Source organism: Paramormyrops kingsleyae, chromosome 8, assembly GCF_048594095.1.
Source record: "Paramormyrops kingsleyae isolate MSU_618 chromosome 8, PKINGS_0.4, whole genome shotgun sequence".
Classification (NCBI taxonomy): Eukaryota; Metazoa; Chordata; class Actinopteri; order Osteoglossiformes; family Mormyridae; genus Paramormyrops; species Paramormyrops kingsleyae.
Window position 1 is genome coordinate 38,706,645 of NC_132804.1, and position 72,089 is coordinate 38,778,733.

Sequence of the window (72,089 nt, forward strand, 5' to 3'; positions counted from 1 at the left end):
TGGAGTCCCTAAATGCTCCCCTCACAGTTTGTGGTGTGGACTGGTCTCCTCTGGCCTCCAGATGGGTGGCCCATCAGACTATCTACCCCCCTTGAGGATACAGTTAGGGGCAGTCAATGAAGAACAAAATCAACTCTATGTCCTTCCATCGGAACATGACACAATCATTTTAGGACATCCCTGGTTACACACACAATCCCCATATCAGCTGGAAAACAGGGAAGATCCAGTAATGCTCTAAGAACTGTATAGCTAAGCGTCTGGTGCTCAGTGGAAAGTCCACAGCTGGATGGGAGTTCCTGTATTCCCCACCCAGTACCAAGACTCCTGTAATGTCTTCAGTATGACAAAGGTATTCGGGCTACCTTTGTCAACCTCCCCTGTAACCTCTAGTTTCTTTTTTCATCCATCCATTCATCCATCCATCCATTACCTTCCGCTTATCCGAGGTCGGATCGCGGGGGCAGTAGTCTCAGCAGGGAAACCCAGACTTCCCTCTCCCCAGCCACTTCATCCAGCTCCTCCGGGGAAATCCCGAGGCGTTCCCAGGGCAGCCGAGAGACATAGTCCCTCCAGCGTGTCCTGGGTCTTCCCCGGGGCCACCTCCCAGTGGGACATGCCCAGAACACCTCACCAGGGAGGTGTCCAGGAGGCATCCTGACCAGATGCCCGAGCCACCTCATCTGGCTCCTCTCAATGCGGAGGAGCAGCGGCTCTACTCTGAGTCCCTCCCGAATGACCGAGCTCCTCACCCTATCTTTAAGGGAGAGCCAGCCACCCTGCGGAGGAAACTCATTTCAGCTGCTTGTACTCGCGATCTCGTTCTTTCAGTCACTACCCATAGCTCATGACCATGGGTGAGGGTAGGAACGTAGATCGACTAGTAAATCGAGAGCTTTGCCTTTTGGCTCAGCTCTTTCTTCACCATGACAGACCAATGCAGCACCCGCATCACTGTTGACGCCGCACCGATCCGCCTGTCAATCTCCCGCTCCATCCTTCCTTCACTCGTGAACAAGACCCCGAGATACTTAACCCTCTGGAGTCAACGGCATCGTCGGCAATGCCAAGTATCTTTCTCGTGTATTTCAGTTCATAACTCGCTGAAATCTTATAGAAACATGAAAAAAACGCTGACTAAATCCGTAATTGGTCTTCTTTTCAAAACGTCCATTGTCGGAAGTATTAAAGTTTTAAGGTTAGGCTAAATCGGCAAAAAAGTAAACCATGTCACCTTATTTTGTTTTACCTGCATCGGGGGCGTGTATTACCGCTGTCACCCGAAGATCGCTATTCACATTCAAATTGCCGCATTAGCGCGTATTCAAATCACATTCGCATGGTAAGTTGATGAACAGCGCAACGGTGAAACGCGATCCAGATACATCCCCATCAGTGCCTTTCAATGAAAGGAGCCAGAAATAGTGACATGAGTTAGTTTTTTGTTATTTATTTATCCAATTGAATGTTGCAACTGCAGTCATTGACAAAAGTCTTGTCACATAAGGACATAGTAACTTAAAAAGGCATATAACTTTATTTATAATCAATCAATTGTTACGATAAATGGATCAATTTAATGCCAAGGACTTTCACATTAATAACTGGGTGCAAATAAAACAGTCAAAAAGTGTCCTGATGTTCACAGCTTGTTAAAGTCCATAACACCTGTTTTTGCAAGGACAAAAGTCTTGTCATGTCTTTTAATGATTCAACCAATCACAGATTTGAGGTTCTCCTGTGACAAATACTGTAATTAACATAATCCCAGGTGTGTATAAAAAGATCCCCAGCAAACCAGACCTTCTTGAAGTGCAACCTGACTTCTGACAACATGCCAAAGATTCAACCACAGACCAAGTCTGCTGAGGTGTCAGACGTCATTAATGTATCCAAACATCAAGTGGAGAGGATTAAAAAAAGATATGAAGAAACTGGTGATGTTCATGACAAGCCCAGGTCAGGCAGACCACGTAAGACAACTCTTCGAGAGGACCGTTTGTTGCTTCGAAAGTCCAGGGCCAACCCTTTTTCAACTGCAGTAGAGCGACATCAGAACTGGTCACCAGAAACCGCTGTGTCTACCAGAACAGTTTCTCGAATTCTCGCACGCAGTGGTCTCCATGGCCGAATTAGTGCACAGAAACCAGGATTAATGAGAACACAAGAAAAAAACCATGTTGAATTTGCCAAGGCCCACAGCTTGCAGCAAGGATGGACAGTGGCAAAGTGGCAGAAGGTTGGTTTTTCTGACGACTCATCCATTGAACTGCATACCAAATGCTGAAAATACTGTAGGAGACCTGTTCGAACCTGCATGGACCCAAGACTCACCCAGAAAACAGTCAAGTTTGGTGGAGGAAAAATGGTTTGGGGTTACATCCAGTATGGGGGTGTTCGAGAGATCTGCAGAATGGATGGCAGCATCAACAGCCTGAAGTATCAAGACATTCTTGCTGCCCATTACATTCCAAACCATAAGAGGGGGCAAATTCTGCAGCAGGATGGCGCTCCTTGTCATACTTCAGCCGCAACATTGAAGTTCCTGAAACTGACGAGGATCAAGGTGCTCCAGGATTGGCCAGCCCAGTCACCAGACATGAACATTATTCAGCATGTCTGGGGTAGGGTGAAGGAGGAGGCTTGGAAGACAAAACCAAAGAATCTAGACCAACTCTGGGAGTCCTGCAAGACTGCTTTCTTTGCCATTCCAGATGACTTCATCAACAAGTTATTTCAGTCATTGCCAAGACGTATGGATGCTGTCCTCCAAGCTCACGGAAGTCATACATGTTATTAATTCTTTCTTCCAAGGCATCATGACTTTATGTTCTGATGTTATTGTAGCATGTTTGTGTATTCTAAATAAAGTATATGTATAATTTCTACATTATTTTTGTATATGACAAGACTTTTGTCCAGGCAAAAGTTGACCTTTTTGTCCTAATTACATGACAAAACTCAATGAATGATGAAAAACTTTATTTTGGTATAATAAGCATAATCTAGAGGGCTTTGCCTTTCTTATAAGCCATTTCTGATTCCAACTGATTAACTACAGGTCAAGTTATTATTTGTTGTTCCTACAACTTGGTTAAGTGACAAGACTTTTGTCAGGCACTGTACATCGCCAGTAAGCCTGATAAGTTCAGAATTAAGTTTTGGATTGCAGCTGATGTGGACAGTAAATATATGCTCAATGCCATGCCATATCTTGGGAAGAACTAGACTCGTCCATCAGGGGAATGGCTGTCAGAGACTGTGGTGGTAAAACTAATGGAGCCTTTCACGACAGATAATTTTTTCACGTCTTTATCAGTTGCTAATAGACTTATGGCCACTAGGACCAGTTTACTTGGCACAATAAACAAGGCACGACGGGAACTTCCACCTTCTGCAAGGGACACCGGGAAGAGAGAGAAATACTCCACAAAAGTTTACAGAAATGCCAGGACCACACTGACCATCTACGCGCCCAAGCACAAAACATCCCTTCATGAGCATCAGTGAAGAAAAGAAGAATAAACCAAACACGGTGACTGACTACAATCATGCCAAGGTACGTTATAATTTACATTTTAATGTTATACAATTAGCATGTATTGGTTCTTATTTATTGTAAATATTATTTGCTTATTTTAATTTTTAATTTTCTTGTATATTTTTGCAGTGTGGGGTGGATGTTCTGGACCAGATGGCACAACTGTACTCCATGAGAGCTGGAACCCGAAGATGGCCGGTTGCTGTTTTTTTATAACATTCTGGACCTGGTGGCAATCAACGCAGGGGCGCCGTGAGGGGGAGGAAAGCTAGGATGATTCCAAGGGCCCCTGAGTGACAGGGGCCCTAAACAATTAGGAAAATAACTGGATTGGTTTGGACTGGGGGGCCTAATATGATATGCTTTCATAGGGCCCAAAATCTCTAGCCATGCCCCTGAATCAATGCATTCATATTGTACAAGAAATGTGTCAATTCTACAGAGAGTAGGAGGGACTTTATCATGGACCTGGCATGGGAGCTTTGTGAGTAACACAAATTGAACAAGGAAGTTGATGCTACACAGACAGCATGAATTCAGCAATCGCTTTGTGTTGCTCTTCTGCCTGGAAAACTTACGCAGTGCCAGGTTGGCAGATGCACCCGAAATAAAGCCAAAGAGACTTGCGTGAAATGCAGTTGGTATGTCTGTGGGAGTTGTTCGCGAAAGCCACCAAAGATGTGTATAGATTGCGAGTAGTCTTGAGTTCTTTGTCTATTGTGTTGGATTTTATGGATTGGATTATTGGATTGAGTTGGATTATTTTCAAATAAAACTTTTCTTTTAATCAAGTGTTTCGCCTGGGTTGATCTGTATAAAAATAGCGATAGTTTATTGCAGTTGTTAAACAGCGGATACTTCAACAAATTTTAAATCACTAATAAACTGTCTAACATTTTATAAAATGCTGCCATTGCGCGTTTCAAGTTTACGATTTCATGACAAAGAAGCCACTCTTTCAGGAACATTACGGCTTTTTGGTTGCGGGTGTTAGATTCGCTGATGCTATTAACACTAATGGCACATTAGCGCAAACAAGGGGCTGCATACCCTGAAGAGCGTCTTGCTTGGCGGTTAGAGGAGTGTGACGCCCATTGGCGTGGAAAGCGGCGGTTCTAGTGTTAATTAGTCTCACATGTCCTGTGTTAGCCTCGTTACCCCTTAGTATATAAGTCCCTGCCTCTGTTCAGTTGAATGATGTCGAATGCTCTTTTTATTTTGTAGCCTGCCTGCCCGCCCACCCCTTGTTTTCCCTGCCCCATTTGTAGTTAGTCTTTATTTATCCCTTTTGCTTTTGACCCCTCGTGGTCCATTTGTTTTTGTAGTGTTCCTAGTGTTTTCAGTTTGTTAACCGTCTGGAGTCGAAGGCATTGTCGGCAATGCCGCGTATCTTTCTCGTGTATTTCAGTTCATAACTCGCTGAAATCTTATTATAGAAACATGAAAAAAACGCTAAACAGGGAATATTGCCCGATATGAGTACCAATGTTATACCAGTGCTCTTCACTAAAACTAGTCAATACATAAAAAAAATATCCCAAAAAACTTTAATTAGGCTACTAAAAACCCACAACATGAACTGTTCCACCTTGTTTGTACATCTTTAAGAATTTTTGAGGCATTTGCAGTTCAATTTGAATATCTTCCAAAAGAATATACACAAGTGGCCTCGAAATGTTCCTCCCACTGGCCACAGTGTCACTTGTACTTCATTGTGATAGCAGTCCCTCATGTATCACAAACTGTATCATGTAAGGAGCACGCATAGCAGCCCAAGCTAGCGACTCCCAAAACATCCAATGCTTTTTTCATATTACTCGCATTGTCTCATGCAATTGCGTGTGATTTTTTTAGCAGGATTTTCCACTAAAAGCTATTTCCACCAGTTCCACCTTCAAACTTTGGTTTTACAGAGATCGCAATTCGCTGTGCTACTAATTGTTGTTAAAAGCATAAAATACCTCCAGATCATCACCTTCCTATCTGATGTTCTTGTGCTCCTCCTACTGAAAAGGGTATGTGCATGACATCACAGCCGGCGGATGTCACTACGTTCATACCCAATGAGTGGCAGCTTTAGCATTCAGCTTGAGTGCCACAAAAAAAACATCTAAAATGGAAAAGAGCTCTCCTGTGATTGATTTAATTTAATAAGAAATAAGAGCTATCTTTTTACAGGCTGTCAAAAACTAAATAAGTAAGTACCGGACATGGATTGGTCACACTATATTGCCAAAAGTATTGGGACACTTGCCTTTACACACACATCAACTTTAATGACATCCCATTCTTAATACATAGGCTTTAATATGGAGTTGTCCCGCCCTTTGCAGCTATAACTATGATCTAAAATGTTAGGCTAAAGACCGGTTTTGGTGGTTCACTGAAAGCTTTCCAGCCTCAGCTCCGATCGGCTCCTCGCTTCTTTGCTTCGTGGCGCTCCGTGGATCCTGTTGACACCTGCCTGGTACCGGTTGTTGGCATGGATCAGGTGTTTCAATCACGCCACGTTTCTCTTCACCTTCGCCACCGTGGAGTGAATCTCCGGTTCCTGCATCCGCTAAACCGTGCACACTACAATGCTGTTGTTGCTGAACTGGACCCTATCAGGATGAGTCTGGTAAAGGCCAGATCGGTAATAAATAAGATGTTTATTTTAAAGGATCTTTTTACCACTCACGGTCTGGACTTCCTCTGCATGACTGAAACCTGGATGGTTCCTGGTGACGCTAGCGCCTTTTCGGAGCTGCTTCCAAATGACTGTTTATATTTTAACTCCCAGCGAACTTCGGGTGGCGGTTGAGGTTTAGCAATTGTTTTTAAATCGAAATTTATTTGTAAGCAGTTGTTTTCCCCAGTGTCCTGCTCTACCTTTGAACGACTTCTGTTTGAGGTGAGCCATTCTCCTGCTATGCTCTGTGTGGTGGTTTATCATCCACCAAGATATAATAAGGATTTTTTAAGTGACTTTTCTGACCTTTTGGCTGATATTATGCCTAAATATGACAAAGTTTTAATTATTGGTGATTTTAATATCCATGTATGTTGTCCAGAGAAGCCTCTGGTGAAGGATTTTTTAGATTTGCTGGACTCCTTTGAGTTAATTCAGTCAGTAAATGGTCCTACTCAGAAATGTGGTCATACACTAGATCTGGTTTTAACTAATGGGTTATCTGTTCTTAACTTGGAGATTAGCGATGCGGTGTTCTCTGACCATATGCCGATTTTATTTTGTTTAGCCCCTCCTGGTCAGTCTGCTAAAAGGTGTGTTCCTGTGCGATGCAGCCATTCTTTTAATCCCTCTACTGCTGTCAGGTTCTCCAACATCTTTAGTTATGAAGAGACCATGCAGCCGTCTGTGTCTTCCAACACTGAGGAGTTAGTCCTTCAGTTTAATTTGGCCTGTCAAACTGCCCTGGACTTGGTGGCCCCATTAAATATCAGACGACCAAAACCAAGTCTTGAACTATGGCTAAATGACAACACCCGGGCCTTGAGACGGGAATGCAGGAGAGCAGAACGAAGGTGGAAAAGGGATAGGTTGCAGGTTTCTTTTGATTTATTGATGGAGAGCTGGCATTGCTACCAGAAAGCTGTGAAAGCTTCCAGGTCTAAGTTCATTTCTGAAATGATTGCATCTAATTCCCATAACCCTCTTTTCTTTTTTCCACACTGAATTCTATTCTTAATGTTCATGAATCTGTACTTACATAGGCTTCCAATGAAGTTTGTGAAAATTTTCAAATTATTTTTCTAGGAAAGGTTGTTAATACCTGAGCCCATATCTCACCACGTTCTCAAGATCCTTCTGTCTTAATATATTATGTGGCAGTTTTTGACCAATTTGAGTCCATTTCCCTGTCCACATTAGAACAGCTGGTTGCAAGTATGAAGCCCACAGGTTCTCCCATTGACATTATTCCTCCGCGGTTTCTTAAGGAGGTTTTCCCTACACTGGGTCCTTGTATTCTCACTATTATCAATAGTAGTCTGACCTCGGGCATTGTGCCTAAAAATTTTAAGGATGCGGTTGTACATCCTCTGCTGAAAAAGCCTGGCCTTCAGCCTTCAAACTTTTTGAATTTTAGACCAGTATCAAAGTTGCCTTTTTTATCTAAAATTTTAGAAAAAATTCTCTAGCCGCAACTGAAGCCCTTTTTGGATGATCATTCAATTACGGAGGTTTTTCAGTTTGGATTTAAGAGCCATCATAGCACAGAGTCCGTATTAATAAGAGTTTTTAATGATATTTTTTTTGGCAACTGACTCTGGTGATTGTGTAGTACTTGTACTGTTAGATTTAACAGCAGCCTTTGACTCATGAGATCCTCATTGCTAGGCTGGAGCAGTGGGTGGGTATTACTGGTTCAGCACTTCAGTGGTTTAAGTCATACCTCTCAGAGAGAACTTTTTGTGTAAATATTAATGGTTTTACCTCTACCTCTGCTGTTCTTCCCTGGGGGGTTCCACAAGGTTCAATCCTGGGACCCCTCCTTTTTTCGCTGTATCTGTTACCACTCGGTTTCATCTTCCGGAAGCATAATATTGCTTTTCACTGCTTTGCTGATGATTGCCAGGTTTACTTTCCCTTGAAGCACAGGGGTTTATTCTCAGTCCAGCCCCTTCTTGACTGCCTTACAGACATTAGGGGATGGATGGCTTTGAATTTTCTTAGTTTTAACGAGAAGACGACAGAGGTCATGCTATTTAGACCTAGCGGCTCTAGCAGTACCTCTTCTTTTGACCATGCTTCCCTTTCCCAATATGAGAAACCAGTGATGAGGAATTTGGGTGTAAAAATGGATTCTGCAATGCAGCTTAACGCACATGTGAAAACAATGGTAAAATCTTGTTTTTTTTTTTCATTTACGAAGGCTGTCTAAAATTAAGTCTTTTCTGTCAAAACGCAACCTCGAAACTATGATTCATGTTTTTATCACCTCGCGCCTTGATTACTGCAATGCACTCCTTATTGGGATTGGTCAGGGTTCCATGAATCGTTTACAGATGGTGCAGAATGTCACTGCACGTTTTTTAACTGGTACTGGTTACATCTGGTTTTAGCTTCCCTTCACTGGCTCCCTGTTCACTTACAAATTCGTTTTAAAATTCTTTTGTTTGTTTTTAAGTCGCTACATGGCTGCGCCCCGCTTTATCTGGTAGAATTGTTACATCCATATGTTTCGACTCGTTCCTTAAGATCAGAAGACCAGATGCTTTTATCTGTCCCTAAGACACAACGAAGACGTAGAGGTGATAGGGCTTTCGCAGTGGTGGCTCCAAAACTGTGGAACTACCTGCCTCTGCATGTTACACTTGCACCTTCATTTGCGGTTTTTCAAAGTCGTCTAAAAACGCACTTTTATTCTTTGGCATTCGACCCAGTGTGTTGTGCTGACTATGTCATGTAATCTTATTGTTGTCAGTTGTTATTGTTGTATACTGTATGTTTTGCTGTTTTATTCTTTTTGGCACATGTGTGTGTCATTTCTAATGTGGTGTACAGCACTTTGGTCAGCCTTGTGGCTGTTTTTATAAGTGCTTTATAAATAAAGTGGTATGGTATAACAGCTTCAACTCTTCTGTGAAGGTTGTCCACAAGGTATAGGAGTGTGTTTAATGGGAACTTTTGACCATTCTTCCCAGAGAACATTTGTGAAGTCAGGCACTGATGTTGGACGAGAAGTCCTGGCTTGCAGTCTCCGCTCTAATTCATCCCAAAGGTGTTCTATCAGGTTGAGGTCAGGGCTCTGTGCAGGCCAGTCAAGTTCCTCCACATCAGACTCCCTCATCTATGTCCTTATGGACCTTGGTTTCTGCACTGCTGCGCAGTCATGTTGGTACAGGAAGGGGCCATCCGGAAACTCTTCCCACAAAGTTATGAACATGAAATTGTCCAAAATGGCTTTGAATGCTGCAGCTTTAAGAGTTCCTTTCACTGGAACTAAGGGGCCAAGTCCAACCCCAGAACAACCCCACACCATAATCCTCCCTCTACCAAACTTTATACTTAGCACAATGCAGTCAGGCAAGTACCGTTCTCCTGGCAACCACCAAACCAGACTTGTCCATTGGATTGCCAGACAAAGAAGTCTGATTTGTCACTCCAGAGAACACGTCTCCATCGCTCTAGAGTCCAGTGGCAGCGTGCTTTACATCACTGCATCCGAAGCTTTGCATTGTACTTGGTGATGTAAAACTTGGATGCAGCTGCTCAACCATGGAAACTCATTCCATGAAGTTCTCTAAGCATTGTTCTTGAGCTAATCTGAAGGCCATACGAAATTTGGAGGTCTGTAGCTATTGATTCTGCAGACAGTTTGCATGTGTTGTACCTGCTCTGTGATTTTACATGGCCTACCACTTGTGGCTGAATTGCTGTTATTCCCACTTTGCTTACACTTCGTTATAATACCACTAACAGTTGACCGTGGAATATTTAGTAGCAAGGAACTTTCATGAATGGACTTTTTGCACAGGTGGCATCCTATTACGGTACCACGTTTGAATTCACTGAGCTCCTGAGAGCAACCCATTCTTTCGCAAATGTTTGTACATGCAGTCTATATGCCTAGATGCTTGATTTTGTACACCTGTGGCTATCTAAGTGATTGTAACACCTGAATTCAATGATTTGGAGGGGTGTCCCAATACTTTTGCCAATATAGTGTATATGCCTGTTAACCAATGTGTCTAATAGGTATGGATCGATGCCGATACTGATCCCCCTCTAAATGTTCATGGCCTAGTAAACTTAAATTTAAGACTTTATAAGGCTTTTCAAGACCTGAATTGGTTCAACTTGGAATTAATACATTTTAAGACTTTTTAATATCCTGTAGACATGCTGAAAAACTTGAAAAAAATGTAGCTTCAACCAGGCTTATTCTAACAGAAAACTAAGAGCAAGGCTTGTTCCAGAAATATAAACCTAGCTTCAGTTTCAGCTTTTTACCAAATTCTGAATATAGGGCTTTAAGTACAAAAATAAATCCTGGACACTTAAAAAAACTACCTCAGTTTGTTGACCTTGAGTAGCAAAAGTCCTATGATCCAACTCTGGTCTCCTGATGCTGGAAAAGATTTATTGTTTCTACATTCTGAGCAAGCTTTGTATGACAGAACAAACTGAGGTCACAAGTCTTACTAAGGGTAGATGAAATGCAATTTACATTACTGTGCAAAAGTCTTAGGCAGTAAAATTAAATGTTCAAAACTATTTATCTGGGTAGTAAGTGTATATTTGCTTAGACAAAAGTCACAATTTAATTTTACAACATATTGACAATAGAAACTAACAGGAATTTCTACCATTCTCTAAAAAGTTACTGATATCTTGTTGGATGGCTAGAAGAACACCACTTAATTTTGCTAAACTCTCCTCAGGGGCACCACAGCCATTCAATGTATTGGTTAAATTTCACCACTTTCTTACTTACTTAATTAAATTATTTGAAAAAGTCAATTAGGTATTGATTAGCCATATGAGGTGTGCTAGTGGGTCAAAAATCACGATCATGATTCCTGCAAATACTGGCATGATTTTAGGAAAGGGTCTTTAATTGTTAAGCTAATACACTTTTACAACATAATATCTTGGTTTTACACAAACATGAAGATCATTTAAACATCATTTTCTTTAACTGCATTAGGCATTTGCACAGTACTGTATAACAATATCATCAGCATAAAAGTGGAAAGCTGAATTATGTATATGGTAAATAAAAGTGGACCCAACACTGAACACTAAGGGGATACACTTAGAAAGTGATATCACAGATATAAGACCATCTCATGATGGCCTGAACATTAGCTATCAGATAATTGACAAAATAAACTACTACATCATCAGAATAGACAATGTTACAAGGCTCTGTAACAATAATTCTGCACAACAATAATGTATATTTTTAAATATTTTAATATTTTTAAAATGACTGTGATTCTTCATTCTGTTTATAGGGTGCTAAATGTTTCCTTTGTTTGACACATAAAATAACTTTGTTTACCTTTAATACAGTCAAAATTTGAGTACATTCTGAGCTGCCAATACAAAGAGCAAGGTATGCCAAAAAATACACTCAATTTTCTAAAACATTCTTTCTAAAGCAAGTTATTTACACACTATAAGTCAGACGATACTATGCAAGATGCTTAAAGCCATGCAGTACCCCAAAGAACTGGCTGTGTTTACATGTACCTTTATAAACTGATTATGCTGGCCCTTAAATTCATTACTCAATTGTTATGAAAATGCCTTAACCCATCAATGAGAAATCTGTTTTTCCATACTGATCAAGCACGGAGTATGATCGCATATAGATACTGTGCATGCACCAAATCATGCTTCTATTTGTGCAGTTTACGAGTCACCTGGAAGTGACTAAATACAAAAGAATAACTTCCTCCAATAACCCATTTACAGAACTAACATATAAATACAGTAATTGGAGTAATGAAAGCACATGTAACTGGATTGTTGCCATACTCAGTTTATTGTCAATAAACCGATTATTGAGTGTATGTAAACACTGTCAATGATGATACTGCTTTGGCCAATTTTTCTGTGACACAGTATCAGGATATGTTTTATGATCTACTGTAGAACTCCCAGTATTGATGACATATTTTAACATTGACTTAATCTTCTTTTAATACTACTATAGCTACTGTATCCCTGCTTGTCTTTGTACTAATTTGAAAAAAGCTGAAGGGAACCTGTAGCTACTGTATGTTCAGATCATATTATCATCAGAGGTGGACATGGCAGGTTCAGAAAGTAAAAATTCAAACCAGGATTTTGTTTCAACCAACCAGTTGAATATAAAAAGTCAGTCACAGAGTACTCAACTGGCTGGTTGAAACAAAATCTTGGTTTGGATTTTTACTTTCTGGACCTGAAATGTCCGCCCCTGCTAATCATATCGGCTGAGTCTACTTTTGTATATCAGCAGGTAAAGAACTATTGTCTTTCATTATCATCCATCCATCCATTTTCCAACACGCTTATCCTACTGGGTCACAGGGGGTCCGGAGCCTATCCCTGCATGAAGCAGGGAACAACCCAGGACGGAGTACAGAGTACTCAACTGGCTGGTTGAAACAAAATCTTGGTTTGGATTTTTACTTTCTGGACCTGAAATGTCCGCCCCTGCTAATCATATCGGCTGAGTCTACTTTTGTATATCAGCAGGTAAAGAACTATTGTCTTTCATTATCATCCATCCATCCATTTTCCAACACGCTTATCCTACTGGGTCACAGGGGGTCCGGAGCCTATCCCTGCATGAAGCAGGGAACAACCCAGGACGGGGGGTCAGCCCATCGCAGGGCACACTCACACACCAGTCACTCACACAGTCTTTCATTACCAATGAATGTCAAAGTTAGAGAGCAGCTAAGAGAGCCAATACAGCCCTAAGGGTCATTGCCGCTTTGTTGTGTGTCAGCTCTGCTGTGTGCAGCTCTCAGTCCAGAGGGAGTTGAATAGTGCCATTTGCTCATCCACCAGAAATTCCAATCACCTTTGTATTTCTGAGATCCCAAAATAAATCTGCTTGATGTCACAAAAGATGCATTGTTTACAGCATGCTACAGCTACTGTAGGTATGAGCAATAACAGTACTTTCCAGGCCATGTAGCTAACAACTCACAGAAATTATATATTTGATGATGATTATGTGAACAAATATTAGACTAATAAAAGGCATTTTGGTATAAATTATACAGCTATTTTACTCTCTATCCGTAGATGTCCCTTTGTCCTACAGCATTCATCCTCAGAGCCAGGCTTTAACCCAACTGTCCACATCACCCCTGATCTCATTTCCCGGTACCCCCTGCCACTGGCAGACACAAAAAGGCACTGCTCCTTCCCGTCCTGCCAGAAAGGGAGGGGCAGTGCAGTCATGAGCAAGGGAACTGGACAGCCAGTTCCCAGAAATGCACATTTTAACAAGAAAAAAAACAAACAATATTTTGTTTGTTTTATACCTAATGGAGTTTTGTTGCAAATTTTATTAAGAAAAGTAATAAAGAAAAGTAATCTGTAAATACTGAAGAACTTAAAAAGCTGCATCGGTGACTTGGTACAGTGGCTCTGCTATGAGCCTGTTAAAGCACTGAAAATCAGAGAATTGATTTTGATTTAAAAGTGAAGTTGACACTGTAATGTACTGACTAGTGCAATCTACATTTCTTCAAAAATATTATCATACAAAGTCACAAAGGCTTTTGTCCCTTTAACTCAAATTACACAGCAATTATGCTTTCCAGCTTCTATAGTTGTGGGTAAGTATATGTGTATAGACCAAAAAAGGTTTTTATTTTTATTTTTTTTAAAAGCAAGTTGCAGGAATCCCCAATATTAACAACTTCCATATATTTATTTCAATTACCTCAATAGCTTAACCCCTACTGGTATCATAACAGCAAGGAATAACAAAATGAAAACAGCTCAAAAGCTCTTCATCCTATTGCCCTTTGATCTTAGTCTTTTTCCACAGGCCAAGTGTAACTACCAAAGATGCTGTAAGAATGACAACCATGTATTCCTCAGACAGCCTCATTATTCTCCTCCATCTAATTCCTAATACTCCCATACCCTCCAACCTCTACAATTTCTAAAATTACTGGATGGATCAACTGTAAATGTGAAAGCCAATAAATCCAGTCTAACTGGCAAAAGACTGCCGCAGAAACACAGTGGAGTATAAAATCACATAAAATTACATAAAATCTGTAGAATGTATCAGATCCCAACTACTAGGACTAAGGCTAAGTGACATGATTAAATTTTCCCATGAAAATGATGGCATGCTCTTATCAGTCAGCAGAGGAAGTATAGACACTGCTGTGCCTTCTTGGTCTGGGAGGTGATGTTGTTGGTCCAGGAGAGGTCATCTGATATACACTCACCTAAAGGATTATTAGGAACACCATACTAATACGGTGTTTGACCCCCTTTCGCCTTCAGAACTGCCTTAATTCTACGTGGCATTGATTCAACAAGGTGCTGAAAGCATTCTTTAGAAATGTTGGCCCATATTCATAGGATAGCATCTTGCAGTTGATGGAGATTTGTGGGATGCACATCCAGGGCACGAAGCTCCGGTTCCACCACATCCCAAAGATGCTCTATTGGGTTGAGATCTGGTGACTGTGGGGGCCATTTTAGTACAGTGAACTCAATGTCATGTTCAAGAAACCAATATGAAATGATTCGAGCTTTGTGACATGGTGCATTATCCTGCTGGAAGTAGCCATCAGAGGATGGGTACATGGTGGTCATAAAGGGATGGACATGGTCAGAAACAATGCTCAGGTAGGCCGTGGCTTATAAACGATGCCCAATTGGCACTAAGGGGCCTAAAGTGTGCCAAGAAAACATCCCCAACACCATTACACCACCACCACCAGCCTGCACAGTGGTAACAAGGCATGATGGATCCATGTTCTCATTCTGTTTACGCCAAATTCTGACTCTACCATTTGAATGTCTCAACAGAAATCGAGACTCATCAGACCAGGCAACATTTTTCCAATCTTCAACTGTCCAATTTTGGTGAGCTCGTGCAAATTGTAGCCTCTTTTTCCTATTTGTAGTGGAGATGAGTGGTACCCGGTGGGGTCTTCTGCTGTTGTAGCCCATCCGCCTCAAGGTTGTGCGTGTTGTGGCTTCACAAATGCTTTGCTGCATACCTCGGTTGTAACGAGTGGTTATTTCAGTCAAAGTTGCTCTTCTATCAGCTAATCAGTCGGCCCATTCTCCTCTGACCTCTAGCATCAACAAGGCATTTTCGCCCACAGGACTGCCACATACTGGATGTTTTTCCCTTTGCACACCATTCTTTGTAAACCATAGAACTGGTTGTGCGTGAATATCCCAGTAACTGAGCAGATTGTGAAATACTCAGACCGGCCCGTCTGGCACCAACAACCATGCCACGCTCAAAATTGCTTAAATCACCTTTCTTTCCCATTCTGACATTCAGTTTGGAGTTCAGGAGATTGTCTTGACCAGGACCACACCCCTAAATGCATTGAAGCAACTGCCATGTGATTGGTTGATTAGATAATTGCATTAATGAGAAATTGAACAGGTGTTCCTAATAATCTTTTAGGTGAGTGTATGTAGTTCAAGGAACTTGGTGCCTTTCATCACTCCCACATTGGAGCCATTGATGGTCAGTAGAGAATGTGTTGTGCTGGACTTCCAGTATCCAGAGGGAGTTGTTGAGGTCAACTGTGTCCAGTTTTCTGATGAGGACAATAGTGTTGAATGCTGACCTGAAATCTGCAAACAGCATTCTGACGTAGTTGTTCTTGTGTTCCATGTGGGTTAATGCTAGGTGAAAGACATTTGATAGGATGTCCTCTGTGGAGGGGATCTGGTGAGGTGGGGAGACAGCTTTTGACATTGACTATAACTAGTCTTTCAAAGCACTTAGAGATGATAGGTGTAAGTGCCACTGGATGGTAGTCATTTATTTCTGACACTTTTGTCTTTTTTGGTATAGCAATGATTGTGAGGGATAAAGGAATGACATCCTGACTCAGGGAGATTTTGAAGGCGTCCATAAGGACATCTGCCGATTAGTTTGCATACACCCTGAGCACACAACTGGGTACTGACCATGTAATACAGTCATTGACAAAAGTCTTGTCACATAAGGACATAGTAACTTAAAAAAGCATATAACTTTATTTAGAATCAATCAATTGTTACGATAAATTGATCAATTTAATGCCAAGGACTTTCACTTTAATAACTGGGTGCAAAATGAAACAGTCAAAAAGTGTCCTGATGTTCACAGCTTGTTAAAGTCCATAACACCTATTTTTGCAAGGACAAAAGTCTTGTCATGTCTTTTAATGATTCAACCAATCACAGATTTGAGGTTCTCCTGTGACAAATACTGTAATTAACATAATCCCAGATGTGTATAAAAAGATCCCCAGCAAACCAGACCTTCACTTGAAGTGCAACCTGACTTCTGACAACATGCCAAAGATTCAACCACAGACCAAGTCTGCTGAGGTGTCAGACGTCATTAATGTATCCAAACATCAAGTGGAGAGGATTAAAAAAAGATATGAAGAAACTGGTGATGTTCATGACAAGCCCAGGTCAGGCAGACCACGTAAGACAACTCTTCGAGAGGACCGTTTGTTGCTTCGAAAGTCCAGGGCCAACCCTTTTTCAACTGCAGTAGAGCGACATCAGAACTGGTCACCAGAAACCGCTGTGTCTACCAGAACAGTTTCTCGAATTCTCGCACGCAGTGGTCTCCATGGCCGAATTAGTGCACAGAAACCAGGATTAATGAGAACACAACAAAAAAACCATGTTGAATTTGCCAAGGCCCACAGCTTGCAGCAAGGATGGACAGTGGCAAAGTGGCAGAAGGTTGGTTTTTCTGACGACTCATCCATTGAACTGCATACCAAATGCTGAAAATACTGTAGGAGACCTGTTGGAACCTGCATGGACCCAAGATTCACCCAGAAAACAGTCAAGTTTGGTGGAGGAAAAATGGTTTGGGTTTACATCCAGTATGGGGGTGTTCGAGAGATCTGCAGAATGGATGGCCTGCACCGGTCGGCCGCTGCATTGAGACATATATTTCAACCCCTGTATTAGCTTAGTCATTTCATCTTGTCTTTATTAGCTTAGTCATTTCATCTTGTTTGTTTGACTCATCTGCCGGCCCCTGGAGGATGGGCTCCCCCTTTGGGTCAGCATGTCTGGGGTAGGATGAAGGAGGAGGCTTGGAAGACAAAACCAAAGAATCTAGACCAACTCTGGGAGTCCTGCAAGACTGCTTTCTTTGCCATTCCAGATGACTTCATCAACAAGTTATTTCAGTCATTGCCAAGACGTATGGATGCCGTCCTCCAAGCTCATGGAAGTCATACATGTTATTAATTCTTTCTTCCAAGGCATCATGACTTTATGTTCTGATGTTATTGTAGCATGTTTGTGTATTCTAAATAAAGTATATGTATAATTTCTACATTATTTTTGTATATGACAAGACTTTTGTCCAGGCAAAAGTTGACCTTTTTGTCCTAATTACATGACAAAACTCAATGAATGATGAAAAACTTTATTTTGGTATAATAAGCATAATCTAGAGGGCTTTGCCTTTCTTATAAGACATTTCTGTTTCCAACTGATTAACTACAGGTCAAATTATTATTTGTTGTTCCTACAACTTGGTTAAGTGACAAGACTTTTGTCAGGCACTGTACAATGCTATGGTATTTCACTTATTTTCTCCATTGCAATTAAAGTTAATGGTTGTCCATTGAATTTAAAGGCCTCTGTGTATATTATCCATCCATCCATCCATCCAGTCTTGTTCAGGGTCACTGAGAGAACTAGACTCTTCCCTAGACAGCATACGGTACATCCTGGACAGGATGGCAGTTCTTGCTGTAAATTTAACTAAATATACATGAATCTAATGTTTTATTGCATTAGTTTTTTGAGGATAATGTTCTACATAAAGACATTCCCAGCACTTTGCCATGACATCTGCTCAGGGCATAGGGAAGATGATTTGGTATTTGGAGAGAAAGGGGTAGAAGTATTTGACCTTGCATAAAAATATGATGCCGTAGTTCGAGGAATAGTATGGGGCTTCTGTCTTTTGCAGGCTTCTCTTGCCAGAACTAGACAGAGACTTATTTACTGAAGCGCACTTCACATTAATAATAGGACTGCCCACCTCGTTACTCTAATACAGTCACCCATTATTTGTCCCTGCATCTGGAATGACATTCTCTAACATTGTGCTCTTAATATTATTTCCATTCATTTTGACTTCTGAGTCCAATTGTACTGACCTCATAGGGGCTGCTTTTTATCGTGGTTCAAATCCATCCTTATTATTATTTTTTTAATTTACATCAACCCATAACACATGTGAAGTGGTAGACCTGCAGTTCAGCTTATATTGCACTCCATGGCAAACTCCATGCACTTCTAAGGGAGATCCACTGTAATTCAACAGGTTATATAAATATGTGTGTGTGTGTGATAACAGTTCTGGAGACAGTAACATCCTCAATGCATTTCGCTGATGTAGCTAGTCACTGAGGCTGTTTGTAGGTCTACTGAACTTCCATTGGTGGCAGCTTCCCTATATTTTGTGGTCAAAACAGTGTTGTAGAGCAGATACAGTGGCCTGAGGCCAGGTTCTCACCTCCCACATGGCTGGTCTGATCTGTTTCTGCATGGATCTATAGGCTGGATTCAAGAAGTTGGAGATGTGGTATGACTGTGCAAGGTAGGGGAGGGGTGTAGCCTTGTGTGCACGGTGGATGTTTGTAAGGCATGAATATTTTTCCTCTTGCTGATAATCCCATAGTGTTCACCCAGGGACCTGCCATCATTAAGGTAGCTATATACTTCAAACAATGTCTGAGCAAAATTTTATAAAAAACGTTGGCCAAACTATTTTTTGCATACTTAAAATGATGGCCCTACCTTTCATTATATATCAGGCCACAATCCTAGAGGGCGAGGAATGTTTACAATGCAGCAGACCCACACACACACCACAAATAAAAGTATTGTGGCGAGTGCTTCAGTTATTTTAATAAAAGAGATATCAGCTCTTTTAAAATGTAAGTGTTTATCTTTTAACAGTTGCTATTGGTCTTATACTAGCAGCATCACAGAAAAGGAAGCCAACAATCTGTATGATATTCACAGTTGCTGTTGCTGCATCCACAACAAACATTACATCCATAGCAAACACAACATAAATACACAAGTACACAAATTAATTTACACTATTTACAGATATGTGCAGTGCAGTGCAAAGCATGCTGGTAACTGCATGATTAGTAGGGGTGGCACGGTTCACAAAACCCACGGTTCGGTTTGTACAGTATCACGGTTTTAGGGTCACGGTTTTCGGTTCTGTACGGTTCTTGTTATTTTTTCTTTTAATCTTTAACACTCCAGAAATGTACTTCAGCATATGATATATAGCTTAATTATCCACAATTTAGGATACAGTATTAAAAAAGTTATATCATGTAATCATGCATAAACTGAATTTGACTTGACTTAAAGCACATTATTAAAATTATTAAACATTATTAATCCCAGAACAGTAATAAAATAAAAGTCTTGCCTTAACATAAATGCTAAAAGAATAGATCGCTTTAATCGCTATTACAGTTGGGTATGGGCACGCGGTCTTATTTAGAAAACATACAAAAAGAGATGCATATAATGTTTAATCATTCGTTTTGTATTTGTCCGGTCCACGGGGTTAATTTAATTGGGGATCGTTAAAATGATAGATTAACGAGGGGGCGTGGCACACTGAAAGAGCGGACGATCGAGGCATGACACTCACTGGAGTGCTTTGTCACAGATAACTTAATTTTCTTTAACAAAGTGCCTAACCGCACATTAAATAAAGTCACACAACAAAGGCGCACAACAGTGTTCAGATGTTGTGCTATCGGTTGGCTGAAATTTAAACGTTTTCTTCAGAGACAGGGTGGTAACGCCGAAAACACGAGCTAAACGCAGCAAACGAAAGGCTACCGGAAATTACTTAGCTGGCTGAACTTTTACCGGAACTACGTCACACCGCTCTGTGCATATAGCCTATTCTTTCGCGCGAAAGGGAAACACACTGACGTCACATACGGGGCACGAGGCTACATTGCGCATGTCATGAACCGTCGAACCGTGCGACGCATGCATGCTCCGAACCGAGACAAGCGAACCGAACGGTTCGGTTTTTTTTCATGAACCATGCCATCCCTAATGATTAGTCCTGCTAACTAACCCCGTGATGCCATATTATGTCAACATATTGTAGACAGTGGATGGGATCAGAACAAATGAAAAAAATTGCCTCGGGACACTACACAGGTGGTGGGCCAAAACAGTGGTCACCACTCATATGAATTTACATTGCTAGAACAACATTGATTCTGTCAATTTAATTTTAAGTATATGGCCACCTTTAGCACTAATGCTGGGGGGAATGTAAACAGCAATGATTATTAATATTAACTCTCTGGGGATATAGAAATGGTCCACATCTGACTGCCAAAACCTGCCAAGCAGTATGGAGAGATTATCATCACATTCATACTCCAGGTGTTATTTATGTAAACACAGTGGCCACCACCTCACATGTTACCCAAAAGGGAAGCGTTCCTGTCACTGTGGAAGGTAGTTAGCCATCCAGTTGGACTGTGGAGCTAGTGATGTCCCTATGCAGCTATGACTCAATGAACATAAGAGCATAGCAGTGTCCTACTTTCTTCCGGGATGTCAAGAGCTACCTCATGCAGTCCAGTTTATTGGTGATAGAATGCACGTTGGAGTGGAGAATGGATGGAAGTTTTGGCCAGACAGGGTTACCCTTGAGCCCAGCATGGATGCCAGCTCACTTGCTGCACTTCTCCTTCCTAACATATCACTTTTAACATGCTTCTGGCCAGTTGCCCTTCCTTGGCAATATCAAGGTCTTGCAGTGTGGGGTCCAAAGAATGCCGAAGTGGCACAGTTTCCTCAGCATGTCCCTATATGGGTGTGTTTCGCATAGAGGTGCACCGATCCAATATATTTGGGATCACTATCAGACGATGGATCACGAATCAGCCATATGAGACCAATCCATGTCCATTACTTACTTATTTAGGGTGCTTAACTACTGCACGAAGTACCATACTTTTGGTATGGTACATTTGGTACTATCCCTTTTCCATTCACTTCCGGTCAAGTACCAGTACCAGTGCTTTTTTTGTCAATTGATTATGCAAATAGCCTGCCTCTGAAACACAACACAACCACAATCTTAAAAAAAGTTACAAACTCAGAAAGCAATGATAAATGAAGACATGACATAAAAACGATCAGGATGAAGAAATTAAAAGTGTAATATACTAGGATGCATATAGTGTATGAGGCATATAATGTGCAGACCTGGCATTTTGTTGCAATAAATATTGGGGTATTTATAAAGCAAGTTCATAAATTTCTCACAAAACCCATCCAGGAGTAATTTAAACAGCAAGGATGAAAATGATTATGATTGTCTCGGAGAACACATGCAATGCTCATGCAAAAGCAGCAGAGGTAAACTTTAAAATGATTTTTAAACATATAGATAACCTATAAACAAAAACATATAGATAACCTATAGACAAAGATAACCTATAAAAGGAATAATGATTAAAATTGCAAAACTAAAGTTTTTTTTTCTATGAGTAAAAATCCTTGTGCTATAATGTCCTCACAGAATTGAAAGTAAGAAAAATCATAATCTTAATCTAGCTGACTAGCGATGTAAGAATTACATTTGCATAACATATGATGTTGGTATTGATATTGCACATCGTCCAGCCCTATAATATACTGTAGCAATTTTTTATATTCAGCACAAAATACCCTGCTTCACATTGTGATGTAATTCAGAGCTGGTACCAGTTTTTACACCAGTGGAAAACCAATACCCTGAAGTACCATACTTTTAGTACTTTCTCGATGTATCAAAAGTACAGTATCTGGTGCGGTGGAAAAGCACCCATTGTTTGTGTAAAAGGATAGGTCCTATTTCTTGTTAAATTGACCTGTATAATCAAACGCACGGCAGCTCTTTCCCATTTTAAATGTGTTTTATGTGACATTCAAGCTGACCAGTAATGCTGCCACTCAGTGTTTTTGCCACTCAACAGGTGTGAGCGTAGTGACTTCTGCCTGCTGTGAAATCACATGCATCCCCTTCGCAGCAGGAGTATAAGCACATCAGATAAGAGGGTGATGATCTGGAAGTATTTTATGCTTTTAACAACAACCAGTAGCAGAGTGATTTTCAATCTCTGCAAAAAGATTTTTGACAGGTGGAAGTAGCATTTAGTGGAAAATAATGATGCGAGACAATGCAAATAAAATGAAAAAAAGCAATGAACAGTTTGGGAGTCGCTAGTTTGGACTGTTTTGTACACTCACTGCAGCTTGAGATACAAAGTGTAAGTGACACCGTTGCCAGTGGGGGATAAATTGTGGGGCTCTTGTGTATACTGCACTTGTGTATACTCTCCTGGAAGATATTCAAACTGAATTGCAAATGCCTCAAAAATGCTTAAAAAAAGTACAAATGAGGTGAAACAGTATATTATGCCTGTTTCTAATAGCCTAATTAAAGATGTTTTGGTATACATTTTTTAATTTGTATTTATTATTTAAAATATTAATATATATTAAATAAGTATTTATGTATTATAATAAAATAAAATAAAGTAAAAAGAGCTCTTGTATCGTAATCAGTATCGGTAGTTGTTGAGTCGAAGTGGCAATTTAGTTCTGAGTTGGGCAGCTGTGGTTTTATGTTTTTTGGATACAATCTGGGTTAGTACCCAGACAACCTTTTCAGACAGCTTCCTTTTGTGCCCAGTTACTATTGCTGCATATGGTCTGTCCTTCATGGTGGTATGCCAACATTACCCTGGATACCATGGTCCCCAATACATCACATAGACTTGCTGCCTTGGTCAGAGATGCGCCAGTGAGACATGCACTAATGATTTGTCCCAAGTCTGTTTTGGGTTTGGTTCATGCAGCAGGTTGTACCTGAGGTTGCTCTGAGGGTCCCTTCAGTGTGTTGATGCACTGCAGTGCTAGCTTAGCAGCCATCGGTCCATCTATGGGCTGCTGTTCCCTTACTCACATCCGAATTCTGTCAGGCAGGACACACAGCAGTTGTTCAAGGATGATGATTTCTCCAATCTCCTCCTTGCTGTGTTGCTCCAGATGCACCCCCTGCCTGTAGAGCCCCTTCAAGCGCTGACAGGACTCCGTGGGCATCTCCCCTGGTACTGGACCTGCCAGAAACGTTGATATGTCTCCAGGGAGATGTCAAACTCCTCCAGCAGGGCTTCTTTCAAGTCAGCATAGTTGTGGGACCTCTCCTCATGCATTGCTGTGTATGCCTCCAGAGCCCATCTGGCGAGCAAGAGCACCAAATAACAGGCCCAGTCCTCCTTTAGGAAATGCCATGCTTAAGCTATACACTAAATGTGCAGTAGATAGTTTTCAATGTCCTCGCCTGGTTTCCAGCTCATTTCATTAATTCTCTGAAAAGCCGTGGGTCCCGTGGACCAGAGGGGAGTGTTGGCAAGGCTAACTGCGGGCTCTCCAGGCTCCTTGTGCTTGGTGTTCGTGGTAACTGCACTCCCTTAAACCTTTGAACTCCTGGAGTAGCATTTGCTCCCGGGACAGCTGTGAGATAAGGAAGGACCGCTACAGCGCCACCACCACAGCCTCTAGTAGCGGGTTGCCTGCGGGTCCCCCATATTTCGACTCCTGTTCCTCCATGATGTCCCACAAGGGGTCTGCCTAAGCCTCAGGCTCCGTCTTCTTCCTTGGTCACAGACTAAGATGATACCTGGACACTGTCATCTTCTTACAGCTGGCCATCCCACCGCTGACTCCAAATATACAATGGAGGCATATGCTTAGGGGCTTCCTCCATAGTAGGAATGAGAAGACTCTCACGATGGCTCAGCCACAAACAGAAGAAATTTACGCTCGGTGCCCTCCAACAGATATTTACAGACAAAGAGTGGAAGGAGCAATTGCCAGCTACTGCTCAGGTGATGCTCGCTCAGAGAGTAGAGGAACTAGTAGACCTAACACCGTAGCAGAGCAAAGAACAAGAGGAGCCCTGCCATCTACGACAAGGGCAAGCAGGAGAGCTGAAGCATCTGTTTCCAGTCATGTTGCAGCTACTCCTGGCAGAACGCAGGTACAGTAGGTCAGCACTCCCTTAAAGATTCTGCACCCATGAAGCAGAGGCCCTATCAGGTGCTGGAGCATTTGAGGGAAGCATTAGAGGTAGAGATATGCACCATGTAAATACACACACACACACCCTTAAACAATTCAGGGCATTGAACTGAACGTCAGACTTTTTGTGTTCACATTGTTCATTTGAAAGAGGACTCAGTTCTCTTTCTAGTTAACTTCAGCTCTGATGGGGCCATAGTCTTCTTTCTGTTCACACTAAAGCTCCTCTGGAGATCTTAGCCCTTTACTGCTTTGGATTATAGACAGGTTTCTGTGCAACATTCTCACAGAGTTGTGCATGCAACTAGAAGGTAGAAAGCAGTACTCTTTATGGTATAAAGCAGAAATTACAAGGAGATTTTGAGCAGTAAACTGCACAAATCGCAGGAAAGATGGTTGGAAAATGTTTAATATTCAGATTGGATCACATTATGTGGGAAATTATATGCATCTGCATCTAAGGATTTGAATGCATGCAAATTTACCTTTGTGTAAACACTAGGCTTCTATAATTGCCATATGATTGCTGGCCACTTGGACAGGTCAGGAATAGCGTAGGGACTTGGTAATTTCTCACCTTTACTGAGATCTAATTTATTGACATAATCGGTGCAGTCCGAGCTACGTACACTGTAGACTTCCAATGTAATCTGTGCCAGCCATTTCCTCACTGTCACAGACCTAGCTAGCTGTCACATCTTGTACAGTATGTTTACAGTAGCTGTCAGTTTCAAGTGTGGTAAGTTGTAATGTCATAAACATTTTTACTTTGACTTAGCTTAGTGGCCGTAATGTTGCCACCATGTTCCTGATATTGTCAAATAAGGAGAGGAGGGACAGGCCCAACAACCAACAAAACCAAGTTGAATGAAATTCATAGAACATGTCAGTCAACCATAAATGTTTTTTCCTAAACATTTATGTGAATAGCAAACAATTTCATAGAGACCTAATGACCATTACTATTAGGTAATGTTTTACAAAATGTTACACACTGCTCAAAAAAATTTGAAAACACATCAGATCTCAATGATAAAAAAAAATCATGCTGGATATCTATACTGATATGGACTGAGTAATGTGTTAGGAATGAAAGGATGCCACATCGTTGATGGAAATGAAAATTATCAACCTACAGAGGGCTGAATTTAAAGATACCCCGAAAATCAAAGTGAAAAAAACTTCAAAATTTCATTGCAGCAACTCAAAATCATACTCAGTAGTTTGTATGGCCTCCACGTGCTTGTATGCATGCCTGACAGTGTTGGAGCATGCTCCTAATGAGATGATGGATGGTGTCCTGGGGGATCTCCTCCCAGATCTGGACCAGGGCATCACTGAGCTCCTGGACAGTCTGAGGGGCAACCTGGCGGTGTTGGATGGACCGAAACATAATGTCCCAGAGGTGTTCTATTGGATTTAGGTCAGGCGAAACTGAAACTGAAACAACTTAAACTGATTAACGACCCCCTCTGCCACTTAACTGACCAGATCAATATCCCAGAAGTTTAATTGATTTGATGTTATACCCTGATTAAAAAGTGTTCCTTTAATTTTTTGGGCAAATGAAACACAAGCAAAGAGATCCAACTCTGAAATGATCTGCTCTCACCAGAAGATCGCTATTCACATTCTAAATAGTCGTATTAGTGCGTATTCAAATCGCATTCGCATGGTAATTTCATGAACAACGCAGCAGTGAAACGTGATCCAGATACATCCCCATCAGCGCCATAAAAGGGGGGGGAGGATGTCGCCAGGTGTGAATGAGTATGCCAAAAAGAGCTCCTAAATATTCAAAGGAAGGAGACCAGAAAAAGTGACATGAGTTTTTCTTATTTATTTATCCCACTGAATGTTGCAACTACACCATTTAGTCATCTTCATGTAGCCAAGACTTTGGTGATCAGATATCTGGGATCAAAACAAACTGCCAGAATTGCTTACTATGTACTTTAATAATGTTTCAGCAAGTGTTCCACACTGCATTTTGCAATGTCTATATTTTGATGTCAAATTACAAACTTAACAAAAATCTGACATATTACAAAGTACACTAAGATAAAGATGAGTTTAAAGAAAAACAAATATATAAGAAATAATTTATTTGCCATGAATTAAGTTTATGATATTGAATTAAATGTGTGATCATGCCCCAGTCAGTGAAAGTGTGTTTCCTACCCCTAGACCCCAGAGGGTTAACCACCTCAGCGACCTCCGCCCCAGAGATAGGTGATTTCACCCCCAAGTCCCCAGACTCTGCTTCCTCATTGGAAGGCGTGTCGGTGGGATTGAGGAGGTCTTCGAACTATTCCTTCCACCGACCAACAACGTACCGAGCTAAGGTCAGCAGTGCAGCATCCCCACCATAAACAGTGTTGATGCTGCACTGCTTTCCCGCCCTGAGCTGCCGGATGGTGGACCAGAATCTCCTCGAAGCCGTCCAGAAGTCGGTTTTTATGGCCTCGCCAAACTCCTCCCATAACCGAGTTTTTGCCTCAGTGACCGCTGAAGCTGCATTCTGCTTGGCCCGCCGGTACTCATCAGATGCCTCCGGAGTCCCACAGGCCTTCAGTTTGACGGCATCCCTCAACACCGCTATCCACCTGCGGGTACGGGGATTGCAGCCACGACAGGCACCGACCACCTTATGGCCACAGCTCCGGTCGGCCGCCTCCACAATGGAGGCGCGAACATGGCCCATTCGGACTCAATGTCCCCCGCCCCACCGGGACATGGGCGAAGTTCTGCCGGAGGTAGGAGTTGAAGCTCCTTCTGACAGGGGATTCCGCCAGACGTTCCCAGCAGACCCGCACTATACGCTTGGGTCTGCCAGGTCTTCCCGGTTTCCTCCCCCACCAGCGGAGCCAACCCACCACCAGGTGGTGATCGGTTGACAGCTCCACCCCTCTCCTCACCCGAGTGTCCAATACATGCGGCCGCAAGTCCGATGACACAACCACAAAGTCGATCATTGAACTGCGGCCTAGGGTGTCCTGGTGCCAAGTGCACATATGGACACCCTTCTGCTTGAACATGGTGTTCATTGTGGACAATCTGTGATGAGCACATTAGTCCAATGACAAAACACCACTCGGGTTCAGATTGGGGGGGCCGTTCCTCCCAATCATGCCCCTCCAGGTCTCATTGTCATTGCCTACGTGAGCATTGAAGTCCCCAAGTAGAACTAGAGTGTCCCCGGGAGAAGAACTCTCCAACACCCCTTCCAAGGACTCCAAAAAGGGTGGGTATTCTGAACTGCTGTTTGGTGCATAAGTGCAAACAACAGTCAGGACCCGTCCCCCCACCCGAAGGCGAAGGGAGTTTACCCTCTCGTCCACCACGGTAAACCACAATGTACAGGCACCCAGCCAGTGTGCAATAAGTATGCCCACCCTTGCTCGGTGCCTCTCCCCGTGAGCAACTCCAGAGTGGAAGAGGGTCCAACCCCCTTCAAGGAGACTGATTCCAGAGCCCAAGCGGTGTGTCGAGGTGAGCCCGACTACATCTAGTCAGAACCTCACAACCTCGCGCACCAGCTCAGGCTCCTTCCCCACCAGAGAGGTGACATTCCATGTCCCTAAAGCTAGCTTCTGCAGCCGAGGATCGGACCGCCAAGGTGCCCGCCTTCGGCCACTGCACCTGACCCCTTTGGCCCCTCCTACAGGTGGTGAGCCCATTGGAGGGGGGACCCACGTGTCTTCATCGGGCTGTGCCTGATCAGGCCAGATGGGTGCAGGCCTGGCCACCAGGCACTCACCATCGAACACCACCCCCAGACCTGGCTCCAGGGGGGGGGGGCCCAGTGATTCGCGACCGGTCGAGGGAAAACGTAAATCCATGTTTTTACTCATCATAAGGGGTCTTTTGAGCCGCACTTAGTCTGGTTCCTCACCCAGGACCTGTTTGCCTTGGATTACCCTACCAGGAGCATAAAGCCCCAGGCAACTTAGCTCCTGGGATCATTGGAACATGCAAACCCCTCCACCACGATAAGGTCTCGGCTCCAGGAGAGGTAGTGTAAATGTTGTTGATGAAATCTATGAGAAAAATAATTCATCAACAAAGATTTTTAATTGATGAATATGAAAATATAATTAACTTACAATGCCAAAAAACCACAATGAAGTGTACTGACAGTAAAAGATCATTAATGCATACAACAAAATAATCATGACATATGTCATAATGGTTAGTCATAGTATTTTAGCACCGGCGGAGGTCAGCATATCCCGGCATGCAAGCAGGAAATTGTAAATAGTCCCTATCTGTAATTGTAAATAGCGCTGTTCTTGTTAATGGTTGCATTTCCCTTTTGTCGCATGTGTGTTTGCCTTTGTCTTGTGTGTACCCTGTGTGATCCTTGTGTGTTCTTAGCTTGTATAAATCTCCCATCATGTGTGCTCTGCTGAGTGTATTTCGGTTCAGTTTTCCTTAGGTGCCTGTTACAGTCCTGATAAGGATTATAATAAAGAGCGTCTTCTTCCCGGCAAGCAAGTCTCCTCGTCATTCTCTGCTCTTGCAATGCCTCAGTCTGTCCGAGGCTACAGTATTCATCAGAGTTAGCTAATAGCAGTAATGATGAATAAAATTGGCTAATCATTACAGTGGGACCCCCGTGCCTGCTGTTTAAGTTACCTGTATTTAAGAATTCTGGAAATGGTTCATAAGTTTAGAACCACGCAATAAGCAAGGATAGACAAATTGGTGGGTACCCACAATATTTTTAAAGAAATAATTTTTTTCTCATTACAGGTTATATACAGGTACAATATGTTTCATTGTAAAATGTGCAAAAGTTTATTCAATGTACTTTACCCCCTTTGAAGGGTATAAAAACATGATTGTCATTGCTGTGTCATCCCTTGATGCATGATATTTTTTCAATGTGCCATAGTCTCTTTGAGTTACAATAAATGTCAGAATCTGTTTTCTTTGGGAGAGTACAGTACTGTACAGTACTGCATAATAATGTAAAATGTACTTTATTTTTACTGTATTCAATGTTGTTAATGCCTTACTAAGTAATTTATCAATTAAACTTTACCATATAAATGTACACAAAAATCATGTTAATAATAATAATAATAATAATAATAATAATATTATCATTATTATTATTATTATTATTAAGTTTTATATATATAGCGCCTTTCTCATTACTCAAGGACGCTTTACAATGCAAACAATGATACAGGAAACAATGCACACGCAACAGCAACAATAACAACAGAAAAACAACAGGAGTGTTACGTAGTAGCAGTTACATTATAGCATTCAACTAAAGCTTGAAAATGGTAAGTGACTGTATCTCTCGCAGACTGTGAGGAAGTGCGTTCCATAATGCAGGTGCTGTCACACAGAACGCCCTGCCACCCACAGAGGATAATCTGAATTTAGGCACGGTAAGAAGGTTGGAGCCCGATGATCTTAGTGTGCGAGCAGGGGTGTATGGAAGAAGAAGGTCAGACAGATAGTGAGGGGCAAGTCCATGGAGCGCTTTGTAGGTGATTAGTAAAATTTTATATTTGATTCTATAAGTGACAAATAACCAATGTCAATCATGAAGAATCGGGGTGATGTGGGCGGATCTTCTCGTATGTGTTAGCAAACGGGCAGCAGAGTTCTGAACATATTGTAGTTTGTTCAGAAGTTTGGATGGGAGGCCAGAAAGCAGTGCATTACAATAGTCAAGGTGGGTAGTGATGAAGACCAGGCTAAGATTATACAATTCCTTGGTGAGACCTCACCTAGAATATTGTGTACAGGTTTGGTCACCATATCTTAAAAAGGACATAGCGGCCTTAGAAAAGGTGCAGCGTAGGGCCACAAGAATGATTCCTGGTCTTAGAGGAATGTCATACGAGGAAAGGTTATTTGAGCTAAATCTGTTCAGCCTCAAGCAAAGGTGACTGAGGGGGGACATGATCCAGGTCTATAAGATTCTAACAGGTTTGGATGCTGTTCAACCGAATAGTTACTTCAGCATTAGTTCAAATACAAGAACTCGTGGCCATAGGTGGAAATTAGCGGGAGAACATTTCAAACTGGATTTAAGGAAGCACTTCTTTACGCAGCGTGTAGTCAGAGTATGGAATAGTCTTCCTGATAACGTAGTGCAAGCTGAATCCTTGGGTTCCTTTAAATCAGAGCTAGATAAGATTTTAACAACTCTGAGCTATTAGTTAAGTTCTCCCCAAGCGAGCTCGATGGGCCGAATGGCCTCCTCTCGTTTGTATAGTTCTTATGTTCTTAAGACATGGATTAGTGTTCTAGTATCCGCAACACTGAGGGATGGATGGAGGTGAGAGATATTGCGGAGTTGGAAAAATGCAGTCTGTACCAGAGAGCTAACATGTGACTGAAAGGTGAGAAACTGATCGAAAAGTATACCCAGATTACGAAAAAGTACTTGATGGTTCTACTAAGACTACATTAACATTATTTTTTATCTTAGACAGAGTGGATAGAAGTGCTTTAGTGCCCACCAGTAGAATTTCTGTTTTATCAACGTTAAGCTGTAAAAAATTTTGAGTCATCCAGTGTGTGATTTCACAGACACCTTAAGTAAAGTCATGTCTGTACTGTGTAGGGTTCTGAAACCGGACTGAAATGGGTCATACAAATTCCATCCATCCATCCATCATCTGCCGCTTGTCCGGGTTCGGGTCGCGGGGGTAGCAGCTTCAGTAGAGGCACCCAGACCTCCCTCTCCTCAGCTAACCCCACCAGCTCCTCGGGGGGGACACCGAGGCGTTCCCAGGCCAGCCGAGAGATATAATCCCTCCAGCGAGTCCTGGGCCTGCCCCGGGGCCTCCTCCCTGTAGGACATGCACGGAAAACCTTTCCGGGTAGCCGCCCAGGAGGCATCCGCACCAGATGTCCAAACCACCTCAACAGGCTCCTTTCGATGTGAAGAAGCAGCGGTTCTACTCTGAGGCCCTCCCGGATATCCGAACTTCTCACCCTATCCCTAAGGGAGAGCCCAGACACCCTGCGGAGAAACCTCATTTCGGCCGCTTGTATTCGCGATCTCGTTCTTTCGGTCATTACCCATAGTTCATGACCATAGGTGAGGGTAGGGACAAAGATGGACCAATAGATCGAGAGCTTGGCTTTTTGGCTCAGTTCTTTCTTAGCCACGACGGACCGGTTAAGCGCCTGCAGAACTGCAGACGCCACTCCGATCCGTCTATCCAGCTCCCGATCTCGCCTACCCTCACTCGTGAACAAGACCCCGAGATACTTAAACTCCTCCACTTGAGGCAGTACGTCTTCCCCAACCCGAAGAGGGCAAACCACCCGTTTCTGGCTGAGAACCATGGTCTCGGACTTGGAGGTGCTAATCCTCATCCCTGCCGCTTCGCACTCGGCTATGAACCGCCCCAGTGCCTGCTGGAGATCCCCAGCAGATGAAGCCAACAGGACGACATCGTCTGCAAAAAGCAGCGAGGCAATCCTGAGGTCACCAAACTGGACACCCTCGACGCCTTGGCTGCACCTAGAAATCCTGTCCATAAATATAATAAACAGGACCGATGACAAAGGGCAGCCCTGGCGGAGCCCAACACGCACCTGGAACACGTCCGACTTATTGCCGGCAATGCGGACCAAGCTTCTGCTCCGTTCGTACAGGGACCGGATCACCCACAACAGTGGACCCCGGACCCCATACTCTCGAAGCACCCCCCACAGAGCACCTTTAGCTAAGATGAGTCTAGACCAGGCTTTTTAAGAACAGGTGTAATAGTGGCAATTTTAATTCTGGTGGGACAGTACAAGTAGCAAGACTACGGTTTATTAAATGTGAAATGGGTACCGTATGGAGTGAGATCACTGCCAAATATACGAGAGCGCAGACGCGTAGATAAACCGAGCAAAACAGACACAGTCTCAGAAATCAGCTACCATGCCTTGAATCTCTGACGTAATTTCCTGTTTTAATTACAAAAACGAGCAGAAAATTGCGAAGCGCGCACGGATTTCAGAAGCGAGCAGAAAACTAAGAAGCGTGTGAGAAATGGTGAATTGAGCGCGAGGCTGCGAGAAGCGAGCGCGAAACGGTGAATCAAGCGCGAGGCTGCGAGAAGCGAGCGCTCTTATCTGCGTTCCAAAGGCGCAGTGCGCGCTCGTAGTGTCTGTTTTGCTCGGTTTATCTATGCGTCTGCGCTCTTGTATATTTGGCAGTGATCTCACTCCATAGTACCGACAGTGTCTGAGCAGTTCTTTATAAGTGTAGTAGGAGCAGGGTCCAACTGACATGTAGATGGACTCGATTTCCTGATTAACTGATTAATAGAAGCAGGAGAGGAGGGAATAGATTCTGATAACGAGTGGGCAGGGGGTTGTGGTATGATGGTGGTTGATGGAGGTGGGTGAGAGGTTGCAAAAAAGGAATTATACAAAGTTTCAATTTTAGACTGAAAATATTTTATAAATGAGTTACAGCGCTCATCAGAAGCAATGGTAGTTTTATTTGGAGACTGACATAACTTATTTACTGTAGAAAAGGGTATTCTATGTCGGCTTGAAGCACTGTTAATAAGAGTAGAGTAGTATGATGAGTGCGCAGCCATAAGAGCAGGTCTGTAAGCCGTCAGGTGTACAGCGTAGGCTAGTGTATGGACTGTCAGACCTGTTTTCTAACATAGCCTCTCAAGATGGCAGCCTGCCTGTTTCATGGTGCGGAGCTCTGGTGTGAATCAGGGGGAGGTGCAAGTAGTAGGGACTAGCATGGATTTAACAGGTGCATAAGTGTCCAGAACTTGGAAATTATAGAGTTATACATTGAAAGTATCTGCACGGGACAAGTCAGGTCTAGAGTATCATGAAGACGAGATGCATGGAGAGCGTCCAAAAAGGATGACTGATCAATAGACTTAAATTTGCGGTAGTTAATCAGTTTTTTTACTTGTTCTAGGCATAGAGTAATTTAAACAGAATTCAATGAGTTTATGATCTGAAAACACCCAAGAGAGAGCCAGAAGCATGGACATCTTGCAAACCAGAGGAACATATAAGGTCAAGTGTATGACCCTTTGTGTGAGTTGGAAAATCAACATGCTGTACAAAACAGAAACAGTCCAATATTGAGCACAGCTCACGAGCAGACGAACAATCAGTGTCCATATGAATATTAAGGTCACCAAGTAAGGTGATCCCCGGAGAGATACCAGAAACAAGAGTAAGCAGTTCATTGAGGTCCAAGAAAAAGTTTGGAAGGAACTTGGGTGGTCTATAGATTAATATCATGTACAGCAATGTATGGCCAGTGATTTTAAAAACCAAATATTCAAATGATGAGATGTTTAGTAATTCAAAAACACTTAAATTAATGCTGTCACGATAGACCACTGCCAAACCGCCACCGCTGCCCGTTAAACAGGGCTTAGACAAAAAGCTATAGCCAGGAGGGGTGAGCAGGTTCAGTTGTAGTCATTCAGAGTTTGCCAAGATTAAACGAGAAGTAGCATGTCCAGATTCTTCGCAATAGACAGTTCATTTAGCAAGGTTGCTTTCTCCGTCAAGGACCGACAGTCAAAGAGAGCACATTGAAGATTTAAATCGGCAACTTTGCCTTGGTTATTCTGCTCCGTAGCGATCGGCAGATAATTCAACACGCTCCTTGATCTAATCAGGCGTCTTGATGTGCCATTTGATGACTCGGGTCTCTCAGTCCAAATTGTCAGAATAGCATCAGAGGAGGTACAGTTAATATGAAAACGACGACGTGGGGAGCGGGGAATATATCGTGGGCGACGAGCGATGCCAAGCTCCTTACACCAGGTATATATTGTTTATCCGAGCCGGGAGTGACTGCGCCAGGTGCAAAGTTGCTGTGAGGAGAAGGTGTTCATACTCTGTGACAGTACCACTGACCAGCACCACTGACCACCACGTTAGCCAGAACCCATAAGTTGCACCCAACTGAGCAGTCAACATAGTAAATCAGAAAGTGGAGGCTGACTCACCGACTATGCTGGCACGGGGGAACCAAAGGGAGAGAGCTCGTGGAGTAGGTGAAGTAATCAACAGGATGCGAGAGAGAGTTCGAATAGAAAATACGGCCAAACAGTGGCAGTTCTGAAACTGAGAAAGTGGCAATCCAGAAGCTAAAATCCAAAATTTAGTCTGACAAACGAGGACAATAATAATAAACACCGGTGAGAAGTGGCAGCCAAAACGTGCATAGTGTTCTCTCAACCGGAACTGATGGATTACATTTGTTACATTTGCGGGTGGTTCGCTGTTATCCCCATTTTTGGCTATCTACAGTTGGTCTTGAAACGTATCACCTGTGGATATGGGGGACTACTCTAATAATAATACTGACGATTATTATTATTATTATTACTATTATTATTATTATTATTGGTGGGACCCTGCTGTTACCGTAGATGGTTTGCTCACACGCTTTCACTTTGCACATGAGCAGACCCATTTCCCCTGCAGTGCAGCATTCTTTTCCACTACCTGGCAAATCCACTGTATTAACCCTCTGCGGTCTAGGGGTAGGGAACACACTATCACTGACTGGGGCACGGTCACACATTTCATTCAATATCATTAACTTAATTCATGGCAAATAAATTATGTCTTATATATTTGTTTTGGCATTAAACTCATCTTAATCTTAGTGTATTTTGTAAATATGTCAGATTTATGTGAAGTTTCTAATTTGACATCAAATTATAGACATTGAAAAATACAGTTTGGAACTCTTGCAGAAACATTATAAAAGTACATAGTAAGCAATGGTGGAAGTTTGTTTTGATCCCAGATATCTGATCACCAAAGTCTTGGCTACATAAGAAATTTACAGATGAGAGGGGGCCATTCGGCAAGTAATGAAGATGACTAAATGGTGTATTGCAACATTCCGTTGGATAAATAAATAGGTACCCTGCCGTACCTACCACAGACTCACCCAACACCCTAAAGAAATTTTTTAAGGTTGGCTTTTGTATACCCTGTATATTTCTTTAGTCATGATTGCTAGTCTCAATATCCAGATAGGTTATGTTTGTGTGTGTCCTTAGACAATCATAGTGTTTTGTGTGCCACTCTTATAACCATGTTCTCGGAGTATCACCTATTTTACCCCTCACACTTGAACACATACAAGTTTGAATAAATAAATATGTATAGCTACCACTACATATATGTTCTCACGGTTAAACCAGAAGAATCTTGGAAATTAAACAGTGTAACCAGGTGTCCTAACTATCAGACGTTCTTTCTTTAACAACCCCCTCCCCTTTTCTTCCATATTCCTCTGTAGCCCTTTTCTGATCTTTGTGATCCGTTAGCATTTCTTTGTCCTACTATTCTGCTTTAAAAAAACTGAATTAAGGTGTACATTATCCATTCTGGGGAGCAGATCAATTGGTATAAGCCACACCAACCAAAGTATGTTGCTCCCAGATTTAAATTTGTACTTAAATTGGTATTACCACAAACTAACGGCCACACCTATCTAAGGGTAAGATGTGCTGTTTGAATGTGAATATGTAATGTAACGTCAGTACAATTTACCCAAAGTGTAACATCGAGGTTACTAACATCGAAGGTTGATGTGCAACCCAAAACACCTATACCATATACTTATGCGAGTCAGTAACATACATAATACAAGTAATTGTTAGTTAATTGATTAATACAGATGGTATGAGGTGTGAACCGCCAGGCTGGGATGGCATGTTTGGTGTCAAAGTGACAGAAAATCACTCCTGATTCCAAATCTGGTCAGTGGTTACCACAAAACTGTATATATCAAAAGTTACACCAGTTTAATGAAAATCAGTAAAGGGGAATCAGTCTGGTCATATATCCCAAAAGGACTGCCACAGACACCCCTCCGAAAGCCTGCCAACTGGATGGTCAGCTATTGGTTCAGGTGTCAAATTCCTGGTCATCCCATGAACTTTAGACCAAAACCTGGCACCTCTGAACAAAGCCAAGAAAGAGAAGCAAAGAGAAGGCAAGAGAGAATATCAGCCTGCAGAGAGACAGAGAAGAGCAGACCAAAAGAAGCCTTCCTGAAGCCTGTCGGTGAAGCTGCTACCCATGAGAGAACTGCAACCAAGACAAAGACTTTCACCTTAAAGCTTTACAAGGAGAGAGAATCCAAGGGGCTCCACTCTAACAACCGCTCCAAACGCTGTGCCTTCTTGACTGCTACCATTCCGTCAGCGCATCACCTCTGCAGTCTACTGCCAAGACCCCCTCCACTCTGCAACCAAGTAAACCAACTTCCTTTCATCCTAACAACCTAAGCTATTCTGTTAACCTGCTATATGACTTTAGGGTCATATTTCCACAAACTGTGCTTGCTTTGCAGAACAGTATTTCCCTTTTTAAGGTTATCCATTTAAATCTGGTCATTGTATTTCCATAATTACATTGTTTGTTTCTATTCCATTATTTCGTGTTTGTTGTTTAAGTGTAATGTCTGTCTTATGTTAGTTGTAGTGTTAGTTAGGAATAAATGTATGTCTTTTACACAACTTCAATCTCCGTTCTTTGAGTACTAACAATAGTCCCTGCCTATGTGTGGTCTGGCTGCTAAGCTTTAAAACCTCAAACTCACCTGAAATATTGTGAGACTATCTCTCAACGGCCGTGAGGGGAGCTTCACTACCAACCGTTTACACTACAGTACCTGGTGATGTAGCTCGGTGGACCTGCATTCTGACCCAGGTTGTTGAGTGATACTGGTAATTAGTGAATCCCATTTAAGTCTCACATTAACAGACTCACAGGGATTCCACAATTGAGTTTGGAGGAACCAACCATTCAGCATAACGATTAGTTAATAATCATCATTAAATACTGATTAATTAAAACTTAATTTCCTTATACATTGGTGGAGATATTAAAATTTATCTGAGCTAATAATTCCTACAAGGGTCAAAATGGACAGATATTTCACAGGTACGAAAAGAAACACAAGTGGTGCTTCTGAGAGACACGAAGCAAATGCCGAAACCGGCAAAAAAACAAGAAATATGATGAATCATATCTTGCTCTGGGTTTCTCTGTTAATGTGATAGGAGATGAGGAGAGACCTGTCTGTATTTTATGTTTGAAAACGTTGGCAGCTGATAGTATGAAACTCAACAAATTAAACTCTCACAATGCCTTGCTCACCTGTCTTCACAAGTTTCTGCATTTGTTCTTGTTTATACAGACTGAATTTTATTGTTGTATTTCCGGAAAAGTGCAAATTATGCTTAATTTGCCTTTTTTCGACTATTGAAGCAGTGTAGTGACAAATGTCACAGAAAGTTGTGTGAAGTGAAAGTTGTTTTTTTTGCTTAACAAAATTTACTGAAGAAATTAATGTTAATTAATTTGGTGTTATCTAAATAAAGTTAAACCTAGGCTTTTCTGTCATTGTTTTGTTGAGGTGGGGCGTGAAAATATTTCTTCCTGTTTAGTGGGGAATGATAGAAAATGTTTGAGAACCACTGATTTAAAACAAAAATCTTCATAGGAACACTTACACTGTATGTAGCCCAAAAAATCTTGGAAACTGCATTTACTGCTACAGTCATTAGTACAAGGAAAAGTATAAGTACTGAACCCCGACTGACACAAAGTGCCTCTTCACAAGATACAGTACCTCTTTTAGTTACATCCTTCAGTCACCCACAAGTGCTCTCAACACAAAAGGACATCTCTTCAAAATTGTGAGATGGTCAAACAGTCTATACTCTTCAGCAACCATGCTCAAAAACTGGTAAAAATACTATTCAGCACACACCTATACTGGAATGTATTTGTGTCTCAAGACACAAAACTAGTAGCTTAAGATAATTGTTGATATTATGCTACTTTAGCTTAATTGATTTTAATTAATTTTAGGTTGTACAATACATACTATTACCAGCTTGTGATTTATATTTGGGATCATTCCATCAATTAATCATATTTAAGGAAATTTCCCATTTAACCACATCAAATTTGCCTGAAAAAAAAATTCCAGAGGGAAGATATACTTCTTAATAAGTATCTACTGTTATTTGTTTACTCAACAACAATAATAATAATAATGGTAATAATAATATTAATAATAATTGTCAGGGTCAGCACCTGTCTGATCCTACCCTACGTGTCCCGCCTTTCCACTCCTTGTCTAATCCTTGTGTGTTCCCCTGTTCCTTGGATTGCCACATGGCTCAGGGTTTGAGTGTGAAGTACTGAGGCTGTTACCCTACAGACATGGGTGCAAAGCCAGTCTTACCTGGGGGGTATTCCAGAAAGCAGGTTATGTGACATACCCGGGTAAGTTTAAGGGTAAGTTAGTGGATAACCTCAACTTTCGGTTCCAAAAACGGAGGTTAACTTTCTGGGTATGTATGTAACCATACAGTAGCAGCTTACTCTCTGAAGATAACCTGCTACTGAGCAGGTTATGTTCCAGGGTAAGTTTGTTGCAGAAGGTTACTGAGCATGGCGTGGCCTTTTGATGACGATCCTGTGAATGTCGAGGCATAAATTATACAAGGTTTTTTTCGCCGGGAGAGAGTTATAAGACCGCGTATTGATGTCTTGTCATTTCCTAATGATTATTTGAAAAAGCGTTATCAGTTTTCAAAAGAATCGTTCATTTACTTAACATCTCTTGAAACCGCATATTGCAAATGTCACAAACCCAAACCGCGGGTCTGCGCTTAGCACAGAAAACATTCTGTGCATAGCACTTCGGTTTTTTGCGTCAGGGCATTTTTTGTACAATATGGGCGACGCAGAGCATATAGGAAAGGCAACTGTGTGTAGAGCCGTTCGCACAGTATGTCTGGTACTTAACGCTTCTTACACACGTTTATACAGTTCCCTGTCCATAAAGCTCTGCGTGTTATTAAAGAGGAATTCCACAGAGTGGTAGGTTTGTCCTTTGTAGTAAAATCTATGATGCATATTTAATATATAGTCATACTATTTATATCTATAGTCTACATGTATTCATCCTGCACACACACACACTTGATACTTCCCTATATGACTTTCTATTTCAGGGTTTCCAAATGTAATTTGGAATACATGTAATACATGTATAGTGACAATAAAAGGCATTCATTCATTCATTCATAATTGGGTGCATTGATGGCACCTTCTGTTACGTCATGCTCCGTCCGCTCCTAGTGTGTGCCACGCCCCCTCATTCTCCACGTGTGGTTTCCTGATTGTGCCCTGCTGTTTCCTGTTTTGTCTGCCTGGTCTGGTGTATTTAGTCCGTGTCTCCGTCTCCGTACCCCAGACTCACCATTGATGTTGCTCATCGTACGTCCCCTGTCCTGTTCTACCAATAAACCCCCATTGGTACCCGACTTCCTGGCTCCGATCGCCTGTTTTCCTGCTCCGTTGCCCGCGATCGTAACACCTACATTCCTATTAAAGCTCCTTCAATAAATGAGGGAGACTATGTTAATAGATAGATAGATAGATAGATAGATAGATAGATAGATAGATAGATAGATGTCTTTATTGTCACTATACAAGTACAGCGAGATAGCGGAGGAAATCTATTCATAGTATCAATGTGCAGGTAACTTGATTTTGTATCCTTAATTTTTTGCCTTGTTAAAATCATCAAACTCATTACTTTTTTCCACTAACTATAGGTAATCATTACAGGACAGTACAATGCTGGTTACCACTGGTTGCCCTCAGATGGGGTGAGGGGAGGTGGTGGTGGGCTCCCGCCAGTTAGACGGGCTTCAGCCTTTTTTCTATTAGCTACATGACAGAAAGAATATACTAAATCGTGTTTAATAAATAGTTAAGTGATCGTGTAATCAATTACCTTTTTGCAGAATGTTTTTGTGTTTCATTTTGACTTTGACTCAAAGTTCTTCTGTCTCCAGAAGGATTACACCTTATTAAATAAGAAACCATATATTGCTAGTCGATACACATTGTTATTTTAACCTAAAGAAATGAATGGCAGGAAAAGTAAATGCTTTCATAGTGATTTAACAGTAAAAAGGATGCGGAAGGGTTATGTGTTTAATTATTTTGCATTATAATAAAAGGGGAGGCGATGTCAAATTTGCAATTTAATACACACGCATTTACTCTGTCCTTTATTTTTTGCCAAGCCAACTCTTTCTTTAGCCGATGCAGCCGTATTGCTTTTTTTCATTATTATTGGCTTGAATTCCTCATATGCGTGCATTAAAACTTCCAACTCCGCCTCTGTGAAGTATGCCGCTCTCTTTTTTTCACTTTGATTTTCCATTCTGACTCGTGAAATCGGCGATCAATTGAAAACGTCTTTATGTATGCACGGTGCACGCGCATTAACTCTGGGTAAGCAATAGGAGGTTGACTGAACTTACTCTTCTCAGGTGTTTTGGAACCGACATACTCATGGTATGCGGGTTTGGGGTATATCAACCCAGAGGTTAAGATTTACCAAATGGTAAGTTAACCAAGCTTTCTGGAATACCCCCCTGTTCTGTTTAATTATTGATGTTTTGTTCCTAATGTTTGTAGTTATTTTGGTTCTCTGTTTGGTTTGCCCTGTTTTTGTCCTGTGTGATTTTAGTTTTTGTCTAGGTTTATTCAGCCCTGTGTGACATGCCTCTTTGTTTGTAGTTTTGGTTTAAGGTTCCTTAGTTTAATGCTTGCTTAAGTGTAATCTACCCCACCTGTTCCTTGTTGTCCTGAGTCCTTTTTGTTTTGGTTAATTGATTATTAGTCGCGCCTGTTCACTGTTCCTGTGTATTTAAGTGCTTGCTTTTGTTTTTCTCTTTAGTCAGTCATTGTGAGAAGTTACTCTGTGTGCTTATGTTCTCTGCTTGGTTTTCTAGTCTTGCTCCCCATCTAGCCCAGTTCCTTTGTTGTGTTACTTAGTACAGACGCTCCTCTACTTACGAACTTTCAACTTACGAACTTTCAGACATAGAAACGAAGAGGACTCCAAATTATGTTCATCGGGCTCCCATTTCCTGTCAGCAACATCAATTTTTTTTTATGCGCTCCAATTCTGCCTAGTACGATTTCTGGCTGCTACACCCACCACGCAGCAGCATAACGTGCGTACTCCCAGCATCCTAGTTGTTTGTACTTGCATATACCCTTAAAATGATGTTGAATAACGACCTACGAACATTTCAAATTACGAACGGCTGTTTGGAATGTATCTCATTCGTAAATAGAGGAGTGTCTGTAGTTTCTTTACTGTATTCTGATTTCTCCCAGGTTGTTTTTGATCCCTTGTGATCCTTTATTTTGGGTCTTCTCCAGTGTTCAGTTCCCTAATAAACCCCTTTTCTCTTGTGAGCCACCAATAGATTGTCATCTCTTTTTCGGACCTGTGCCATAAGTAATAATAATAAATAAATACATTTATTAATTAATTAAAAGATGACGGTGGGAATGTTTTTAGACCTTTCTAGTGTCGTGTACTGAGGGCCCATTTTTCAAATGCAACATCTAGACTTAAGCTAGGTCCTTAAAATTTTATAGGGTATCTGGTATAGAAACTTATGAATATACACTCACCTAAAGGATTATTAGGAACACCATACTAATATGGTGTTTGACCCCCTTTCGCCTTCAGAACTGCCTTAATTATACGTGGCATTGATTCAACAAGGTGCTGAAAGCATTCTTTAGAAATGTTGGCCCATATTGATAGGATAGCATCTTGCAGTTGATGGAGATTTGTGGGATGCACATCCAGGGCACGAAGCTCCCATTCCACCACATCCCAAAGATGCTCTATTGGGTTGAGATCTGGTGGCTGTGGGGGCCATTTTAGTACAGTGAACTCATTGTCATGTTCAAGAAACCAATTTGAAATGATTCGAGCTTTGTGACATGGTGCATTATCCTGCTGGAAGTAGCCATCAGAGGATGGGTACATGGTGGTCTTAAAGGCATGGACATGGTCAGAAACAATGCTCAGGTAGGCCGTGGCATTTAAACGATGCCCAATTGGCACTAAGGGGCCTAAAGTGTGCCAAGAAAACATCCCCCACACCATTACACCACCACTACCAGCCTGCACAGTGGTAACAAGGCATGATGGATCCATGTTCTCATTCTGTTTACGCCAAATTCTGACTCTACCATTTGAATGTCTCAACAGAAATCGAGACTCATCAGACCAGGCAACATTTTTCCAGTCTTCAACTGTCCAATTTAGGTGAGCTCGTGCAAATTGTAGCCTCTTTTTCCTATTTGTAGTGGAGATGAGTGGTACCCGGTGGGGTCTTCTGCTGTTGTAGCCCATCGCCTCAAGGTTGTGCGTGTTGTGGCTTCACAAATGCTTTGCTGCATACCTCGGTTGTAACGAGTGGTTATTTCAGTCAAAGTTGCTCTTCTATCAGCTTGAATCAGTCGGCCCATTCTCCTCTGACCTCTAGCATCAACAAGGCATTTTCGCCCACAGGTCTGCCGCATACTGGATGTTTTTCCCTTTGCACACCATTCTTTGTAAACCCTAGAAATGGTTGTGCGTGAAAATCCCAGTAACTGAGCAGATTGTGAAATACTCAGACCGGCCCGTCTGGCACCAACAACCATGCCACGCTCAAAATTGCTTAAATCACCTTTCTTTCCCATTCTGACATTCAGTTTGGAGTTCAGGAGATTGTCTTGACCAGGACCACACCCCTAAATGCATTGAAGCAACTGCCATGTGATTGGTTGATTAGATAATTGCATTAATGAGAAATTGAACAGGTGTTCCTAATAATCCTTTAGGTGAGTGTATATGGACTCTCAGAAATGCAGTTCAAGTTTAACATAGAATACTGAGTGCCCGAATTTCCCAAAAAACTGACCACACTGTAGAAACCACAATTTTAAAGGTAGGGTACTGATATTTTATATCAGGGGTGGGTAGGGTAACCACCTAATCCATGTCAGGAGGGATACTATGAGCTACTTCAGCTTTTACAAAGTACTTTAAAGCTGAATGGGTTCTGTGCTCTGCTAAAATGTTTGGTTAGTTCCTAGATTGAAAGACTCATCCAGCTGTTTCGCATTAACATTACTGACACATATGCATGATTATAGGAGACTGACCAATCAGCATAAGTGAAATCCTGGTCCTTTTAATTGAAATGTATGAAATGGTAGTTTACAAATCCTGTTGTAGCTCATAGTGTTCCTCCTGACATGGATTAGGTGGTCATCCTAGGGGTGGGCAATCTTATCCGCAAAGGGCCAGTGTGTATGTGGGTTTTCGCTGCAACTCCCTAATTAGGTCACTAATTAGAGGACTGATTGGCTGAAGAGTCCTCACACCTGGGTTTGAACAGCTGACCTAAAGGTTATCCCAAAAACCTGCATACACACCGGCCCTTTGTGGATAAGATTGCCCACCCCTGTTTTATATACAGCTTCACGTGTACAAGATACAATATATTGTCTGAAATAGTCAATAATCAAAGTAATGCTTTTATAAATATTAAACAAAAAAAAGAAAATTCATTATCCTTAGTGTGATATTCCCCAAGTATGACATCATGTACCACATCCAAATTTCTTTTGTGGGAAGAACAAGTTTCTGTTAATATTATATCCAGAATTTGCGATGGTGTTCTCTCTCATTTTCCTCAACATGATTTTTTGAATTACTTCTGTGTTCCTGCTCAATGGTCTCTGAGTGAATATTCAAACACTTTTGAAAAATCAATATTTTCAGGATAGAGGGCTTAAATTTTACACAGTGATTCCTCTATCATGGTAAAATACATTGTGAAAGATAGGCCCAATCACAGGATTACTTACAGATATATCGAAGCTCCAAAATGGACAAAAATGCACAATTTCATTAGTCCATTTCCAAGATATTAAACCATGAATCACCTTAGCAAACATCTGATGTTTGAAAATACATGTATATTGATATTCAGTGAATGATTCACTGTGATGCTAACAGACATTGAGCTAATATGAAATTTTTAGAGAAACTATCACCAACAGCACTTATTTCATTAAAAATGGTTCTTCAATACACAATGGTAGAAAAAGGCCTAAAAACACCTCCACCCCGTCCCTTATTTTTTTATTTTTGAGAAAACTAATGACAATAGGGACCTGACATTTTGTACATTTCCTATTGGGAAGTATATCCCCCTGAGTTGGTCAGGTCAGAGGCATCTGATGAAATGACATGGAATGATCCTTTAAGAGACTACAAAATGTCATAATAAGGGATGTGTAATTCTAATTTAAACCTTGTGTCAAACATGTTGACTGGATAATACTCAATTTATCTATATAAAATAGAGGCCAAATAGGCAAGTAGGCCTATAGTTGACTAGGTTTAAATTTGCCATACAAATTCAATTCTACCTAATAACTTTGCAGTCACAGAATAGGGGATTCATAAAAATGTTTTGTTTCCACAAATTTAAATAACCTGATGCCTTTGTATAACAGCAGGTACAATGGCACACATTACAACGAAAGCATGTTCTGTCTTACTTTACAGTAATTTCAAAGTAAAAGTCAAAGTGAAGCAACATCAAAACAATTCAGTTCTCTTTAGAAGGGAAACAAAATGAAACATTTGGCAAAACAAAGAAAAAAGGTAAGTGCAAGAAAAGTAAACATTAACATTAAAATATTAAGATTACAAAATATCACAGCAAAGCAAGAAGAAACACTTTCAACGCTAAAGGTAAATTTGATCTAAAGCAAGCTTTGTTCTTTGCAGTGATTACTGCATTTCATATTAGTATCTACAGGGATCTTCTGAAATAGTTCAACAGTCTCCACTACAAAGATAAGTCACCAAAGCACTTCATAGCCTTATGGTATCCGCTACAGTGAGAAGTGCCATAAAATTATATAAAATATAATCACCACACTAAAAGCACAATAAATCAAATACCAACAGCTTTGCTTTCAATAAAATAAGTATCTTGTCATGAGAGTATCTTGATATATATGAAATCTTTTTTCAGCTATACAGTATCAAAATGTATAAACCCACTGCGTCAGGAAAAGACATCCGATATTTGTCATAGTGTCAGCCATCATCCCTCACTTGCAAAGCAAGATAAGAAGAGATGAGAGAGGGGGAGGGCAGCTAGCTCCACTATTTGACCAGAACCATGGTGCTCCTAAAGTGCCAATCAGTTCAGTGTTGTAAGGAGAAACAGCAGCCAAAAATGAGACTGCACAAGGTCTAAAAGGAACTCATAATATCCTTTTATTTGAATCTCTTGATATTTCAATGCAAGCTAAGGACGGATAAGAAACCTGAGCATGATAGCTCTCCATGGGGTGTGCTCCAGAACTGCGGAACATTATAGTGAATATGAGGTGCGTGTCACCTTTAAATAGGCAGTAGGAGCAGGTGGTTTCAAATAGATCTGGGTAAAAACTAATCAAGGGTAACAGAATTTTACCAATGTTTATCATGTGCATTAAATGCATAAATCTTACCATTAAAAGAAAATTAAATCATGAGCGATAATGCAGTGCCACCTTAAGCAGCCAACCCCCCCCCCCCCACCCACACACACAGACACATATGTCTCCCAGCCTGCATTACCAAATTCAACCATAGCTATAATCTTTATATCACAAACGATGGTCATTCGGAAAGATAAATCTTAAGCAAAATGATTTTACAGTATATCCACTGACCTTATACAGCAGATGAAAGCAGAACAATGGCCACAGTGCAGCTTTTGAATCCTGGGCGAGGAAGAATACACAAGGCGTGTTGAGTGACAATCATGCGCAGGGGGCAGGGTGATGATGCTGTTCTCATGGAGATCCTGGAATAAAGGGGACCACATGGAGTGTTTTTTATAGACTAAACAGGCTTCTGTGATTTCTTCTATTGATCAGTGTTTTTCTTTCCCTCTCCTTACTCTCTTGTTGACTTGCTCCCTCTGTATGAGATGGTAAAGCTGTAGCTGTGTCGCATTAGGATGTGTCCTCCCAATACAGCAGTCAACACTGCCTCTCTCTCCCTCTCTCCCCCTCTCTCCCCCCTTCATACTCCAAAGCAGCTGCCCCCTCCTCTTCTCTTTCTGCTGTCGCCCCTCCTTCATCCACACGCATAAGCCCTCCCATCACCTTCTATTCTGTTTCATGCTTTCTCTCTCATTGCTCCCTCTCCTGTTCATTCAAATGAAATGGATAACACAGCCATGCAGTCTCAGTGTCCTTTGTTTCTGTCTGCCTCAGCATGCAGTCAGCTTACACCCTAGTGTATATCTTTGTTTTCTTCCTGAAGCTGATTTTTGGCCCCTCCCCCACAGCCTCCTCCATTCCTTTTGTAATGAATATATCATGAAAGGCACATATGCTTGCATAAAGAGGCACCTTATTCTTTTCTTCCAAGAAGTGCCCCCAGCATTTATGCCATTTCATCCTTATATATAAATATAGCCAAATTACTAAGAATCAAGGACAGCAGCCATATTTTAAGCAGCATAACAGTTGTCCCTCCAGGTTCATGAATATGACATTCGCCAGTTTGGTTATATGTGAGTTGACTTGAACAATTAAACAGGAATGTTTTTGGAGATCACAAAAGCTCACATATGATACCAAAGCCAAAAATATATAAACAATACTGAAAATCATTTGTTTTTCAGTATATTTGGACAGCGACACAATTTTCATAGTTCTGTACACCACCATGAAGTAGGGTTGGGTATCGTTTGGGGTTTTTTCGATACCGGTGCCAAATCGATACTTTTAAAATGGTACCAGTGCCAAAACGGTGCCTGAACCGATACTTTACAAAAGCCACAAAATGATGGTGGATGACTCAAGAATACATTTTTATTGAACAAAAAATTGAATGCTTAAAATTGAACAATATATTAAAAGTTTAAAGTATATATGAATATATATGTAAATACAAAAAACAACAACAAAACATAAGCCACCTATGTAATGTTAATTTAACATTACATTAGCCTACTACTAACCTGCGGAAAGGTTGCTGTCATCATCATAATCGGTGGACTCCTTTCTGCTATGGTTGGTATGACTGGGGCTGGGGTTATCCACACCGATCGTGCCAGCTGTTGTCCGCAAGCTGTCAAGCACGGTGCATCCCTCTGCTTTTAAGTTTATTCCGTGTACCCTCAAATGTTTCATTAGATTTGACGTGTTTCCCCCTTTACACGCAACTGCTGTAAAACATTTGCTGCACGCCGCGGTGTTGGAATCCTTTCTTGTGGAATATAGACACACTTTCGACCGTTTAGTTTTAGGCATTTTAACAAAAGTTGTTTAATTTAGCAAGCTAAGATAGCGGTAGACCACCTGCTGCCGTCAGAGCAAGTCTAACGTTAGTTGCTGCATTCACGCGCATCTCGGATGGTCTCATTTCCTGATGATATCACGTGTGTGTTGATGAATCTTATGCTTATTACAACTGTGTCATCATAGCCCCAGAGAACAAATATTTCAATCGACAGTTCAGGCATCTAAGTGGCACCGAAATTCGCGTTTTGTTTCGGTCCGGTACATACCGGTTATGTACACTCACCTAAAGGATTATTAGGAACACCTGTTCAATTTCTCATTAATGCAATTATCTAATCAACCAATCACATGGCAGTTGCTTCAATGCATTTAGGGGTGTGGTCCTGGTCAAGACAATCTCCTGAACTCCAAACTGAATGTCAGAATGGGAAAGAAAGGTGATTTAAGCAATTTTGAGCGTGGCATGGTTGTTGGTGCCAGACAGGCCAGTCTGAGTATTTCACAATCTGCTCAGTTACTGGGATTTTCACGCACAACCATTTCTAGGGTTTACAAAGAATGGTGTGCAAAGGGAAAAACATCCAGTATGCGGCAGTCCTGTGGGCGAAAATGCCTTGTTGATGCTAGAGGTCAGAGGAGAATGGGCCGACTGATTCAAGCTGATAGAAGAGCAACTTTGACTGAAATAACCACTCGTTACAACCGAGGTATGCAGCAAAGCATTTGTGAAGCCACAACACGCACAACCTTGAGGCGGATGGGCTACAACAGCAGAAGACGCCACCGGGTACCACTCATCTCCACTACAAATAGGAAAAAGAGGCTACAATTTGCACGAGCTCACCAAAATTGGACAGTTGAAGACTGGAAAAATGTTGCCTGGTCTGATGAGTCTCGATTTCTGTTGAGACATTCAAATGGTAGAGTCAGAATTTGGCGTAAACAGAATGAGAACATGGATCCATCATGCCTTGTTACCACTGTGCAGGCTGGTGGTGGTGGTGTAATGGTGTGGTGGATGTTTTCTTGGCACACTTTAGGCCCCTTAGTGCCAATTGGGCATCGTTTAAATGCCACGGCCTACCTGAGCATTGTTTCTGACCATGTCCATCCCTTTATGACCACCATGTACCCATCCTCTGATGGCTACTTCCAGCAGGATAATGCACCATGTCACAAAGCTCGAATCATTTAAAATTGGTTTCTTGAACATGACAATGAGTTCACTGTACTACAATGGCCCCCACAGTCACCAGATCTCAACCCAATAGAGCATCTTTGGGATGTGGTGGAACGGGAGCTTCGTGCCCTGGATGTGCATCCCACAAATCTCCATCAACTGCAAGATGCTATCCTATCAATATGGGCCAACATTTCTAAAGAATGCTTTCAGCACCTTGCTGAATCAATGCCACGTAGAATTAAGGCAGTTCTGAAGGCGAAAGGGGGTCAAACACCGTATTAGTATGGTGTTCCTAATAATCCTTTAGGTGAGTGTATATGATTAAGTTTCATTCAAAGTAAATACTAAAATTGTTGTTTTATATTTTTGTGTGTGCATTTCTATGAATATGTGAGTATATGCATTATTGTGTTACACTTTGCATGCTGGTAGTAAGTATTTCAATGGTACCAATATTTCTGCGGAAGATATACACTCACCTAAAGGATTATTAGGAACACCATACTAATACGGTGTTTGACCCCCTTTCGCCTTCAGAACTGCCTTAATCCTACGTGGCATTGATTCAACATGGTGCTGAAAGCATTCTTTAGAAATGTTGGCCCATATTCATAGGATAGCATCTTGCAGTTGATGGAGATTTGTGGGATGCACATCCAGGGCACGAAGCTCCCGTTCCACCACATCCCAAAGATGCTCTATTGGGTTGAGATCTGGTGACTGTGGGGGCCATTTTAGTACAGTGAACTCATTGTCATGTTCAAGAAACCAATTTGAAATGATTCGAGCTTTGTGACATGGTGCATTATCCTGCTGGAAGTAGCCATCAGAGGATGGGTACATGGTGGTCATAAAGGGATGGACATGGTCAGAAACAATGCTCAGGTAGGCCGTGGCTTATAAACGATGCCCAATTGGCACTAAGGGGCCTAAAGTGTGCCAAGAAAACATCCCCAACACCATTACACCACCACCACCAGCCTGCACAGTGGTAACAAGGCATGATGGATCCATGTTCTCATTCTGTTTACGCCAAATTCTGACTCTACCATTTGAATGTCTCAACAGAAATCGAGACTCATCAGACCAGGCAACATTTTTCCAATCTTCAACTGTCCAATTTTGGTGAGCTCGTGCAAATTGTAGCCTCTTTTTCCTATTTGTAGTGGAGATGAGTGGTACCCGGTGGGGTCTTCTGCTGTTGTAGCCCATCCGCCTCAAGGTTGTGCGTGTTGTGGCTTCACAAATGCTTTGCTGCATACCTCGGTTGTAACCAGTGGTTATTTCAGTCAAAGTTGCTCTTCTATCAGCTTGAATCAGTCGGCCCATTCTCCTCTGACCTCTAGCATCAACAACGCATTTTCGCCCACAGGACTGCCACATACTGGATGTTTTTCCCTTTGCACACCATTCTTTGTAAACCCTAGAAATGGTTGTGTGTGAAAATCCCAGGGTACTGAGCAGATTGTGAAATACTCCGACCGGCCCGTCTGGCACCAACAACCATGCCACGCTCAAAATTGCTTAAATCACCTTTCTTTCCCATTCTGACATTCAGTTTGGAGTTCAGGAGATTGTCTTGACCAGGACCACACCCCTAAATGCATTGAAGCAACTGCCATGTGATTGGTTGATTAGATAATTGCATTAATGAGAAATTGAACAGGTGTTCCTAATAATCCTTTAGGTGAGTGTACATTAACAACTTAAATGCACTTTTCCAGTTTTGAATTATTCCCATATCATTACCTTAATTTAAATTTGCACTATTGGTTCCCATACACATACATCAATATTCAGTAACCCTTAAACTTATTAATTCAAATAACCTAAAGCCGGCATTAATTTAATAAACCCCAAATGTTCACCGTCGCAGGCCTGTACGCCGCTCGTGTCCGCTGTAGCCTAGCCAAATGGCGGCTTCCAACAGATGGAAAATAACCAGGTACCTGAACCTTCGGGATATCACTGAATCACAAGCGTGGAAATTCTGTACGATGAAGATGAGGAGACTCCATCTGCACCCGTCCGTCGCGATGTTAGGTGAGTCCAGTGCAACAGTCCAGCGAATCCGGTGTCCTCCGGGTCACTGGTGCGGCGTTCGCACTGTTAGCTGTCCGCTAACACTTCAGCTCCGTCCACCATAGGCACCTTTAGCCACTGTGCGCTACCTCCCTTAACTTTTGCCAGGGTCCCCAGCCGTTAACTTCAGTCCGAAGTTACACTTAACCACCGACAAACTTTCCTACCCATCAAGTCACTTTTTTTGCATACTTATACAGGTGGTTTTAGCAAATACACTCTCCGTGTACTTCACCGTTAACTCTCATTTTTTTTCGCCCCTCCCTCGCTCTTTTCTTCCTACTTTCTTCCACCCTCGGATGCATACTCCCGTCTCATACATTTCAATTATATTCGTACAATAATACCAAAGAATATTATAAATAACATTAAGCACAGATCAATACAGTACATGAACACTTATTTTTTTAGTATTTACAGAATTGGTCAACTTTGCATTACTTTTTTTTTATATATTCCCTCCTCCACTCCCCCTCTGCAGAGGACTACTTTATTTGTATTTTTTATTTAATTATTATTTTTTTTTATTTTATATTTTTATTTACTTCCTCAAAAGAACAAGAGGGGGGTGAAACAAAGGAGAAGAAGGGGGTTAAGAGAGAGAGGGAGAGAGAGGAAAAAGAAGTAGAAAAGAAAAAACAAAACAGATAATCTGCTTCCATGTCTGCTGAAAAGAGAAAGACAACATACAACATCTGTACTAATCACAACGATCATCAAACGTTAAATGTTGCTGAACAGCACACACAACCAGCATTACAACACATGCCCAGAAGCAACAGCCGATGAAGACAGTGTGTGTCCGTGAGCACATGTCCGTGAGCGCGCTGGTGTTCATAAGGTTTCTCCATGTAAATGTCTAGTAGTGTGTGTGGGGAGCCACAGCCCCGCCCACCCAAGACATGAAGCCGACACGGAGGAGACCCGGGCCCCAGACATCCAGAGGCCCCCCAGGGCACGGGAACCCCAGGAGGACCACCGCAGGGACAATTGCAGCCCCCACCCAGAAAAGGGCAGAGGAGCGCTCCGGAGGGGGGCCATCCGGCAGCCACATCACAGGAGCCCCTGGGGGCCCTGGCGGCGAGCACGCAGGCTCCGTCAGCGGCCAGCCACACCAGGGCAGACTGGACCCCAGGCCCAGAGGTCCAAGGGCCCCCCCACCCCCCAGCCGGGGCCCGACAAAGCCGGAAGGACCAGGCCCCGCCAGGCAACCGCCGAGAGTGAGCCAGCACACACCAGAGCATCCAGCCCCAGACATCGAGAACCACCAACACATCAGCAGCCGGGGGCCTCATCCACCAGCAGGGAGTGTGGCGGGGGGCAATAGAGCCTGAGATGTTATTTCAGGTGGAGTCTAAGACCCAACCTGACACATGCGTATAGACAAACAGGCATACACATACACAAGCATACATTCCCACCCTCATGCACACATAAACAAATATTCACCCATTCACCCAACATGAAGACACACAGAAATGAACGCCGTACACACACTCACACTCCCCATATATACTCTATACTCCGAGATCCAGGCACCACCCCCCCCAGAGGGGCAATCCGCCACCAGACCCCGGAGATGGATCCCTTTTTTCCTCTGGCGTGGGCACAAGAAGACCACCCTGGACCCCGCAGCAGCCGAGAAGCCCACCAGCCCAGACCCCGACCGGATGGCCAGCTCTTCTCAGCCCCCGGCTCCAGATGGCAAACAGAGAACGGGGGTGTAAAAAGACCATGCTTCCCTCTGCCCGCTCAGATGTGGTGTTAGCGCGTGTTCTAAAGTGCTTTAAAACAGGGGAAGGGCATGGTGCTAACCACCCTCTGCCAATCAGCAGCTGGTGTCAGCTCGGCCCCTCCCCAGAACCCTCAGTGTCTATGTGCAACTTAAAATTCAGAAGCGGGCACTGGCACCAGAGGTAAGGCTGAATGAACAGACCGCCCTCTGGATGCCATTCCGTGTGCCCATCCCCAAGGCCCTAAATGTATGTGTCATGAGAGAGTAAGTAATGAGAGTGTCTAAGTTGTGATGTGTGATTGAGACACAGGTGGTCATGGGGGGACAGAGGAGGAATACCTCCCCTGCATCCCAGCGATGCACCTGCACCTCAAAGCCCTACATGTGTATTGGGGTGACGGAGCGGGAGGAGGGAAGCATTTATGGATGGGGAGCAAAAGATCGGGGGGGGGGGGCAAAGTACTCCCCCTCTGGAGCCAGCTCCCCTGCTGACCCCCATAAGCACCCCCGTTCCAGGCCCGACCCAGGACGGGGGGGCCCAGGCCCATCCAGTCCGGGGCCCAGAGCAGTGGCACCACCGGGCACCATAGAGCCCGGGGCAGCCAACCAGACCCCACCACAGAGGGAAAAACTACACCCACCCCACCATTCAGTCAACTCCCAGACTACATACTGTAAGACAATAGACACCCAGGTTGGGTCCATTCTCCTTTGCATTACTAGTGTAGGATCATACATGCACATATCACAGGGCCTAAATTCCAGGTGGCCTGAGACAAGGCCGAGCCTGGTACGAGAGGCACCAAAGGGGGGTTACACACCTAAACACACACACAGATAACAAGGGAGGCCAGCACTCCAACTTTTATTGCCCAAAGATTTAGGGACCTACAGACAAGCAGAGTGGACCTAATGGACAGGGGTCCCTCGACTTGGCACACAACCCCCTCCCCATACATTCTGCCTCACATATCACTCACCCAACAGACGAACACCCTAAAGGAAATTTCATTTAAGTTTGGCTTTTGTATACCCTGTATGTTGATTTACCCACGACTACTAGTCTCAATATACAGATAGGTTATGTTTGTATGTGTCCTTAGACAACCTTAGTGTTTTGTGTGCCACCCTTATAACCATGTTCACGGAGTATCACCTATTTTACCCCTTTGCACTTGAACACATATAAATTTAAATAAATAGATAGGTATAGCTACCATTGTATATATGTTCTCATGGTATACCAGAAGAATCTGGAAAATTAGTGTAACCAATGTGTCCTAAGTTTTAGAACGTCCTCAGATTCTTCACACAGTGAACATACCTCCTTATTGAGACTAGAGACTACCTCTTCCTCCTCACTTTGCTCAGGGACTGACGGTTCACGCTCCTCATCATGGACCCCCACAGCCTGCGGTTCCCCATAGGTCCTCCTAGGTAAGAGTTTATGCAGGTTCTCCCTGTAGGATCTAAGAGTCCTTCCGTAGTCCCTGTCTGAAGATGAATCAGTATCATCTAGTTCCCCATCCGGTACACTTTGTGCCTTTCTTCTGGGTCTGACTGTTGTTCTCATCTGTAACCTTGTTTTCGGTCTCACAGGTGACTGTTCCCGACCTTCAGTCTCTGGCATTCTCATAGACTGACTGATAGGTATGAGATGATTTCGGTGCATCGTCTTTATGACACCTCTCCCATCTTCAGGCTTCACTCTGTACACAGGCAAGTTAGGTAATTTCCCCACTACGATATATGGCAAAGACCTCCAGCGACTTTCAAGTTTGTGTTTACCTCACAGCCCCAGATTCCTGACGAGCACTCTGTCACCAGTGTCAGTAGTCTGGAAACACACTTTCTTGTCATAGTGTCTTTTGTTTCTTTGATGTGCTTTGTCTGCGGATTTGTGTGCAAGCTCATAGGCTTTCTGCAGATCTTCTCTCAACTTTTCTACATACTGGCAATGTTGTTTGTCTCCTGTTCCATCCGGTGAGGTACCAAAACAAAGGTCCACTGGCAGCCAAGCTTCTCTGCCGAACATCAACAGATACGGCGAGTATCCGGTGGCGTCACATCTTGTACCGTTGTAGGCATGGATGACATAGGGAACATGCTGACTCCATGACCGTCTCTTGTCAAGCCCCAATGTTGCTACCATAATGTGTGGTTAAATCTCTCAGGTTGAGGATCCCCTTGAGGATGATAGGGAGTGGTTCGGGATTTCCGTACCCCCAATATCATCAGGAGCTCTCTAATAACCCGACTTTCAAAGTGTCTCCCTTGGTCGGAATGTATTCGGCTTGGCAGACCATAATGCACAAAGTATTTTTCCACAAGGACTTTAGCCACGGTGAGTGCTTTTTGATTCCTCGTAGGAAACGCCTGGGCGTACCGTATAAAATGATCAGTCATGACCAATACATCACTGATTCCCTTTGAATCTGGTTCCATGGAGAGAAAATCCATGCAAATCAGGACCATTGGGCCACTACTTACAATCTGATGCAGAGGTGCAGCCCTCTTGCAAGGTGTTTTCCGCATGACACATTTTCCACAGTCTTTAACATGCTGTTCCACATCCATCGCCATCTTGGGCCAATAGAACCTACCACGTAACAAATCTATGGTTCGGTCAACTCCCAGATACCCCATATCATCATGCAAGGAGTGCAGGATGACTTCTCAGAACTCAGTCAGCAGCACCAGCTGTGTTACCCGTTCTCCAGAAGGTCTTTTGCTCATCCTTTGCAACAGTCCATCTTGCAACACAAGCTGGTCTTTTTCTCTCTTAAACCACATCAGTTCAGGAGCAGTTCCTTTGTCACCCGGCTACTTTCCTTCCTGCATGGCTCTCGTCACCCTCTGTAGGACATCATCCTTCTGTTGAGTTGCTACCAATTCAGCTTTGGACAACTGCCTCAGGGAACCCAGGGAAATGTGAGTAGGGAAAGCGAACACGTCAGGGATACACTCTGGAGAAGCTCCCAGTTGATCCACATATCGGGGCGGTGTCCCAGACAACTCCGTAACACAGACCCTCTGACAGATGGATTTTACCCCTATCTGAGGTACCTCCCACTCTCCTCTCCCGGCCTCCTCTGCCATGTTTCTGGAAAGCAGGTCAGCATCCACATTGGCTTTGCCAGGTCGGTACTGGACATTGAAATCATACATGGCTAAGGCAGCCAACCACCGATGTCCAGTTGCGTTTAGCTTGGCTGTTGTTAGCACATAGGTTAGGGGGGTTATTGTGCGTTCGGACAGTGAATTTAGCCCCATAGAGGTAATCGTGGAATTTATCCACCACCGCCCACTTTAGTGCTAAAAATTCCAACTGGTGCACAGGATAGCACTGTTCAGTAGCACTCACTCTCCGGCTGGCAAAGGCCACAGGCCTGAGTCCTTCTGGATGTTCTTGGTACTGTACAGTACAGCACCTAGCCCTTTCAAGCTAACATCTGTGTGCAATATGTAAGGCTTGTTGGGGTCGGAAAATGCAAGGACTGGCGCATTAGTGAGGCACTGAATGATGCGGTGGAAGGCATCAGTGCAATCCTGGTCCCACCGGTCTCCAAATGGCTCTGACTCTTTCAGGTAGACCTTATTCTTTTCCTGGTCTGGCCTCTTGCCTTTCTGTGTAGGTGCATACCCTTTAGTTAGCTCTGTAAGAGGTCGGAAAATAATTTGCCACAAACCTCCGACAATAACCACGGAACCCCAAAAATGATCTCAGAGATTATAGCTCAGTAGGCCGTGACCAGTGAGCGACAGCCTTTACTTTCTCTGGATCAATAGCAATGCCGTCTACCAATATTATGTGCCCCACATATTTAATCTTTGGTCGGCAAAATTGGCACTTGTCCAGAGAGAGTTTAAGTCCAACCTCGTCAAGTCGGTCAACTTTGAGAAGCCGTTCTTCATGTTCTTCCAGGGTCTTCCCAAAAACTCAGATCATCCAGGTAAACTAATATCTGTAGCAGGTTCATATCCCCCACAGTCCATTCCATCAGCCATTGGAAAGTTGCTGGGGCTCCCATAATACCCTGCGGCATTCTTTCAAATTGGTAAAACCCGAGTGGGCCAATAAAGGCAGTTTTTTTCTTGTCAGATTCTGCCATAGCAATCTGATAATATCCTGACCTCAGATCTAACACAGAAAACCACCGACTCCCTGTCAGGCAATCCAGCGCATCATCAATGCGAGGAGTGGTGTATTTGTCAGGCACTGTTCGAATATTTAGTGTTCTATAGTCTATGCACATTCTGACACTACCATTCTTCATTCTGGCTATGACTATTGGAGAGGCGTAGGGGCTACGAGACTCTTTGATAACGCCAGCTTTCAGAAGATCTCGAACCTGTCTACGTACATTCTCGATATCCGCGGGCGCTCTCTCGAAAGAGTTTTGTGTCAGATAGCCTGATGTGATGTTCTACTCCTTTCGCAAGTCCCACATCCCACTCATGAAGAGAAAAGACATGGGCTCTCTCAGCCAGCTTACCCTGTAGTCTGGATTTCCAGCGCTCTGGAATGGGCGAGTCACCAAAATCAATGACTAGTGTCAAACGCTGATGAGACCTCAGTCCCAGTCTTACACTGAGGCTGCACAACAGGCATCACAGGATTTGCAGAGCATAAATTGCCCATCACAGTTCCCACAGGAAGAACCATGTCTCGTACTGACTCATTATGTACCAACACAGGAAAATGGTTCACATCCACCTCTGAACTGGGCACAATCATTCGCTGCAGTAGTACTCCAGCTGGAAGTGGGTATACGGTTGAAGCATCCACTATCAGCACCTCCCTGCCTAGTGGCTTTTCCAACTTTACACAACACAATGCTCGACGATCACTGGTGAGTGGGCCAGGACCCATCCACTGTACACATCCTACACCCTCATCTCCTTCACCAGTCTTTGAAGTGATACTTTGCCCTGGTTCCTCCATTCTGATTCCCAGAGTCTCAGCTATATCCACTCCTGCTGTCCCTTGGCAAAGATGGGCTAGCCGCTTGAAGTGACTGGCGTTGGTGCCTAGGATAAACGGAATCTGATCAGGCATTCTGGGTCCAGGACATATCAATGCCAAGACGGAAAGGGCCTCTGGGGATCCAGTGACACTTTCAGGGAACTCTACATCTACGATGACATAACCCAGATAGGGGTATCTGGTCTCACTTAGCCCCCATATAGCCAGTCCTGAGACAGGATGTATCGGGACATCAGACAAGTGCTGTTTATTCCATGCCTCAAAGATGATGGTTACCTGTGAGCCACTGTCTAAGACAACATCACGTGGCTGACCATTTACTTGCAGGTGTACTACTGTGGTGGGACCTATCAGACCCTTGGGAATGCCTGGGCCTCCTATAGACGTCACTGCACTTTTATTACTCAAGCAGACTTTGTCAGAACTTGGGTCTTCTCGAGTGGATACAGATCCCTCCTTAGCTCTCTTGAGAGACTGAATGAGTTTCTGAATAACTTTGCTTCGATTTTCATCATTCTGGCACTTGTTAGCAAAGTGTCCACCTTCACCACACCGATAACAGATGCTGTCACCAGAACCCCTGGTAGGTTGGCATGCCTTTGGTCTAGTTTGAACGGGCCTGGATGGCTCTATTCTTAGTGCATTTGCCGGGGCATCCAAGAATTTGGCCCCTCTGTTGGACTTTTTATTTGTTTCTTCAGCGCTGCCACTTCTGCATTTTCACAGCTTGCTGTTGAGGGCGCTGAAACCACTGGAGCAGTCCGTCTATCATCATTCCCTTCTTGACTTGGTGTTGTGGTCATAGCAGCAAACAATGACTTCAGTTCCTTTACCTCAGCCTTTAAGTCAGTATTTCTGTCTGGCAACCGTTCAACTCTTTGTTGCCGAGGACTCTGTGGGTGTACATACTGATCTTGACTCTGGCTGCCGCATATTCCTCTTCCGCTCGAATCTCAGCTAGCAGCTCTAAGAACTTTGGAGGATTCTGTCTTCTCTCCCTTATCTTAAGCTGAACTAACATCAAATGTCCTCTAAGACACTCCATAATGTGGCTACACTTTTCCTTTCCAGAGCAGTTGCTCTCCTCTACCATTAACCCTTGGGAGTCGGCGGACCCGCCAGCGGGGACACTTGCATTTTTTTCTGGTAACCGTGAAAAGAACTTAAAATGCGTCGTCATGTTTGATCATACACGTAAGTGTAGTACATAATTTTAATCTGTAAATGGTCTACTTTTATTCATGTATACTCACAATACCCACAAAACATTGTGCTTTTGTAAAATAAAGAAAATAAACAGGGTGCACTTTCAGCCGTCTCAGTCTCCGCGAAAATCTTTTTGATTTAAATGAAAAATAAATATTTTCAGTTTATGTAATCCATGTGAAACCAAGGAGAGGCACAGAATTTCTGTTGCACTTCATTATCTGCTAATAACCCGAGGCAGGACATGCCCACACGCCATTCACACGGAAAACAGTCCGGGCATTATACATACAAGGCCACGCCCCCCAGACACCAGCTTAAAAACACACACAGCAAGCTGCTATGACAATGGGTAGGTTATTAAGTCTTATATAACTCTTATTCTGACAATATTAAGAATATCCAAGTGGATATCATAAATCAGAGCACAGAGAACAGAAAAATTAAAATTAACTTCTGAAGCTCAAAGCTGGAGAAGAAGTCTGCAGGTAGTAATTTGCAGTGATAGTCCGATTTAAAAACTGTGGCTAAACCACCACCACGGCCTGAGGTCCGAGGGGAGTTTAAAAATAAACAATCAGGGGGCAGAAGTTCAGTAAATGCAGTCAACTCACCCGGTTTCACCCACATCTCCGAAAGAAAAATGAAATCCAACTTACGTGATTTCATGAAATTCAGAATAAACGTTTTGTTCGCTATTGATCTAGTGTTTAAAAGAGCCAAACGAAGTGCCTGTTCCTCATAAGCCAGTGGAGAGGCCCGCCGTAGCAATCGGAGGTTGGCGTGATTCACGCCGCCGGGTCGGACCCGATTCCGCCATGAACGACTCAGTTCCTCAGGAAGCGAGCATGAGTCGCCGGTCGACAGAGTGGGAAACATCTGCTGGATCCAGCGACACCCCAATGATCGATAAATCACTGGGAATCCACTTGGAAAAAAGCGATCTGGATTCCCGCAGCCGGACGGTGTGAGGATCCTTAGCTTTACCAAAACACCTCCTCGCTTCCCCCACTTTCTGGAGCATCTCCTCCGTATAAAGGTACGTGGTGAGCAGCACAGGTAAGCCGGTACAGACGCCAGGTGTGGTGGAAGCCTGGACGACTGCTCATCAAAATAGTGATTTGTTTTCCAAGTTTCTTTAGCTGTTCTTAAGGCAAGAAGAGTTTGACGATCATATGTCAGCAGGGCTAAAACGTCTTGTGAACACACACAGAACAAGACGAAAATAAAGATAATACAGGACGGCTTGTAGACTGCTGCACTGAAAAAAATGTTTTTTTGGCCCTGTAATTATTATTTCAATTATCTATATAAATTCTACAAAAAAATACCAATTCAGTGCTATTACTTTAAAATAGCAGTTTTTCGTGTAGTGCATTACTTGGTGATTGTTTGTAATTATGTGTCCTCAGTTTTGTATGTAAATTGAATCATTCGATCCAAGTAATATTCACTAAACCAGTTCATTGGCTTAATTAGTTGATATTTCCAAGTAAAATGTAATGGAGTGACATCAGTGAATCTGGCAACCTTCTCTGCATTCGGAGCATGACCCCACATTTGAGCGGTCTTTCTCAGACATGTACCATGGTCCACATTTCGACGGTTGGCAGACTTGTTGACGGAAACGGGAAGAAGTGAATATGGAACCATGAAGGTAAGTTTTAAGCGAAACAAACTTTGTACGTTCCTGTTGGCTCACCTACTTAAGTCAGTTTCTCCGCACTGAAAGCAGCGGCGCTTGCTGCGCTAGCAAATAGTGTATTTTCCTGCTACTGTATCTAGCTAACTTGCTAACTAACTCTGCTGGCAGGAGGTATGTCCAGAATTTCCCACAGCACTTTACAGCTTAGACGGCCGCCTAAACAACACACGCCTGCTGCCTTAACTAACGTCTTAAAAAAATAACAAAAAAAATAAATAAAATAATAATATGTATATATATAATATGCAGGGCCTGAACTTCAGCACGGAATTTATGATTGTGTATGTGTATTTGTGAATAAAACGACCACGGTCCAGTTTGAAATAATTGCTGCACCACTGCCATGAGGTGTATTTTGAAAAAAAAGAAAAAAAAAAAACGATGTACGTACTCGATGCGGACAAATGTGTGGCCTCTGTGTACACGCACTCGATTTCACTCAAGTCTTCATATTGACCTGTTTTAAATGCGACACCGAGCTGACATGATATGTAGATTAAAAAAAATGAAATATCAGTGTGCATCCTTGAGTTAGTAGAAATTAGTTGAAAAGCATATACATAACCTTTTTTTTTTTTTTTTTTTACAGAACATAGGACCTTCTGACTGCTAATTTGAACTCCACGACTGACACAAGGTAAGATCAAATTAGTAACGATTAGGTTTAACTTGTCACATAATTTCTTTATGTGTGGCAGTTTGGTTTAATTTTGAGATGGTTAATTTGTCTGTTTAAGGTGCCACAACATGAGATGGATGTGTAAGATATGTAGCGTTGAGTCAGAGAAGAGGTTGGGATTGTTAAAACACTACAGACTAAAGCATGGAAATGGTGGTCGCAGCCAGTCAGTCCCTTGTCTTCACACTGATTGCCCTTGCTCGTTTAAAACATTTAATGCCCTTAAGACCCATTTGTCTCGACACCATGTGGAGATGGTCACACAAAGTGGACCTCTTTCATTTACTTGTCTACTTTGCTGCTCTGGTTTTTTTTATTCAGAGAAGCATCTTAACAACCACTTAAGGAAGTTTGAAGCAGTTGCATGTGTTGTGATCGCCGGCGGGCGAGCGGTGAAGCAGGAGAGTCAAGCCGGTGAGACGGGCAAACGGGGTTTATTGAAGCACACAGGACTGACGGCGACTAAACATTACAACAATACAATGACGGATCTGGGTAGGGCAAGGACTAAATACAAAAGACAAGCTACTGGTAACGAGCCACAGGTGAGAACAATCAGGGAATCACACGAGGTAACGAGGTGGGCGTGGCACACATCGGGATCGAACGGAGCGGATCGTGACATAACCCCCCCCCCAAAGGCGCGCACTCCGGGCGCGCCCCAAGGGGAGGCGACGAAGGAGACCAAACCGGGGAAACAGGACCTGGAAAACAAGAACAAAACCATTAACGACACCAGGGAAACAGGACCGAGACACAGAACTGGAACAAAGAGCAACCGAAAGACAGGACGCGACAAAGAACAGGAAACGCAGAAAGACAAACCAGGAAGGGAGACACGGGGGGCACAGAAGGAACAGACACAGAAGGGGCCAGGGGTGAACAGAGGCGGAACAGAGGGACAAGGGGCAGAGACAGGCGGGACGAAAGGAAAAGAAGGAGGGAGGAGTGAAGCCCGAGGGAGCTCAGACGGGCGGCGGGCGGAGGGGCTGCAGGCGAGGGGAAGAAGGGAGCCGGAGGGAACCATACAGGGGCCGAGGGGACGGGACGAGGGAGAGACGGAGGGGGCATGAAGGGAGCCGGAGGGAACAGCAGCGGAGGCGGGCAGGAGGGGGAAGCCGCAGCAGGCGACGGCGCCGTCCGACAGCCCGCCAAAGCAGGAGGGCCCAGATGCGACCGTCAAGGCGCCGGAGGCATAACCGAGGACCGACACCGAGGCACCGTGGGGGGACCCGGAGGCGACCGCCGACCACGAGCCGGAGGCGCAGCCGGCAGCAAGGCGAGCGAGGGTGAGCAAGGGGGCAGGGCGGGCGGGAACCGGGCCCGATGCCTGTGGCCCCATCCCTTACGGGACACTGACAGTCCACCAGGCCGTTGTTCCCGGCCAGACAGGGGAATGGGAGTCCAGAGGGAGGTCCCCGAGGGTGGAGGCTCGGGCAGAACAGGGGGCGTGGCTGCAGGCGGTGCAGCCGGAGCCGCGGGCTGGACGGGAGAGCTGGGCTGGACTGAAGAGACAGGCAGATCAGGCGCCGGCAGGACAGGCGAGACAGGCAGATCAGGCGCCGGCAGGACAGGCAGATCAGGCGCCGGCAGGACAGGCAAGACAGGCAGATCAGCAGGGGGCGCCTCGGCGGGCACCTTGGGCGTGTGGCCAGCAGGGGGCGCCTCGGCGGGCGCTGCCGTCACGCGGCCAGCAGGGGGCGCCGCAGTCACGCAGCCAGCAGGGGGCGCAGGCAGAGTGGTGTCGGCTGCAGGGACTGCAGGCAGGACAGGCGGGTCAGGCGGTGCCGCGGGCAGTGCGGCAGCAGCAGCAGCCGGTGCTGCTGGCAGGTCCGGAGCAGGCAGGTCCGGAATGGCGGGCAGCTCCGGAACTGGCGCCAGGATGGGCGCCGGGCGAGCAGGCGCTGCCCCTTTAAGGGCTATAGGGACCCGGGGAATGCCGTCTCTCACGGCGCGAATTCCGCCGTGCCCCAGACGCTCCGGCCGATAAAAATAAGCTTCCAACGGAGGCGGCTGCTCTCTATGGAAGCTGGCTAGGCGGGCAGCGGCAATGTCATCCCAGGCGGGGAGGAGAGAGCAGGCTCCCAGGAAGATTGACGGGACGGCGTTTTCTCTCTTTCCCCTGCGCCTCTTCTATCACCTGGCAGACGAGCTGCCGCAGGAGGGAGCGCACTTCCACCATAGCGTGCACTTCCGTGGACAGAGTCACTCCCTGTAGTAGGGTCCAGCTCTGATCCACGAGGGCGTAGCAGCCGGGATCCTCTTGGATCTCCGGCAGCTCTCGCCAGAACGCAGTTTCCTGCAACAGGGCGAGCCAAAGGTCCTCTCCCTGCGGGCGAGCGGTGAAGCAGGAGAGTCAAGCCGGTGAGACGGGCAAACGGGGTTTGGTAAATCCAGTTCTTGTTCGTGCAGCAACTAAGTGTATGTGAGATCTCATGAGTCATCTTTGACATGATTTTGTGTTTTTATCTCTCATTTCAGATCAAAGAGGAGTTTAAGCGAATAACCACAATTCATCTGGAGCGAATGTTTTTGTCCAGATTGGACGGGTACACCACCAAACTCCTGGAGATATTTCGGAGGAAGGGCGGGACTGCAGGGACCAAAATAAAACCAATGTTGGACTCACTGAATGAGGTAAAATTTCAAATTATTTGTCTTTGTGGACTTTGTCCACCACTCGGTAGGAGGCGGTAATGCTGTGAGATCTCGCGAGAGCTGTGCGTAATCCAACATGGCAGCGTCCTACTAAAAAAAAAAACAAACAAAACTTACTTCGATAGCCAACTTAACCAAGCCAAAATATTAATAATAGTATTTATAGTACTTTATCGGATAAATAAGTTCACTCATTTACATCCTGGACGAAGAAACCTTGGAAGATTTACAGGATTACGTGGACGAGTGTTACGAATGAGTCATCATGAAGGAGAACCAAGCGACTCCGTCCACAAAGAGAACCCGCTCGGACTGTACAGCCCCTCAAGCAGCCCTTCATCGCCGGATAAGGAATACGGAGATATCCTAGAGTCCATTAATAACAAACTTTCCAGTTTTGACGCCCGACTGGCACTTGTAGAAATCCTACACAAGGAATTTCAAGCATTACGGGAATCTCTGGAGTACAGTGAACAACAGGTTGAATCGCTAGCATCTGAAAACAAGATTCTCAGAGACTCCGTAACATCCCTCACGGAAGGTATGGCGAAACTCTCCACAGAAAATAAGCGCATGAAAGAGTCCCTGCTTGATATTCAAGCAAGAAGTATGCAGGACAATTTAGTGTTCGCCGGAATTCTGGAGCGCGCAGAGGAAGACGCAGAAGCTACCATCAGAAATTTCATGCAACAAGAACTTAAACTTCCTCGGGACACCGTCAACAACATGTTTCATCGGGTCCACCGCATAGGAGGGGTGAGGAAAGAAGCTCAGCGTCCAAGACCTATCGTGGCCAAGTTTGAACATTTCAAACAAAAGGAGCTGGTGAAAAGCCGAGGCAGGGAGCTCAGAGGAACGGACTTCAGCGTCAACGACCAATTTCCCAAAGAAATCCTGGATCGTCGCAGAATCCTGTTCCAGCTCAGGAAAAAATTCATTGCGGAGGGAGCCCGAGCTGTCATCGCAGTAGACAGACTGTATGTTAATGGACATCTATTTCACGACCAGAACACCACTGCTTGGCTCTACTGAAACCACTTCCGACTAAGGTAACACGCATTTAACAAACTAACTAAAGTTTGGCAGTTAATACAGGTTTTTAGCGCACGCCGCACACTAGACGGCTTTGTCTAAGGACTATTAAGGCTGGGTCACTTTATATCCCTTACTGTTCCTCAACCCCCTTGTTTAATGTCTCACTACAGTCGCAGTTGTTGTTGGTGTTGTTGTTGTTATTGTTATGGACATCATTGTCACTTTGGTTGTTATGGTAATTGTTGCATATCGATATTGACGCTCAAAAATGTTTTATCTGGAAGCAGTCTACTAGATACTATACACCCACACCTACACGTAGGTAGTCACACACTCGCATGCATACACGCACCCCCTCATCTTAACATCACACATGTATGCATTCATACACTCACATATATACATGCCCACTCAAGCTCAGACAGATCTCCTCACCTTAATAGCACACATGGAGACAATCACACATTGACATTTGCACACACACTAATCCTGACACATTCACACTCATACACACACAGTCATTCACATACACACACAACCGTCCATTTTAACATTAGATTGCACTCAGGGGGTCTAAGTTAGGACAGCATGAACTCATTACCCTTTGTCACTTGGAACGTGTGTGGTATTGGCTCATTTTCTAAGAGACATAAAATCTTAGAATATCTAACAACATTACAGGCAGACATTGTCCTACTGCAGGAAACTCACTTAGCCAAAACAGGACAGTGTACATTAAATTCACCAGAATTTCCACACATATACTTAGCTAGTTATAATTCAAAGCAAAGAGGTGTAGCAATTTTAATCAACAAAAGAATATGTTTCAACTGTAAAGACACTATCGCAGACCCAGAAGGTAGATTCATAATTATTAAAATTTCAGCATATAACAAAGAGATATGTATTGCCAATATACACTCACCTAAAGGATTATTAGGAACACCATACTAATACGGTGTTTGACTCCCTTTCGCCTTCAGAACTGCCTTAATTCTACGTGGCATTGATTCAACAAGGTGCTGAAAGCATTCTTTAGAAATGTTGGCCCATATTGATAGGATAGCATCTTGCAGTTGATGGAGATTTGTGGGATGCACATCCAGGGCACGAAGCTCCCGTTCCACCACATCCCAAAGATGCTCTATTGGGTTGAGATCTGGTGACTGTGGGGGCCATTTTAGTACAGTGAACTCATTGTCATGTTCAAGAAACCAATTTGAAATGATTCGAGCTTTGTGACATGGTGCATTATCCTGCTGGAAGTAGCCATCAGAGGATGGGTACATGGTGGTCATAAAGGGATGGACATGGTCAGAAACAATGCTCAGGTAGGCCGTGGCATTTAAACGATGCCCAATTGGCACTAAGGGGCCTAAAGTGTGCCAAGAAAACATCCCCCACACCATTACACCACCACCACCAGCCTGCACAGTGATAACAAGGCATGATGGATCCATGTTCTCATTCTGTTTACGCCAAATTCTGACTCTACCATTTGAATGTCTCAACAGAAATCGAGACTCATCAGACCAGGCAACATTTTTCCAGTCTTCAACTGTCCAGTTTTGGTGAGCTCGTGCAAATTGTAGCCTCTTTTTCCTATTTGTAGTGGAGATGAGTGGTACCCAGTGGGGTCTTCTGCTGTTGTAGCCCATCCGCCTCAAGGTTGTGCGTGTTGTGGCTTCACAAATGCTTTGCTGTATACCTCGGTTGTGACGAGTGGTTATTTCAGTCAAAGTTGCTCTTCTATCAGCTTGAATCAGTCGGCCCATTCTCCTCTGACCTCTAGCATCAACAAGGCATTTTCGCCCACAGGACTGCCGCATACTGGATGTTTTTCCCTTTGCACACCATTCTTTGTAAACCCTAGAAATGGTTGTGCGTGAAAATCCCAGTAACTGAGCAGATTGTGAAATACTCAGACCGGCCCGTCTGGCACCAACAACCATGCCACGCTCAAAATTGCTTAAATCACCTTTCTTTCCCATTCTGACATTCAGTTTGGAGTTCAGGAGATTGTCTTGACCAGGACCACACCCCTAAATGCATTGAAGCAACTGCCATGTGATTGGTTGATTAGATAATTGCATTAATGAGAAATTGAACAGGTGTTCCTAATAATCCTTTAGGTGAGTGTATATTTGACTGTTTGTGTGCCAGCATGGTTACGTGGGTGGTTGTTTTTGTTGTTTCATTTTTAACTTTTATTTTTACGTGTGTACTTGTCTGTCCTTGTTAATTGACAGTGTTTTTTTGGCCTCCCTAGAGCAACTTCGCTTTAGTTTAGCTAAACGTGGTTCAGCAGGAAGTTAGTCTCGGGTAAGTAATTGTTAATTTGGTTATTTTAAAAGTTTAATTTAAAGGTTGTTATCGCTGACGCTGCTGGATAATTTATAATAAAGTACCGATTTAACGCAAGTGTTAATTTAGTGTTTTAGTGTACTCGGCACTTTGTTTTAACTATACGTTAATTAGATCAACTATCCATCCATCCATCCATCATCTTCCGCTTGTCCGGGGTTCGGGTCGCGGGGGTAGCAGCTTCAGTAGAGGCACCCAGGCCTCCCTCTCCCCAGCTAACCCCACCAGCTCCTCGGGGGGGACACCGAGGCGTTCCCAGGCCAGCCGAGAGATATAATCCCTCCAGCGAGTCCTGGGCCTGCCTCGGGGCCTCCTCCCTGTAGGACAGGCACGGAAAACCTCTCTGGGTAGCCGCCCAGGAGGCATCCGCACCAGATGTCCAAACCACCTCAACTGGCTCCTTTCGACGTGAAGAAGCAGCGGTTCTACTCCGAGGCCCTCCCGGATATCCGAACTTCTCACCCTATCCCTAAGGGAGAGCCCAGACACCCTGCGGAGAAACCTCATTTCGGCCGCTTGTATTCGCGATCTCGTTCTTTCGGTCATTACCCATAGCTCATGACCATAGGTGAGGGTAGGGACAAAGATGGACCCATAGATCGAGAGTTTGGCTTTTTGGCTCAGTTCTTTCTTAGCCACGACGGACGGTTAAGCGCCTGCAGAACTGCAGACGCCGCTCCGATCCGTCTATCCAACTCCCGATCCCGCCTACCCTCACTCGTGAACAAGACCCCGAGATACTTAAACTCCTCCACTTGAGGCAGTACGTCTTCCCCAACCCGAAGAGGGCAAACCACCCGTTTCCGGCTGAGAACCATGGTCTCGGACTTGGAGGTGCTAATTCTCATCCCTGCCGCTTCGCACTCGGCTGCGAACCGCCCCAGTGCCTGCTGGAGATCCCCAGCAGATGAAGCCAACAGGACGACATCGTCTGCAAAAAGCAGCGAGGCAATCCTGAGGTCACCAAACTGGACACCCTCAACGCCTTGGCTGCGCCTAGAAATCCTGTCCATAAATATGATGAACAGGACCGATGACAAAGGGCAGCCCTGGCGGAGCCCAACACGCACCTGGAACACGTCCGACTTATTGCCGGCAATGCGGACCAAGCTTCTGCTCCGTTCGTACAGGGACCGGATCGCCCACAACAGTGGACCCCGGACCCCATACTCGCGAAGCACCCCCCACAGAGCACCTCGGGGAACCCGGTCGTAAGCCTTTTCCAAATCCACAAAACACATGTAGACTGGATAGGCAAACTCCCAGGCCCCCTCCAGTACCCCTGCAAGGGTATAAAGCTGGTCCAGTGTTCCACGACCAGGACGAAAACCGCATTGTTCCTCCTGAATCCGAGATTCGACTATCGATCTCACCCTCCTCTCCAGTACCCTGGAATAGACCTTCCCAGGGAGGCTGAGAAGTGTGATCCCCCTATAGTTGGAACACACCCTTCGGTCCCCTTTTTTAAATAAGGGGACCACCACCCCGGTCTGCCAATCCAGCGGCACTGTCCCTGACCTCCACGCACTGTTGAGAAGGCGTGTCAGCCACGACAGCCCCACAACATCTAGAGCCTTCAGGTACTCCGGGCGGATCTCGTCCACCCCCGGGGCCCGGCCACCACGGAGTTGTTTAACCGCCGCGGCCACCTCAGCCTCAGTGATGGGCAAGCCCCCCCCAGCACCCTCGGGCTCTACGTCCTCAGATGTCTCAAAGGCAGTATGCGTAGATGTATCGGAGGCAGGGTTGAGGAGGTCCTCAAAGTATTCCTTCCACCTCCGGATGATGTCCCCAGATGAGGTCAACAGCCCCCCCCCCCACTATAAATAGTAGGAACCAGGAGCTGCTTCCCCCTCCTGATACTCCGTATGGTTTGCCAGAACCTTTTTGAGGCCGACCGAAAGTCACTTTCCATGGCCTCACCGAACTCCTCCCACGCCCTGGTTTTTGCTTCTGCGACCGCCCGAGCCGCGTTCCGCCTGGCCCGCCGGTACCTGTCAGCTGCCTCCGGAGACCCCCGGGCTAATAATTCCTGGTAAGCCTCCTTTTTCAGCTTCACGGCCCCCCTCACCTCTGGTGTCCACCATCGGGTACGGGGGTTACCGCCACGACAGGCACCGACCACCCTGCAGCCACAGCTCCGTACGGCCGCTTCCACAATGGAGGTCCGGAACAGTGTCCATTCGGACTCAATGTCCCCTACCTCCCCCGGCATGCAGTTGGAATTCTGCCGGAGGCACGAGTTAAATCTCCAGCGAACAGGAGCCTCTGCCAGACGTTCCCAGCAGACCCTCACTATACGCTTGGGCCTACCAGGTCTGACCGGCTTCCTCCCCCGCCACCTGAGCCAACTCATCACCAGGTGGTGATCAGTTGACAGCTCTGCCCCTCTCTTTACCCGAGTGTCCAAGACAGAGGGCCGCAGATCAGTTGATACGATTATAAAATCTATCATCGACCTGTAGCCCCGGGCATGTTCGTACCATGTCCACTTATGGACACCCTTATGCTCGAACATGGTGTTCGTTATGGACAAACCATGCATTGCACAGAAGTCCAATAACTGAACACCACTCGGATTCAGATCAGGGAGGCCGTTCCTCCCAATCACCCCCTTCCAGGTCACACTGTCATTGCCCACGTGAGCGTTGAAGTCCCCCAGCAAAACGATGGAATCCCCCCGCGGCACACCAAATAGCATACCGCTAAGGGAATCCAAGAAGGCCGGGTACTCCGAACTGACATTCGGCGCATAAGCGCAGATGACAGTCAGAGACCTATCCCCGACCCGAAGGTGCAGGGAAACAGCCCTCTCGTTCACCGGGGTAAACTCCGATGTTAATGCACCGAGCTATGGGGCCACCAATAGCCCTACCCCAGCTCGGCGTCGCTCACCTGCCGCAACTCCAGAGTAAAAGAGCGTCCAGCCCCTCTCCAGGAGATTGGTTCCAGAACCCAAGCTATGTGTTGAGGTGAGCCCGACTATATCTAGTCGATACCTCTCAACCTCACGCACAAGCTCAGGCTCCTTCCCCACCAGAGAGGTGACATTCCATGTCCCGAAAGCCAGTTTTGTCAGCCGGGGATCGGACCGCCAGGGCCTCCCTTGGCCGCCACCCAATCCACAATGCACCGAACCCTAAAACTAAAAGTTTAAATACTCTATATTAATATACTGGGCTGGAAGTAAAGGACGGGGACATAGTGAGTTAGGTAATTATGGGGCCAGCTCAGTGTTGTGTTTGCAAGATGTTTGCCCTTCTGGATGCTTGCGTCCAGTCGGACTTCGTCTGCGAGCGATGTAGGTTAGTTGACTCACTCATGGTCCAGGTTCGTGACCTAGAGGAGCGACTGGCTCTCATCCAACATAACAATGAGAGAGTTAATACGCCTTCTAGGGAGACTGTGTGTACGTCACAAGTGGGGAGGGGGGAGAATGATGAACAGGTAGGTCGAGAGAGCTGGGTGAACGTAGGTCGTAGACGTAGAAAATGGCGTACACAATTCACAGAGGCGGCATCACCTGAAGTAACGGTGTCTAACCGCTTTCAGGTGCTTCCAGCTTTAGAGCCGGAAGAGACTGGGGAGGCAAGTGGGCCCTTGGGCACCAAGGAGCCGCCTAACCCCAGTAGGAGGGAGGTTGTAGTAGTAGGGGATTCAATTATAAGAGGTGTAGATAGTTATGTGTGCACCCGTGATAGAGGGTCCCGTACGGTGTCTTGCCTGCCTGGTGCCCAGGTAGGGGACCTTCCAGATCGAGTGGACAGGCTTTTGGCCCCAGCCGGGGTGGATCCAGTGGTCGTGGTGCATGTTGGCACCAATGACATAGGAAAGGGCAGGAGGGCTGTTCTGCAAGATAAATTTATAGAAGTCGCGGATAAGCAACTTGACCACTTGTCCATGGTGGTATTCTCTGGAATACTTCCCGTGCCACGTGCAAGTCAGGCTAAGTTAGCTGAGATAAGGGGATTAAATGCGTGGCTAAAATGGTGGTGTAGGAAAGAGGGGTTCAGGTTTATGGGGCACTGGAAGACCTTCTGGAACAGGTGGGACCTGTTCAAGCCGGACGGGTTGCATCTGAACCATAGGGGAACCCGTGTATTGGGGAGGCGTATGTGCAGAATAGTTGAGGAATGTTTTAACTAGGGACTGGGGGGGCAGGGAGGTCAGTTAAGAATTTATGTGGGGAGAGACGGAAAGCCCAAATAAATATTAAAAGTAGACACTGTAAAAGGCCTACCATTAGTGGTCTGTATTTGAATGCTAGGAGTATTAGAAACAAAATTAATGACTTGGAGGCTTTAATTTCTTCAGACAATTATGACATTATAGGAATAACTGAAACATGGATGAGTGACAATGATAGTGATGAATATAATATGGATGGTTATACGTTGTTCCGTAGAGACCGGATAGGCAAGAAGGGAGGTGGTGTTGCAGTATACGTAAAAGAATACTTGCAGGCAAGGGATCTCACTGATAAAAATAAAAATTCAGAAGCTGTATGGATAAAACTTGATGCTAAAGATTCAAATGGCCTAATTGTTGGGGTTTGTTATAGAGCACCTAATGTACACTCAAAAAAATGAAACATGGCATTTGTTGGTCCAAAGAATGTAATTATGTTTAAATTAATTAATTAAATTTCATTTGTGCATTCAAATTAAAAGAGTTGTGTTGACAGAATTAAAAGAAGTAATTCTTCAAATTTACACAGCTCAGTTAATTAAAATGAATGAAACAGTTGTGTTGCTTCTGCAGTACTGCATATGCAGTAGGTGGAGTAAAATGTGCACATGCGCAGTTGGAAAACACCACAAGAAGGAACGAAGCATAACGGTCACTCTTCAGCTCGTTTAAATTGGCGCCATTTTATGAGAATCGA